At 42.7% G+C, this 72,089-nt stretch overlaps 1 pseudogene; it reads left to right on the top strand.

Moving 5' to 3' along the window:
• Positions 1 to 38,418: 38,418 nt before the first annotated feature.
• LOC139369434 (piggyBac transposable element-derived protein 4-like) lies at positions 38,419 to 56,322 on the top strand (annotated as a pseudogene).
• The last annotated feature ends 15,767 nt before the right edge of the window (positions 56,323 to 72,089 follow it).

The raw sequence follows: 72,089 nt of genomic DNA, 5'->3' as shown, positions 1-72,089 counted from the left end.
AGCAATGATGAATGTGTATAAATTGTCTATGGTTAGTTAGTTGGTTCTCAGCCAGCCTCAGCTGGCTAGCAATCTTGCTGCCAATTTAGTGACACTAGTTAGCTGACATTATTGCAATGTCCATGTTCGGTATGCTTAGCTAGCCAGTCTAATAGAGATCAAAATAATTAGTTGGATGGTTAAATTGTGTAATATTGTAGGTGGTACAGAATCTGATTCCAACATGCACTTCCAACCCCTAGCTCTACACAAGGTGAAAAAGGTACATTTGCCAAAATATTTACAAGCTGACTGCGAAGATAGCTCAATTTACAGTAAGCATGGTATAAACATGAATTGGGTCATATTTGGATGGTTTGTGTTATGGGGTTACAAGTGGTTTGAGTAGCCTGAGGACCACAGAGCACCTTCCAGACCTTGTAATCAATTTAGTCTTCCCCTCCTCTTTTTACCTTTTTCTGGAGTCATTCCACAGTGCTCGGCTGAAAAATACCCCAAAGCGGGGGCATTTTGGGTACGAGGGAGAGGACACACTCTGCGGTTATGGAGCACACCAGGATTTTGGGACAGAAACTAGCAAGGGACAATAAAATATAGAAAATCAAGACTACAAAAGTAATGACATAACCACCTCATTCTTCTCTGCAGATTCTCAAAACACAATACAAAGGCATGTCTACAATTTTCCGCGGCAAAGATCTACTATTGACAAGAATGATCTGTCAAAGTCAATGGGCTGGGGGAGGTTTACAGACAGTCCGTTGGGATTAGGAAGGGGGTTTTGGTTGTGCAGGTTTGTGCTTAGACAGTAAATGTATTTTGTATGAGAGCGATTGAGGTGCCGTTTCTCCTCAATCTCGCATATACAACAATAATAGGGTGTAAGACCTGCCTTTCTAAGACTTTTTACACCCCCCCAGCCCATTCACTTTGTTAACTGGTCTTTCCTCTCAAAAACAGCTCTCATTGTCCCTAAACAATATGCTAGCTGGTCCCATTTGGTTGACATCTTTACCAACAAAGGCGTGTTGCCCCATGTCCCTTCCACAAAAATGCTAACACCACAACCATGTCTTTCCAGCAGACATGCAGTACCAGCAAATCTTCTGCAAGAGGACCAAACAGTTGGTGGTTAAGAAGCTCTACACCACTTCCGGCAGAGTTTTTATCCAGCTGGCCTTTCACCGCAGAAAGGTTGCAAGTTCAAATCCCTGAGCTGACAAGGTACAAATCTGTCGTTCTGCCCCTGAACAAGGCAGTTAACCCACTGTTCCTAGGCCGTCATTGAAAATAAGAATTTCTTCTTAACTGACTTGCCTTGTTAAATAAAGGTACAAATTGTTTTTAATTTAAATAAGCACAAAGTCTCAGCTTCCCCAGCCCACCATTGCCAGTGTACCAAGGCTGGATAAAGGACTATGGCTGCGTTTACACTGACAGACTAGTTCTGATATTTGTTTCATTAATTGGTCTTTTGACCAATCAGATCAGTTCTGAAAATTGTCTGACGCAATTAATACCAATTAGTGGAACAAATATATAATAATTGGGCTGCCTGTGTAAACGCAGTCAGTGTGTCTCAGCATAAGACCATGTCGAACAGGGGTCTCCAACCCTATTCCTGGAGAGCTTTCCTCCTGTAGGTTTTCGCTCCAACGCGTATCAACCAGCTAATAATTAGAATCAGGATTGCCCTGAAAAACTACAGGATGGTAGCTCTAATGGAACAGGTTTGGAGAGCCGTCATGTAAGAAACACCACAAAATATCAATCTTTGAAATGTGTCTACCCTTATGGATTCACAGAATATAATTATATAAACTGTACATGGCTTTGTAGCGTCAAACAGATGCTAGACATTCAGATATCCAAAGAACGTTTGTTTATTTGTCAAAATGTATAATACAGGAGTGTACACCACTGTCACATTCGTTGAATGGAGGAGACCAAGGCGCAGCGTGATATGAATACATGTTCCTTTAATGACGACGAAGAAACACAAACAAACTACAAAAACGAGTGTGAAGCTAAATTTTAAAAAAAAGTCTAATTTTCTCTCCTCAGACAAGCCGGCAATAGGTAGATGTTCGCCAAATACAAAAGAGACGGCAACACATCCACCTTTCGGACCCGGACCTTGCCCATAAAAGACAAAGATCTAGCCCTCCACATCACTAGCTTTCTCCGTACCACTGCGATACCCATGTTCCAGTTCAGCGTCGCTGAGCTGGAGGTCTCAAAATGGACCCCGAGAATCCTCAGGGCCCCCTCACAGAGAGATAACCCCCCGGGCACATCCGTCCTTCCGCGCCATCTTCCAAAAAACTTAACGGAAGACTTTGCATGGTTCAGAACCGCTCCCGACGCTCGGGTGAAATCCCCAATGATGGCAAGGGACCTTGTCAAGCACGAGTCCTTGCACAGCTGCAAGGAAGTGTCATCGGCGTACTGCGTCATCTTAACACGCAGCTCACCACTTCCAGGGATCAACAAGCCTTCCACCCCTGTGTCTGCCCTAATGGCAGCCCCCAGAGGCTCCATGTACAGAACGAAGAGGAGAGCCGAGAGTGGGCACCCCTGCCTGACCCCAGACGAGAGGTCAAAAACGTCACCCAAGTGACTATTTACAGTGCCTTGCGAAAGTATTCGGCCCCCTTGAACTTTGCGACCTTTTGCCACATTTCAGGCTTCAAACATAAAGATATAAAACTGTATTTTTGTGAAGAATCAACAACATGTGGGACACAATCATGAAGTGGAACGACATTTATTGGATATTTCAAACTTTTTTAACAAAAATTGGGCGTGCAAAATTATTCAGCCCCTTTACTTTCAGTGCAGCAAACTCTCTCCAGAAGTTCAGTGAGGATCTCTGAATGATCCAATGTTGACCTAAATGACTAATGATGATAAATACAATCCACCTGTGTGTAATCAAGTCTCCGTATAAATGCACCTGCACGGTGATAGTCTCAGAGGTCCGTTAAAAGCGCAGAGAGCATCATGAAGAACAAGGAACACACCAGGCAGGTCCGAGATACTGTTGTGTAGAAGTTTAAAGCCGGAATTGGATACAAAAAGATTTCCAAAGCTTTAAACATCCCAAGGAGCACTGTGCAAGCAATAATATTGAAATGGAAGGAGTATCAGACCACTGCAAATCTACCAAGACCTGGCGTCCCTCTAAACTTTCAGCTCATACAAGGAGAAGACTGATCAGAGATGCAGCCAAGAGACCCATGATCACTCTGGATGAACTGCAGAGATCTACAGCTGAGGTGGGAGACTCTATCCATAGGACAACAATCAGTCGCATGTTGCACAAATCTGGCCTTTATGGAAGAGTGGCAAGAAGAAAGCCATTTCTTAAAGATAGAAAGTGTAAAAAGTGTTGTTTAATGTTTGCCACAAGCCACCTGGGAGACATGTGGAAGAAGGTGCTCTGGTCAGATGAAACCAAAATGGAACTTTTTGGCAACAATGCAAGACGTTATGTTTGGCGTAAAAGCAACACAGCTCATCACCCTGAACACACCATCCCCACTGTCAAACATGGTGGTGGCAGCATCATGGTTTGGGCCTGCTTTTCTTCAGCAGGGACAGGGAAGATGGTTAAAATTGATGGGAAGATGGATGGAGCCAAATACAGGACCATTCTGGAAGAAAACCTGATGGAGTCTGCAAAAGACCTGAGACTGGGACGGAGATTTGTCTTCTAACAAGACAATGATCCAAAACTTAAAGCAAAATCTACAATGGAATGGTTCAAAAATAAACATATCCAGGTGTTAGAATGGCCAAGTCAAAGTCCAGACCTGAATCCAATCGAGAATCTGTGGAAAGAACTGAAAACTGCTGTTCACAAATGCTCTCCATCCAACCTCACTGAGCTCGAGCTGTTTTGCAAGGAGGAATGGGAAAAAATGTCAGTCTCTCGATGTGCAAAACTGATAGAGACATACCCCAAGCGACTTACAGCTGTAATCGCAGCAAAAGGTGGCGCTACAAAGTATTAAATTAAGGGGACTGAATAATTTTGCACGCCCAATTTTTCTGTTTTTTATTTGTTAAAAAAGTTTGAAATATCCAATAAATGTCGTTCCACTTCATGATTGTGTCCCACTTGTTGTTGATTCTTCACCAAAAAAGACAGTTTTATATCTTTATGTTTGAAGCCTGAAATGTGGCAAAAGGTCGCAAAGTTCAAGGGGGCCGAATACTTTCGCAAGGCACTGTACACTAACTCGGCACCCCGCTCCGACATATAATGTACGGATCCATCCTATGAACTTCTCCCCGAATGCTAATCTACCTAACACTCTGAATAAAGGCAGACCTCTATCTTCAACCCAAGCGATGGAGTCCCTGATTAACTGTAGGTTCCATCTAATAGAGCGGCCCTCTACCCCGCACGTCTGATCCTCATGGACGACGTAGGGAAGGGCTGTACGCAACCGGTCTGCTAAAACCTTTGCAAGTAGCTTGGAATCTACGCACAGCATGGTCAACGGCCGCCAGTTGCCAAGGTCTGTTGCTTCCCCCTTCTTATACAGAAGTGACAGCACACCAAAAGCCATTGATCCCCCCGGGACCCCCGTCTCAAAGATGGCCTTCAAGACTTTGAGGACCACTGGTCCAAGTATACCCCAAAACTTGAGATAAAACTCAGCCGGCAGCCCATCCTTCCCAGGCACCTTCCCTTTTCCCATCCTCCTAAGAGCGCTCTCAACCTCTTCTAGTGAGATCTGGGCCTGGGTCACTTCTCTAATGTCCTCCGGCAACCGCCTGGACAAGTGTTCTAAAAACACATTTCCCTGCTCTACATCTATTTCCCTTTCCTTAAATAAACCTTGGAAATGGTCAGTTGTCACCCTGACCATTTCCTCTGGTTTTCTAACTATACCACCATTTTCTTCCCTGTCTGGCCCTAACCGACTTAAAGAACATAGCGGAAGAAGTCTCATTGTGTTCTAGAAAGCCACTATGTGCACGCTCCAGGAAAGCTTGAGCCTTCCGCTCCTGCAGCTCCCTGAGCTGCGCCTTTAGGGTTGCGGATCTCTCCCAGTCAAACAACCCGTCGAGGTTGCCTGCCTCGTACTCGAGTTCGATTAACCTTTGGATATGATCCACCTCCCTCCTTTCCTCCCTTTTTTTCCTCTTGCAATACCCTATTATAAAAGGCCTAATCCTCACTTTAACCAATTCCCACCACTCTAACACCCCCTCGCACATGGACCGGAGGCCTTCAAGCCTCCAAAAGAAACCAAAAAAAGCGTCAATGAAAGTCTGCTCCTCCAGCACATCCCGATCTAACTTCCAGTACCCCCTACCGAAGAGACAGACTGGCGACCCCACCTGCAGGAGCAGCCCGTCGTGATCTGAAAAGAAAACAGGCAACAGCTGCCCAGACAACTTCCCAAAAGACCTGGATACAAAAATATAGTCGAGCCTCCGCGCAAGCCTCCGCGTAGTTGCGCCATGTAGGACCGGCCATTTTCGGAATTGTGTGCAGGCCACCATCAACCAGACCATGGCAAGCCATTAGGCCGGTAATGGCGCCTGAACTGCTATCCCCCCCTACTCCTAAATCTATATTAAAATCCCCCCCTATCACTAATTTCCTATTTGTGACGCATAGGGGCGCCAGACAGTCCACTATCTCCCTCCTGTCTGCCGCCACCTGTGGCCCATACACCACCACTAATCTAAATTTACAATCCCTTATCGTGACATCCACCCCCATAACCCTCCCCTGCATCACCACAAAAGAACCCTCCACTTTTACCTTCCTGTGCCCACACAAAATCCCTACCCCCGATGAGTGCACCCCCCCAAAAAATAGGGGAGGCTGAGTCCCCAAACAAAAAACTCCTCACATCCTCCTCTACCCAGTCCTGGGCCTTGTTAGGTGGGTCCCCACCCAACAGGAGTTGAGGGCCTGGGGAAACCAGCAGCAACCCAGAGGTTTCTCCCACCCCCATCGCTCTCTTGGCCATCCCCTCCCTCTCACTGTCGGCCAATCGCACCCTCCTCTTCACTCTCTTCACCACCCCTCCCTCGCTTTCTTCTCTCTCATGCTCCTCCACTCGCTTGCCTTCTTCCGCCGCTTTTCCCTCCTCTCTTCCCGGTTCTCCTATTCCCGTGCCTTCCGTTTCCTTCTCTCTTCCATCGGCCGCTTCTTGCTCCTCCTCCTTCCTTGCAGCCTTACTCTGGTCATGAGGCGTCCTTCCTTCCCCTCCTCTTCTTCCCCCATCCCCCACTCCTGCTCCCCCCCCAGCCGCAGATGCGTATGACCTCTGACGAGCCAGGCACCCCCGCCACAGGTGTGCTGACGAGCCACACCCGTGGCACGCCTTAAGCTCATCACAATCCTTCGCCTCGTGCTTCCCAGATCCACAAAATCTGCACTTTCTTGTGCTGCACGAGGCAAGGATGTGGCCGTAGGCCATACAGCATCTGCAAAATGGGGGCTGACGTGCATAAAACAACGTCTCTCTGTCAGCCCCCAGGGAGAACATAGCAGGAGGATGGAGGTAGCCACCATGTCCCTTTGGGTCCTCCCTGAGGAGGGCCTGGAAGCCTCTCCTCCCATTCCAAAACCCAAGGGAGTCTTTGAGGTGCCTTGCTGAGGAGATGTTACCTCCTCGTCCTTAACGTATGGGTTGTAAATGTTGACAGTTACAACCCTAAAGTTGTTCCTCGCCAGGCTTGTTATTTCATAGTGGCACATCGGCCTCTCACCTCCCACTGCTCTTGCCCTTCTCAGGATATCATCGTGTTTCTCCTCTGTATGTAGTGCCACGTGGTATGCTCCCTCCAACGAGTTGCCTTGGATGCAAAATACGTCCTTCACCGTCAGCTTTAGAATCCCCATCAAGATTGTCCTTCCAAAAGTTTCCCGTCCTAAAGGCTCCAACTCCTTTTCCTTCCAAACAAACCGAATCGTGTTGGCCAGCCCAATCCCAGGGACCGACCGTGTTGGTGGATTTTGCACCATCTCCGCAAGGAGAATGGCGCACCCGGCTCACGTTCTCTTCGAAAACAAGGAAAAAATAAAATCCAAAGTGACCGAGAAACTGAAGCTAAATATAGTGCTGACACAGGCAACTAGACATAGACAATCACCCACGAAATACCCAAAGAAGATGGCTGCCTAAATATGGTTCCCAATCAGAGACAACGATAAACAGCTGCCTCTAATTGAGAACCGATCTAGGCAACCATAGACATACATAAACATGCTCAAAGGTAAACAACCCCATAAACATACAAAACCCCTAGACAGTACAAAAACACATACATCACATACATCACCCATGTCACACCCTGACCTAACCAAAATAATAAAGAAAACAAAAGAATACTAAGTTCAGGGCGTGACAACACTATTTAATAGTGTGGTTAACTCAAACCAACTGGGTATTCAACTACAATGTTACATGGTAAAAGTAACATGGATAAATAATTGTATGAACAAGTTAGCAGGCTCCAGGCATGGAAAGGTGACTGAGAATATGGTTGAATACAAACAGTCCAGTTATGCACTCCGTAAGGCAATCAAACAGGTAAAACGTCAGTACAGAGACAAAAGTGGAGATGTAATTCAACAGCTCAGACAGGAGATGTGGCAGGAACGCCAGACAATCATGATTTACTAAGTGAATTCCAGCCATGTCGAGGACACCAACATCTTGCTTCCGGACAGGCTTTGAGCATAAAACAGTGTCACAGGCATGGTCACTCCCGAGTGTTTGCTCTCCTTAGCTGACATGAGTAAGACATTTAAGCGTGTTAACCCTCGCAAGGCTGCCTTCCCAGACGGCCTCTTCCTCTCCAGGAAGAGGATTGGACAGCGTTGCCCTAGACCCACTGTAATTTGAATACCACCCAAATAGATCCACAGATGATGCATTTGCAATTGCAGTGCACACTGCCCTATCCCATCTGGACAAGAGGAATACTTCCTGATGTGCCGTCCAAGTGGTGGTAGGCAACAACACCTCCACTATGCTGATCCTTAAAACCCTTTCATGTGTGAGTTCAGTCGCCCCAGTGTGAAATTTTTTATGCCCGTGATGTTAGAACGTTCTCTCCATTCCAGAATGTGATTGTTACGCAACAGTACATTTAATCCACGCTGCCCTCAAACCAAAGCACGCAGCCTGTTTTTATTTATAGGCTGTCTGAATTGACAGTTCCCAATTGTTGGTGCAGTTCAAGTCTGCAGACATTTGCTCATCTCCCATCCTTCACACACGTGTTCACATTTCCACATTTCTGTTGCCTGCATCGCAGTCAGTTGTTTTCATTACCAGTATTAACATTGGAGATGTGTGCATTTCTATCAAAGTAAGTGCCTTATTACCTTACAATGGTTTCTGCATGTTGTGTTATGTCGTTTCTACTGTAGCATAATATTTACGTGTATATTCCTTATAACCGCGGACACGCGAGGTAACGTTACTCATTTCATAACCTTTATGGTGTTATACTCAATGCTTAGGTAGCTAACTACATTATTCTATTAGCTATGGAAAACAATGCTAATTGCATCAGAGGAGTATTAGCATGTGTTGTATTTTGAAGCTACCCTGGCCTTATGACTCCCAAGTGGCGACGCTGTAAGGCATAGCGTCTCAGTGACATAGCGTCACTACAGACACCCGTGTTCAAATCCAGACTGCATTTCTTTCAAAGTAAGTGCCTTATTACGTTATAATAATTTCTGTATGTCGTGTTATACCGTTTCTACTGTAGCTCACTGTGTGTATGCAGCATAATACATTTGTGTATATTCCTTATAACCGTGGACACGCGAGGTAACGTTACTAATTTCATAACCTTTATGGTGGTATATTCAATCGTGCTTATGTAGCCAATTACATTATTCTATTAACTTGGTAAAACAATGCTAATTGCATCAGAGAAGTATTGGCTTATTGTATTTTGAAGCTACCCTGGATTTTTTATTTTATACAGTATATTCTTATACCACTTGGTCGTTTTCTGAGTGCATTCCACAAAGCTGTTTATCATGTCCGCCTTATCCACTGCCCCCATTTTGAGGTTATAGTCAAGCACGCAGTCTGGTTTGATTTTTCACTCTCCCGTCGTGTAGTCCATCTTCCCTGTGGCCGACATGGTTGCTGTATAGACAGTGGAGAGGACATGGATGTCTCGTTTGTCATGCCACTTTATTGCCAGCTGTTGACATTTCTTATTTTGTATAACGGGTCATTTAGGATGGCAGTAGCATTGTTGATGAAATGCTGTCTTGGGAAAAGATGGTGCAAACATAGGATCTGTGCTCAAGTATTCTCTTGGGGATAGTAAAGAAGAACTCCCTATGAGAAGGATTGTCACCAAGGTATACATTTCACTAATTGTGGTTGTCCCCCCCACTCCTGGCTCTCTCTTCTCCTGTAGCTCAAGGCAGAGTGATTGTTCTCTGCTATGTCTCCCACCAGCTCCTCTGTCAGAAAGAACTTGAAGCACTCTGCCTCAGATGGAAATGGCAAGGGGGGATGCACTCCAGACTGGGACTCATCAAAGCAAACAGCAGGGCCAGGAGGGGTGAAATGGCTGGCAGCCTTCCAGCTACCACAGAACTCCTGTACTTCATCCATTGTCAGTCTGTCTCCATCACCACCAGCATCTTCAAAGGGACCTGGTACTTCGTCAGTGGACAAGGGGTCCTCGGATTCAGGGTTCTCAATGGCTGGGGGGCAGCTCCTCACTGCCAGAATCTGATTCCTGACTTTCAGACTCAATGTCAGAATTTTCTGCATTTGTGAGTTGTCTCCTTTTGAAAGACATTGTTAATGCTACAGCTTAGCTCACTAGCTACATACATAAACAACAACACTGAATGGCTCAGAGTGGGCGTGAGAGGTTATGTGATTAACTGCCTGCATGTGCCATTTGTATCAATAAATCACTATCAGACAGCAAATAGAATTCAGCGGGGGCGCTAGAGAGCGTGCTATGGAGTAGACGTGCTTTGCTAGAGCTCCGCTCTATTTTGAAACAAATTAGTATTCATCTTAACCTCTCACAACCTATAACTTCAAACAAATATGACAAAGTGAAAAGGCTCCAAAAAAGGGGGCGCTAAACAAGATAATTTGAATGAGATAGACAACAAACCAATTTCAACTTTGCCGACCCGCGAGGAGTTAGCTGAAGAGATTAGCTTCCAAGAGTTCCCCACAGATCCTACTCAAAGTGACATACTGGCTGCCATAAACTCACTAAGCAAGAAGGTGGACACAAGGTTGGCTGATATCTCAAAGAGTATTGTGACTTGGGCCGAAACTGTGAAGGCAACTAAGGGAAGTGTGCATGAGGTTGAGCAGATGACAGTCTATCACGAGGCCAGACTACAGGACACAGAGACACAGTGCGCAACGTTCAAAAATTACAACAAAACCCTGAAAGCCTGTCTGGAAATGCTCGAGTCGCATTCAAGACGCCAGAACATCAGAATATGTGGGATCCAGGAGGACACTGAGAAAGGGAAACCCACTGAATTTGTCTCGGATCTGATCATGGCATTGCTTGGGAGTGAACACTTCATAACGGCCATCCTGATCGACTGCGCACACAGATCTCAGGCAACGAAGCCGGCCAAGGGCGGGCCACCAAGGCCATTCATTGTACGGCTGCACTATCCCCAGACCAGGGATCTCATCCTCAAGCTGGCTAGTCAAAAGTTACCCCTTAACTACAATGGAGCCAGGGTGTCTTTCTACCCATATCTTACCTTGGAGGTGAGGAACCAACAGAAAGAGTATGATGAGGTACGCAACAAATGCAGGGTGGCCAACATCCGATATGGATTCCTCTTCCCAGCCCGGTTTAAGGTGACAGTCGAGGGATCAACACGTACGTTTGACAACCCAAAAGAGGCCGATCTGTTCTTGACAAGCAAGCTCCCTGGCTGAGGACACAGAACGGCTGTGTCAGCCGGCTAAATGGCCAAATACAGGCCAGGAATGTGTTTGAATTTCCGTCTTTTCGATCAGAAGATCAGAAATTGGGACTTATATGATAGGTGAGATGTTGTGGCTAATATAGCATTGTTTAGCATATCATGTATTAGCGCCACTCACCCCCTAATGTGAGAGTTAAATGTTATTTAATATTAGTTTATATGCGGAGTATCTATAGACGACGAGTTAGTTCAAGCTGTATGTCTAAGCACCCTAAGGTTTGTGTGTTAGCCAAGGAGTGCTTCGTTTGGGGAAGTCACTCAGTAAAGGGACGGGAGGAGGGGCGATGGGGTCTGTGTTTTATGTTCACGTTTATTAATACGGGTGGCATGACAAGCTCCCGCACGGCGGGACGTTTTTCTTCTGGGTTTTGTATGACAGTGACAGAGCACAGAGTAGACCAGGTGGAATAAAGATAGTCAGCTGGAACTGTAATGGCTTAGGGCATATCGTGAAACAAGCTAAGGTTTTTTCTCATCTTAAATCAGTGGGTGCCGACATAGCACTTCTTCAAGAAACTCATATTAAACGCTCCGCTCAGGCCAAGCTACATGTTGGCTGGATCGGTCAGATATACCAGTCTAACTTTGATGCAAAAGCGAGAGGGGTAGCAATCCTGATAAGGAAAAACATTCCTTTTCGATTTCAGATCCTAATGGTCGGTATATTATTGTGGCTGGTACACTGAATTCGAAACCAATAACCTTGGTCAATTTATATGGACCCAACTTCGATGATCCATTATTTTTTCAAAGGGTATTTAAGGCCATACCAAATATCTCGGATACAAGTGTCATTGTGGGAGGTGACTTTAACTGTACGTTAGATCCTCTTTTAGATAAACAGCTATCAAGGTCACTTCAACAATCAAATGCCAGTGTCTGTCTAAATACACTGATGACAAACCTTAACATTGTCGATATTTGGAGACTGACGCACCCAACAGACAGGGATTATTCATTCTTTTCATCAGTTCATAAATCATATTCCATAATTTTTTTTGTTGGACTCCAAACTAATTTCAGCAGCTGAGTCGGTTACCTATCACCCTATTCTAATTGCGGACCACTCTCCTCTGTCCATGGTGCTGAAACTCGACAATATGTCGACAGGTCGGCGACCGTGGCGCTTAGACGCATACCTGTTGAAAGATGAGGCTTTTTGTCAGTATTTGAAGGAGCAGATTGCCTTTTTCCTCTGAACTAACGACACGGGGGATGTTGACGACTCCATCCTTTGGGAATCTCTAAAGGCTGTGATTAGAGGTTACATTATTTCTTATACATCAGAGAGGAAGAAACGTGCCAATACTAGGCTGAGAGAAATTGAAAGAGAGTTAGGGGAACAGGAGAAAGTTTTTAGGACAAATTCCTCATATACAGTCCTTGAGAAGATCACAAAGTTAAAATATGAATACAATACCATCCTTTCGAAACGGGTGGGCTCTTTACTTGCTAGAACGCAACAAAGTTATTTTGAACTGGGTGACAAACCACAAATTATTAGCAAGACAGCTAAAGCATGTACAGGCATCTAGAGCTATTCAGAAAATAAAAGACAAGAAGGGTAAAATAGTAACAGATCTGCAGGATATTAATAAATGCTTTGCACAGTTTTACTCAGAGCTATATCAATCAAAATGCGATGCTACTGATCCACAAACTATGGAACGCTTTCTCGCTGAATGTGAACTTCCTAAACTAGACAGGGGGGCAGCTTCTGCACTTGATGCAGGGATAACTTTGGAGGAAATTAACACAGCGATAGTACAATGTCCAAACAGCAAGGCCCCTGGGCCCGATGGATATGTAATAGAATTCTATAAGAAGTACTGCGCCAGTCTATCTCCACTTATGTTGTGAATGTTTAAACAATCCAAAGACAATGCCAAACTCCCGCAAACACTGTATGAGGCTACAATAGCACTGATCTTGAAAAAAGATAGAGATTCCATGGAGATGTCATCTTATCGCCCCGTACCGTTACTCCCCATAGAAAACAAGGTGTTGACAAAGATATTGGCAAACCGATTGAAAAAATATATTTTCGACATCATACACCCTGACCAAACAGGTTTTATCCCGGGCCGACATATATACTACAATTTGAGACGCGTTTTCAACGTAATGTATCATGATCATAAGGTTGAGGCAGTGGTAATAGCTCTTCATGCAGAGAAGGCGTTTGATCAGATTGAGTGGAAGTATATGATATCGATTCTGGAGCATTTCGGGTTTGGAAAGGAATTTATTAATTGGATAAGAATTATTTATGCACACCCAATGGCGTCCGTGGTACCCAATCAGGAAATGTCGCAGCCGTTCCGCCTGTTCATGGGGTGCCGACAGGGGTGCCCTATTTCGCCTGCTCACTTCGCTATAGCCATGGAACCCCTTGCTACTCGCATTCGGGCATGTGTCGATATAGCTTCTGTTAAAATAAAATACACACAGCACAACATTTTCCTATATGCAGATGATGTTCTTTTGTTTTTGTCCAAGCCTAAAACTTCTATTACACCCTTACTTAACTTGATAAACACATTCGGCTCCTTCTCTGGCTACAAGATAAACAGGCAAAAAAATGAGTTGATGCCAATATCACGGCCTGTGGATATGCAATTTCTGCAATCTACCCCGTTTAGAACAGTGAGGGACAAGTTCACAAGCCTCTGCATTGTCGTGACAAGAGACCTTGATCAGCTATTGAAAGTGAATTAGGACATGAAAATCAGCTTAAACAAAATATAGATTTTTGGAAAACTCTGCCTATGTCCTTGGTTGGTCGTATAAACGCTATTAAAATGGTTGTCCTACCCAGGTTTCTTTACCTCTTCAAATGTCTACCCAATGTCATACCACAAAGCTATTTTAAGAAACTGGATTCAATAGTAACTACATTTTTATGTGATAACAAGGCAGCCAGAATTTCAAAGAAGCATTTATGCAAGTATAAGATAGAGGGGGGCTTTGGCCTTCCTCACTTCAAACTGTATTATTGGGCTGCTAATCTGAACATTGTGTCTTTCTGGAGGGAAGGTTTACCTGCGATGAGACAGAAGGATATGGCTTTTGATTGATCAGGCCTCCTGTCAACGTTCCTCACTCCCTGCACTTGTTAATAGCCCATCATATGTGAAAAAAGACACTTATGACTCTAATCCAGTCATTTGTCATACGCTTAGGATCTGGAAACAGATTAGGTATTTTCTTAACATACCCACTGTTTACATAGACAGCCCAATTTGCCTGAATCATGCTTTTCACCCTGCATTGGATGATGTGGTGTTTTCACAGTAGAGGGAGAAGGGGCTCACAACAATTGGTAATCTATATAAGGGTTCACTCAGTTAGCTTCATTTCAACAATTACAGGGAAAGTTCAACATGCCAACAACGCTTTTTGTCAGATACCTCCAAATCAGGAATTTCTTAAGGACACATATCCCACAGTATGGCATGAAGCCAAATAGTCCTACATTAGATAGCTTGATCCTTGCCAAACCCCATTCAAAAGGGTCGGTCTCTAGACTGTATGATGTGCTACAGGCCCACATAGATGTATCCACAGACACCATTAAAAGGGCTTGGGAACAAGAACTTGGTTCAGAAATCTCAGATGAGGACTGGGTAGAAGCTCTCAGGAATATAAATCACAGTTCAGTGAATGCCAGACACAACCTTGTACAGTTTAAGGTGATACACAGGTTACATTACTCAAAAGTAAAACTGCATAAAATATTAAAAACATAAAAAATATAAAACATAAAACATAAAAAATATAACACCCCACCACTGTGTGAGAGGTGCAAAGCAGGATGAGGGGATGTTGACCCACTTATTCTGGACATGCCCTAAGTTACATGCTTACTGGGCTCTCATTTTTGATTACTTATCTAAAGCCTTTGATAGAGTTCTAGTCCCAGACCCATTGATCGCTCTGTTTGGTACAGTTGATGGGAATAACCAGGAAGGGAAAGCTGTCTCTCTTTGTACTCTCTTAGCCAAAAGGCTCATATTGCAATTTTGGAAATTGGAGACTGTACCTACCTTTGAATTGTGGTTACGGGATTTATGGAATGAAATACATATAGAAAAGATTCGATACAATACCTCCAATAGAAGTCCAGTGTTTTACAAAATATGGCAGCCGATACTGGATAAATGGTCTAGTCCCGCTTCATAACTGGGTTGAAGATCTGCTGCTACTCTGTGCTGTTCTCCACTCAATATTTATTTTTGGCTTAACTACACTGCTTGTAATGACTATATGCTGTCTTGTCATACATGTACCACCGAATAGGATTTTGTTTTATTTTGTGTATGTGTGAGTTAAGTTTAGTTTTGTCCTCTAAATTGGCCATCCCATTCAACAGTACAATGAATATCATTGTTTGTATTTCTGTATTTAAAAAAAAATAAAATATTGGAAAATAATAAACATATTATAAAAAAAATATATAAAAAATGTTTTGTGTGGTAATTATTGACATATTTACTGTATTATTCTCATGTTTTTCAATTACCGATGATAAATCATGCATTCCGATTCTTGCACAGATTGTAATGGGCACATAGTGTGTGCAAAATACTTTTTTGAAGGTTGTACTTATTATGATGAGCTAAGCTAATTCCAGCTGTGTGTGGAGCTATGTTTGTTGACATACAATGCATTCTGGGTTTCACGTAATCGTCTGTTGGACCAAAGATGCTATAACAAAATGAGGTGAGTAAGGGTTCACTCATTTTTTGAGAAATTCACCAAGTGAATGGTGGGATGTGAATGATGGTAGACGACACACCCCTTCAACATGCATACTATAAACAGACCAAACTCATCTTGTCTTCTCTATTACCTTTGGTTTCTGTGAGGAAAAAAGCATGGCTGCGCACTGAAACTAATCATCCTCGGATTACTTTCGATTTCTAGAAAGTGTTTTACTCAATTATTTTGATCAACAGTGAGCTCACCCGTGAGGTGATTTATTACACATAGTAATTGCTATTAGCTAAGTCATATTGCAGTTTGTCAGCCGAGAGTTAAAAAATATGACCTCTTGTGTTGTCAATCTTTCCTCAGTTAGCGCTAGGACAAATGTAGGCTACATTTCTCCGGTTAGGATGATGGTGTTATGCTATAGATACTTCCACATAGCTAGCTAAGTTAGCAAACAGAACAATTATTTGATTTCTTATATTTTTACTCATACAGTGCCTTGCGAAAGTATTCGGCCCCCTTGAACTTTGCGACCTTTTGCCACATTTCAGGCTTCAAACATAAAGATATAAAACTGTATTTTTTTGTGAAGAATCAACAACAAGTGGGACACAATCATGAAGTGGAACGACATTTATTGGATATTTCAAACTTTTTTAACAAATCAAAAACTGAAAAATTGGGCGTGCAAAATTATTCAGCCCCTTTACTTTCAGTGCAGCAAACTCTCTCCAGAAGTTCAGTGAGGATCTCTGAATGATCCAATGTTGACCTAAATGACTAATGATGATAAATACAATCCACCTGTGTGTAATCAAGTCTCAGTATAAATGCACCTGCACTGTGATAGTCTCAGAGGTCTGTTAAAAGCGCAGTGACCATCATGAAGAACAAGGAACACACCAGGCAGGTCCGAGATACTGTTGTGAAGAAGTTTAAAGCCGGATTTGGATACAAAAAGATTTCCCAAGCTTTTAACATCCCAAGGAGCACTGTGCAAGCGATAATATTGAAATGGAAGGAGTATCAGACCACTGCAAATCTACCAAGACCTGGCCGTCCCTCTAAACTTTCAGCTCATACAAGGAGAAGACTGATCAGAGATGCAGCCAAGAGGCCCATGATCACTCTGGATGAACTGCAGAGATCTACAGCTGAGGTGGGAGACTCTGTCCATAGGACAACAATCAGTCGTATATTGCACAAATCTGGCCTTTATGGAAGAGTGGCAAGAAGAAAGCCATTTCTTAAAGATATCCATAAAAAGTGTCGTTTAAAGTTTGCCACAAGCCACCTGGGAGACACACCAAACATGTGGAAGAAGGTGCTCTGGTCAGATGAAACCAAAATTGAACTTTTTGGCAACAATGCAAAACGTTATGTTTGGCGTAAAAGCAACACAGCTCATCACCCTGAACACACCATCCCCACTGTCAAACATGGTGGTGGCAGCATCATGGTTTGGGCCTGCTTTTCTTCAGCAGGGACAGGGAAGATGGTTAAAATTGATGGGAAGATGGATGGAGCCAAATACAGGACCATTCTGGAAGAACCTGATGGAGTCTGCAAAAGACCTGAGACTGGGACGGAGATTTGTCTTCCAACAAGACAATGATCCAAAACATAAAGCAAAATCTACAATGGAATGGTTAAAAAATAAACATATCCAGGTGTTAGAATGGCCAAGTCAAAGTCCAGACCTGAATACAATCGAGAATCTGTGGAAAGAACTGAAAACTGCTGTTCACAAATGCTCTCCATTCAACCTCACTGAGCTCGAGCTGTTTTGCAAGGAGGAATGGGAAAAAATGTCAGTCTCTCGATGTGCAAAACTGATAGAGACATACCCCAAGCGACTTACAGCTGTAATCGCAGCAAAAGGTGGCGCTACAAAGTATTAACTTAAGGGGGCTGAATCATTTTGCACGCCCAATTTTTCAGTTTTTGATTTGTTAAAAAAGTTTGAAATATCCAATAAATGTCGTTCCACTTCATGATTGTGTCTCACAAAAAAAGACAGTTTTATATCTTTATGTTTGAAGCCTGAAATGTGGCAAAAGGTTGCAAAGTTCAAGGGTTCAAGGGGGCCGAATACTTTCGCAAGGCACTGTATATATGGCAACAGGGTGTTGTTTAGCTAGCTAACTTATCTGGTTAGATAGCTACCTAGATAAGTTAGAAAACAATTTTTGTAGTAGTATGTTAGTCAGCAATACACAATATGGGTTTCAGTTGATAAAGTTATCTAGCTAGTTAGGTAGCTTGCAGGTAAAATAACTTGCTTAGGCACTGTTTTTGTTATCTGCCCTCTTGGTGCTGGCATCGGCTGTAGCTGAGCTTCTAACGTTAGCTAAATCCAACTCTTCGTTCTGAATCCTCTTCGTTATATTCTGGTTGAAACATATATGGTTGAATGTCACCTTTTATATATCTAATTGATGCTCCATCGTCAAATTCATGTTAATGAGGGGAATCACTTAAAGTCATTGCGTCTGGTCAGTTCTTTCCTTTTTGCCCAAATGATTGTTGTTATTTTCTGTCTCCTTTTCAGACAAACCCACCTTGGGGGAGAGATGGGGGCCAGAGCAAACACAAGTTGTAGTCTTTCAGAGTCTGAAAACAAATGTGTCTGCTTGTATATTTAGCAATGAATCCGTCGATAGGAACATTGCTGAAAGATGTCCAATGTCTCTATTGAACAAGGACAACCATATCTACACCCACAAAAAGGTATAGTGTGATCAGTATAATATAAAACCTTTGAAATGCCACAAAGCAGGACTACATATTATTTTTAGACCACACATTGGTGGTGGATGAGGTTTGATTTTCCCCCTACTATGTAAAGTGCTTTGAGTACCTATGTAGAAAAGCGCTATATAAAACCAAACAATTATATTCACACAGAGGGGCAACAAATCAGGGCAGAGAGGAGGGAAAAACAGGCTTGTTTCCGCAGTGGATCACAATTTCTCTCTTTAACTGCAGTCCAATTCATGGGTCTACCCTCTGCCCCTCTTTCCTCTGGACCTCACTCCCTCTCTTCCTCCCTCTATCCCACCCTCTCCTTCTTTCTCTTTTTGTTCCTCCATCTCATCTTCCTTCATCACTCTCTATCTCTCCGTCTCTTAATTTCTCTCTCTTCCCTCCCTTCCTCCCTCTCTTTGACTTACTGAATGTGCGTGTGTGTCGAGTCCGGATACAGAATGCAAAATAATGTCAAGGGTCTGGGTCAGATCTAATATGATTGTCACGGGTCTCGGGTATGTGTAATTTTAACTGACTTGTCCAGAAGGGCCCGTACAGATCCAAATGCTACTGCTGTAGTAGAGAGAGAGAGACATTTTATTATTTATGATGCTACACTTGCTTTTCACGAGAGTTGAGGGTGGCACGTGTAGTTTGTTGTTGTTCTTGACCAATCATAAGTCATCAAAGCGGCAATAGGCTACAGTCACAGAGCCTCGGTGTGTGGCAAAAGTTAGGAGATATCTAATCAATGGAAGATGGAATTAAAATGACGGAATTACAAGTTAAAGGAGAGGGGTAGGCTACAACAACCAAGATCAAAAAAGATATTCTGAATAAAATTGTTGTTATTTGTAACTGTATGAGGAGAAAGTGTATACACTGGTTTGATGCAGTCAAGCAGTAGTGTAAAGTACTCAAGTAAAAATATTGTAAAGTACTACTTAACTTGTTTTTTGGGATATCTGTACTTTACTATTTACAGTGCCTTGCGAAAGTATTCGGCCCCCTTGAACTTTGCAACCTTTTGCCACATTTCAGGCTTCAAACATAAATATATAAAACTGTATTTTTTTGTGAAGAATCAACAACAAGTGGGACACGATCATGAAGTGGAACAGCATTTATTGGATATTTCAAACTTTTTTAACAAATCAAAAAACTGAAGGTGCTATGGTCAGATGAAACCAAAATTGAACTTTTTGGCAACAATGCAAAACGTTATGTTTGGCGTAAAAGCAACACAGCTGAACACACCATCCCCACTGTCAAACATGGTGGTGGCAGCATCATGGTTTGGGCCTGCTTTTCTTCAGCAGGGACAGGGAAGATGGTTAAAATTGATGGGAAGATGGATGGAGCCAAATACAGGACCATTCTGGAAGAAAACCTGATGGAGTCTGCAAAAGTTTGAAATATCCAATAAATGTCGTTCCACTTCATGATTGTGTCCCACTTGTTGTTGATTCTTCACAAAAAACTACAGTTTTATATCTTTATGTTTGAAGCCTGAAATGTGGCAAAAGGTTGCAAAGTTCAAGGGGGCCGAATACTTTCGCAAGGCACTGTACTTTTTCCACCACTGCAGGCAAGACAGGTACTACGTAATCATATTTGATAATAAATGCCCTAGCTATGGCAGCTATTAGTCTACTATAGCGCAAGTCGGCTTGGTTGGATGCTGTCTCTCATCTCTCCTTCCCTTCTCCCTGCTCCCTGTGTCACTCGGTCACAGTATGGCCCGTCCCCCGTGTGCTAGAGCAGTGCCTCTCTCTCCCCCATCTCACGCTTTTTAATTAAGCTCTGGTTAATAAAGTAGCTTAAAATATGACTTTTCTGCTGCTTTCCTCACTTGGATCATATCAGACCGGATCTGGATCCAACCAGGTTTATACGGAATGGGTCTAGTTGTCCTCGGGTTCGTTCGGAATGGGTGTTCATTTTTTATATTATTATATAAATAAAAATGTACTTTTTACTCCTTTTTAGTGATATCCAATTGGTAGTTACAGTCTTGTCCCATCACTACAACTCCCGTACTGACTTGGTAGAGGCAGAGGTCGAGAGCCATGCGTCGTCCGAAACACGACCCTGCCAAACCGCACTGCGCATTGACACACTGCTCGCTTAACCTGGAAACCAGCCAAACCAATGTGTTGGAGGAAACACCATCCAACTGGCAACCGTGTCAGCGTGCATGCGCCCTTCCTGCCACAGGAGTCGCTAGAGCACGATGGGACAAGGACAACCCGGCCAGCAAACCCTTCCCTAACCCAGCCGACGCTGGGCCAATTGTGCACCGCCTGATGGGTCTCCCGGTCACAGCAGGCTGCAACGCAGCCCGGGATCAAACCCGGATCTTTAGTGACGCCTCTAGCACTGTGATGCAGTGCCTTAGACCTCTATGCCACGCGGGAGGCCCGGGTATCCATATATATATATATATATATATATATATATATATATATGTTTATGCATATAGGGGAGTGCCCACGGAGGTCCTTGCACTACAAACTCATCTTATTGGGGGGCAGGTAGCCTGGTGGCTAAAGCTTTGGGCCAGTAACTGAAAGTTCGCTGGTTTGAATACCCGAGTCGACAAGGTTGAAAAATGTATCTATGTGGCCCTTGAGCAAGGCACTTAACTCAAATTTGCTCCAGGGGCGACGTAGTACTAGGCAGACCCTGTAAAACAACACATTTCACTACACCTTTCCGGTTACTCAAACCCTACCCCACACACCCCTCACACAAATATACAGTACCTCTGTCGCCTCTCCCTCTATACCCTCTCTTACACTACCCAACAACCTTACACAACCTCTGTTCCTCACCCAACCCCTGTCACCATTAAAAGCCTTGCAATTTAACCTCCTTCCATATCCCCCCTCTCCACAAACACACACACACACAAACGAATTTACCCTACCTTTTTCCACCCCCCACCCCTCCCTTTCTCAAACGCACACCTGCCTCCAGATATAAATAGGAACCTGATACTTATTTTGGGCTCAGATGGCATAGCGAGAGAGAGTGTGTGTGTGTGTTTTAGTGTATGAATGCCACATGTGTGTCCATGGACGGCTACCATGTAGATATTTCATTACTGGCCATAAAAACAGAACGGGCTGATAGCAGCGACACATCCACTCAACCCACAACCTGTTGGATCGGGAAGGGGAAGGGAGGGCTGGTGGATGAGGGAGGGATGGTGGGTGGATGGATGGATGGGTGGGGGGCAAAAGAAAAGACACAGATCCATATGATCTACAGTATGGTGGGGTGTGCTACAGGAGATGAGGAAAGGTTGGTGATATAGGGATGGGGGCACATTGCTTATGTGTACAGTATGAATGTGCATTATAGTATGCAGGTACAGTGTAATACATGAGGGGGAGAAGGGGAGGATCATTTGTACTGCTTGGTCAGTTTTACGTGATACAGAAACGCAGTTGACAAATTGTCCTTTTCACCATGAATGAGTGGCGTCTGAACGCTGTTTGAATGATTCATGGACACACACACAGAGGACAAACATTAAAGCACAAACATATCACGCGGATATAAAATGGTGCATAGCAGTGATTGGATAGGTATGATTGAATTACTGTGTGCTCATGTGGTTTGTGTGTGTGTGTGGGGGGGGGGGGGGGGGCTTTAAAGTAAAGGCTACATTTATTTGAGTGATTAGATGCCGCAATGGCCACATACAGAATTTGTATGGCATTGCAACAATTTCTCTCTCTCACTCACACCCTATTATGACAAAGTGAAAACAGGTATTTAGAAATGTTGGTAAAAAAAGATTGCTTATTTACACAAGTATTTAAACCCTTTGCTATGAGACTCGAAATTGAGCTCAGGTACATCCTGTTTCCATTGATCATCCTTGATGTTTCTACAACTTGACTGGGGTCCACCTGGGGTAAATTCAATTGATTGGAAATGATTTGGAAAGTCACACATCTGTCAATATAAGGTCCCACAGCTGACAGTGAAAGTCAGAGCAAAAACCAAGCCATGAGGTCGAATCAATTGTCCGTTTCGCTCCAAGTCGGGAATGTGTCAGGGCACAGATCTGGGGAAGGGTACCAGAAAATGTCTGCAGCATTGAAGGTCCAAAACAACACAGTGGCTTCCATCGTTCTTAAATGGAAGTAGTTTGGAACCACAAAGACTCTTCCTAGAGCTGGCTGCCTGGCCAAACTGAGCAATCGGGGAGAAGGGCCTTGGTCAGGGAAGTGACCAAGAACCCAATGGTCACTCTGACAGAGCTCTAGAGTTCCTCTATGGAGATGGGCGAACCTTCCAGAAGGACAACCATCTCTGCAGTACTCCACCAATCAGGGCTTTATGCTAGGGATGATGAGGCTATCAATGAGAGCACTGGGAATGGGCTTTTGATCATCTACACACAGGCACACTCATGCACACACACATACTCTGCGCTTTGACTAGTCTCTGCACTCTTCACGTGATCAGATAGCAAATGTACAAAGCCTAACAGACACCAGTGGCATATGCAGGAGGGATCAGACCTTGAGAAGGTTGCAGTGTTTTCCTGGAGACTCTCAGTAAACAGAGCAGGTGCGTCTCCATCTCACTGCTCTCTTCATCACACAGACAGAAGATATTAGCAGCTCCATCCAGGACCGAATGGGAGAAAGAAGCTTTGCAGCAGTTATGTCTGCTTTACTGCCCTCCTGGGTGTGTGATGGTCCCTCATATCACCATGGGCACCTCATCATCCCAAAGCCTGCAATTTGGCTGCTTAGATCCATCTCCTCTATACTAAAATACTTTGTCTGATGAGTTATCCTGAATTTAATTCAGCTCCTTTATCATTCTCTCCCTACCTATCATTCTAGAAGTTGTTTGTGTTGATGTCAAAATGATGTGATTCATGGTTCTTGTAGGCCAGCTCTGGTCCAACCCATTGGTTTCTGGGACCAATCAGAGGGGTTTGAATGTTTTCGCATTTGAGACATCGTCGGGATGGTTTGTGTGTGTCGTAGTTTGTGTGTGCGTGTGTGTTTGTGGAGAGGGGGGATATGGAAGGAGGTTAAATTGCAAGGCTTTTAGTGGTGACAGGGGTTGGGTGAGGAACAGAGGTTATGTAAGGTTGTTGGGTAGTGTAAGAGAGGGTACAGAGGGAGCGGCGATATGAGAACCTTCCAGAAGGACAACCATCTCTGCAGTACTCCACCAATCAGTCCTTTATGCTAGAGTGGCCAGATGGAAGCCACTCCTCAGTAAAAGGTACATGACAGTCCGCTTGGACTCTGCCAAAATGCACATAAAGGACTCTGACCATGAGAAACAAGATTCTCTGGTCTGATGAAACCAAGGTTGAACTATTTGGCCTGAATGCCAAGCGTCACGTCTGGAGGAAACCTGGCACCATCCCTATGGTGAAACGTGGTGGGAGCATCATGCTGTGGGGATGTTTTTCAGCAGCAGGGACTGGGAGACTAATCAGGATCAAGGGAAAGATGAACGGAGCAAAGTTCAGAGAGAAAATGTGCTCCAGAGGGCTCAGGACCTCAGACTGGGGTGACGGTAAACCTTCCAACAGGACAATGACCCTAAGCACCCAGCCAAGACAATGCAGGAGTGGCTTGAGGACAAGTCTCTGAATGTCCTTGAGTGGCGCAGCCAGAGCCCGGACTTGAACATCTCTGGAGAGACCTGAAAATAACCGTGCAGCGACGCTCCACAGCCAAACTGGCAGAGCTTGAGAGGATCTGCAGAGAAAAATGGGAGAAACTCCCCAAATGCAGGTGTTCCAAGCTTGTAGCATCATACCCAAGAAGACTTGAGGCTGTATTGCTGCCAAAGGTGCTTCAGTTTTTTTATTGTAATAAATTTGATAAAAAATCTAAGAACCTGTTTTTGCTTTGTCATTATGGGGTATTGTGTGAAGATTGAGGGGGGGGGGCGATTTAATGAATTTTAGAATAAGGCTGTAACGTTATAAAATGGGGAAAAAGTCAAGGGGTCTGAATAGTTTCCAAATTAACTGTATATTTTTCCCAGGTAACAGTTGAGTAGGTGTTTGAGTGATCTGGACATCAGATGTAGGGTGTCAGAAACGTGTGTGTGTCTGTGTGTGCGTATTTGTGTGTGTGGTTTTGACTTTTCAGTCAAGTGAAGGTAAATGAACAAGAAAGGAGTGAGTAAGAAGCACGAGAGACAGTAACTGAAAAGCATTGCCATCAGCTTTGGGATCGAGAACAGGAAGATTCGTTACCCCAGTTTTGGGGTTATAGAAATAATCTTGTTTTAGGCCTAAATGTTGTATCTGTCTGGTAAGATCTGTGTAACCACTACTTAAGTCACCCCATGCCCTACATGAAAGAATTCTCTTTTAAATGAATCAGTCAAATTAACAGCACTCTGGCCATACTGTGTGTTCATGTCTGTGTGTGTGTGTGAGTGCACGCGTGTGTGCGTGCATGTGCTTTCTGTACGTCATGGCTGAGCAACCCCAATCCATATTAATGAATTCTGTTGTGATAGAACAGCACCCAGTAGAGTGATTCAACCACGGCTCCGTCAACCAGCTGAGAAAATACCCATTCAGCATATTTATGAAGGAGTATGTGTGTGTCTGTATATCTTTCAGTGTGCGTGTGCATGCCTTTTGTGTGTGTTTGGTGGGATGGTAACCTCATCCTGTGTCTGTCTGTTGCTGTCTAGCTAACCCAGGGTAAACAGAGAGAGGGGATCAGGAAAATACTCCTCTCCAATGGCCTACGACTTTAATAGTAAGAGTACACTCAGCAGCTTTCTACTAGGGACATGTTTACTATTGGAATTAACGCTTTCCCACGCGAGTGTGTGTGTGTGTGTGTGGAGGGGGGGTTACCATTTTAAGCTAGGATGAAGGAGGGAGGAGGTGGAGAGATGGAAAGGTGAAGGTAAAGGAGAGGTGGAGAGGGTCAGCACTTCACCCTAGCTTGCTATCAATGAGAGCAATGGGAATGGGCTTTTGATCATCTACACACACATACTCGGCACTTTGACTAGACTCTGCACTCTTCACGTGATCAGATAGCAAAAGTACAAAGCCTAACAGACACCAGTGACATATGCAGGATCAGACCTTGAGAAGGTTGCAGTGTTTTCCTGGAGACTCTCAGTAAACAGAGCAGGTGTGTCTCCATCTCACTGCTCTCTTCATCACACAGACAGAAGATATTAGCAGCTCCATCCAGGACCGAAGGGGAGAAAGAAGCTTTGCAGCAGTTATGTCTGCTTTACTGCCCTCCTGGGTGTGTGATAGTCCCTCATATCACCATGTGGCATCATCCCCAGGCCTGCAATTTGGTTGCTTAGATCCATCTCCTCTATACTAAAATACTTTGCCTGATGAGTCATCCTGAATTTAATTCAGCTCATTTATCATTCTCTCCCTACCTACCATTCTAGAAGTTGTTTGTGTTGACATCAAAATTATGTGATTCATGGTTCGTGTAGACCAGCTCTGGTCCAACCCATTGGTTTCTGGAACCAATCAGAGTGGTTTGAATGTTTTTGCATTCGAGATGTCGTCGGGGAGGAAGCAAATCAAGACACATCATGGAGAAGAAACGTTCGTGGGTGTGGCGTTTGGCCAGAGCGATGTGGATGGGTAACAAGGCAATAAAAAACGTCCCTTTTTGGTTGTAAATGAGGATGTGTTCTCATCCATTTACCTTAGAAAATAAATGTAAGTAGTTGGGGGCTTGCTGTTTGGGATGCAAACAGGAACCACATCTGAGAAACAACATTCATAAGATATATTAATGCGGTATAAAGACAACCTGGAACGCAACCTGTATCTCTCTACAGATAATAACATTAAAGTACCAGTACAGTCAAAAATGTGGTTTCCTGTGTTTTATATATATCTCCACACTATGAGGTTGGAAAAATACTGTCAAGCTGTGAAAATGATGATAATGCCGTTTTAGTGTAAGAGCTGTTTGAAAAACACGCCTGAAATTTCAGCCTGTTTTGGTGGGATGTAGTTTTGGCCTGCCTGGCGACATCACCAGGCAGTAAATCACTTAATAGACCAATAAGAGAGTGTTTCAAACCTCTGCCAATAACAGCTAGTTCTCAGGGTACAGATCCCTCCCATTAGGCTCGTCCAATTAGGCCCCTCACTCAGACCACTCCCAGAGTGTTATAGCAAAATTCTTGCTTTTAAAAAAACAACTGGAAGGTACTCAATTGTTTCCCAGAAATCATTTGATATTGAGATAAAAATGGCTGCATTGGGCAATCTGGGATTGGTACATCCATTTTGTGACATTTTAAATGAAGCAATTGTACACGAGAGGGCTTGTGATAACGTTTTGGGGGAAATGTTGCCGATGGTAGGGGGTGGGGGAGTGCTGAGAAGTGGTTTTATCCAATCTGCCGATAACTAATTTTCTCTGCACATACAGGAGTAAAAAAGGCCTAGTTCAATAATTCTGTGAGAGGAGCCTGCAAAGGATGCCATTTACTGTTATTTATTTTTTATCATGGGTCGCTACATTACCCTCAGCACCCCTACTTCTCGCAGCTATGCATATGATACCATTTCATCCCTCCACAAGAATATATTTCCGACACAAATTTAGGGTTGCCACCAGCCAAGCCGACTGGTTGTTCATTCGATTGGCATCATTGCCATCCAAGACGACTGGTTGTTTCCATTGAGGTTCGTCCTACTGTCACGTTACTATGCCAAACAAAGATGGTTGCTTTGCAGGCTCTTCTCCCTTGCTAGCTAGCCAACTACACAACTACTGTAACACAGTCACTTCAAACTGAAGCTGGAAAGGCAGCAAATCAGCTGCATTTTGTTTTGTTTTTCTATTGACATGTGTCTGTACAGTAACAGACACAGAAAGTATTCATACCCCTTGACTTATTCCACATTTTGTTGTGTAACAGCAGGGCTTTTCAACTATGTTCCTATGTGGTGCAGATGTTAAAAAGGTTAATTGCAGGGGAGCCGGAAATGTTCCACATTTTAAAATCATAAAATAACTAAGCCTCTCAATAAATAACACAAAGATGTGTCAAATCAGGTAATGTCAAATTCCACTCTGAAGGAAGTATGCTTTGAATTCATTTCCCTCAGTCATTAGGTGAGTTTTAGAGAGGGAAACAGAAGGCACATACGTGTTCCTTAGAGTCATAGCTTTCAGAAATGGGGTTATAATATATTTTTAGCTTGAACCGTTCAAACACTACAGCCAAATTTATATGATGGAAGAAATTATCAACATGCCATAAAGGCTCTAGAAAACCCACTAGAAACCACACAATAGACAACCACCATAATACTTGTCATATTTCCACTGAACATTGGCTCTTTTATTCATATTCAGATTGTATCAAAGGGCCAGTATACATTCAGAAACCATCCAGATCTGGCCCACGGGTCGCCAGTTTTGTTTAGGTAGCCTAGTGGTTAGAGCGTTGAGCCACTATTCCTAGGCCGTCATTGTAAATAAGAATTTGTTCTTAACTGACTTGCGTAGTTAAATAAAAAATAAAAAAGTTCTTACCCATCTACACACAATACACTACAATGACAAAGTGAAAACAAAGTGAAAACTTGTTTTTTTCTGGGTAAGTCTCTAAGATTTTTGCACACCTGGATGGTGCAATATGTGTACATTGTTATCTAAAACATTCTTCAAGTTTTTCACTAGACAGCCATTTTCAAGTCTTGTGATAGATCTTCAAGACAATTTAAGTCAAAACTGTAACTAGGCCACTCAGGAACATTCACTGTCGTGTTGGTAAGCAAGTCCTGTGTATATTTGGCATTTGGTGTTTTAAGTTATTGTCCTGCTGAAAGGTGAATTTTTCTACCAGTGTCTGTTGTAAAGCAGACTGAAACAGGTTTTCTTCTAGGATTTTGCCTGTGCTTAGCTCTATTCCATTTTTTTTAAACTCCCTAGTCCTTGCCGATGACAAACATACTGTACCCATAACATGATGCAGCCACCATGCTTGAGAATATGAAGAGTGGTATTCAGTGATGTGTTGTATTGGATTTACCTGAAACAAAATGCTTTGTAATCAGGACATGTTTTGGAATATTTTATTCTGTACAGACTTTGTTCTTTTCACTTTCATGTAAGTTAGTATTGTGAAGTATCTACAATATTGTTGATCCATCCTAAGTTTTCTCCTATCATAGCCATTAAACTCTGGTGAAATCCCTGAGTGGTTTCCTTCCTCTCAGGCAACTGAGTTAGGAAGGATTACCGTATCTTTGTAGTGACTGGGTGTATTAATACACCATCCAAAGTGTAATTAATAACATCACCATGCTTAAAGGGATATTCAATGTCAGCTTTTTTATTTTTACACATCTACCAATAGGTGCCCTTTTTTTGTGAAGCATTGGAAAACCTCCCTAGTCTTTGTGCTTGAATCTGTGTTTGAAGGGCACTGCTCGACTGAGGGATCTTATAGATAATTGTATGTGTGGGGTACAGAGATGAGGTAGTCATTCAAAAATCATGTTAACCTGTCTGGCACCAGTGAGATGGTTGCGTCCCACCTCGACAACAGCAAAAGAAATTGCAGGGCGCCAAATTCAAAACAACAGAAATCCCATAATTAGAAATTCCTCAAACATAAAAGTATTATACACCATTTTAAAGACAAACTTCTTGTAAATCCAAACACAGTGTCCGATTTCAAAAAGGCTTTTACGACAAAAGCACACCATGTGATTATGTTAGGTCAGCACCTAGCCACAGAAAACCATACAGCCATTTTCCAGCCAAGGAGAGGGCTCACAAAAGTCAGAAATAGCGTTAAAATGAATCACTTATCTTTGATGATCTTCATCTGGTGGCACTCCCAGGTATCCATGTTAGACCCATAAATGTTTGTTTTGTTCAATAATGTCCCTCTTTGTGTCCAAAAAGCTCCGTTTTATTTGTGCGTTTAGATCAGTAATCCAAAAGAACAATGAGCGCTCACAACATCCAGACGAAAAGTTTTTTTTAAATACAATAAAAGTTCATAGAAACATGTCAAACGATGTTTAAAATCAATCCTCAGGTTGTTTTTGTCATAAATAATACATAATATTTAAACAGGACAAAAGCTTCGTCAATAGAAAAGGAGAAACAAGAAAGGCTCGATCCCGATCACACGCTTGGCTCATGTCTGGAAATTTCCACTGTCCACTCATTGAAAGTGCTGTATCTCCCTCATTTTTCAGAGTAAAAACATGAAACAATGGCTAAATACTGGCCACATGTAGAGGAAGCCATAGAGATCATGAACTGGGTCCTAAGTCTTTGTATGGTGGATAGGCTTTCAATGGAAAAACAGCCTTTCAAAATAATCGTACTTCCTGGTTGGATTTTCCTCTGGTTTTCGCCTGCCATATCAGTTCTGTTATACTCACAGACATTATTTTAACAGTTTTGGAAACTTTAGAGTGTATTCAATCCAGATATACTAATTATATGCATATCCTAGCTCCTGGGCTAGTAGCAGGCAGTTTAATTTGGGCACGCTTTTCATTAGAAGTTGAACATTCTGCCACCTATCCAAGAGAGGTTAAACACGATTACTGCTGAGCCTCCTGTGTGGCGCAGTGGTCCAGGCTCTGTCGCAGCCGGCCACGACCGGGAGATGCATGGGCCAGTGCACAATTTGTTAAGTGAGGGTTTGGCCGGCAGGAATGTTTTTGTCCCATCGCACACGAGCGACTCCTGTGATGGGCCGAGCTCAATGCACGCTGACACGGTCGCCAGGTGTACAGTGTTTCCTCTGACACATTGGTGTGGCTGGCTTCCGGGTAAAGCGAGCATTGTGTGAAGAAGCAGTGCGGCTTGACTGGGTTGTGTTTCAGAGGACACACGACTCTTGACCTTCGCCTCTCCCGAGTCTTTATGGGAGTTGCAACGATGGGACAGGACTGTAACTACCAATTGGATACCACAAAAATTGGGGAGAAAAAAGAGTAACAAAATACATACATATAAAATCAGCAAATAAAGAAATGTCCTGTCACTGTCAACTCCATTTATTTACAGCAAACTTAACACGTGTGAATATTTGTATGAACATAACAAGATTCAACAACTGAGACATAAACTGAACAGGTTCCACAGACATATGACTAACACAAATTGAATAATGTGTTCCTCAACAAAGGGGGGGTCCAAATCAAAAGTAACAGTCAGTATCTGGTGTGGCCACCAGCTGCATTGAGTACTGCAGTGCATCTGCTCCTCATGGACTGCACCATATTTGCCAATTATTGCTGTGAGATGTTACCCCACTCTTTCACCAAGGCACCTGCACGTTCCCAGACATTTCTTGGGGGAATGGCCCTAGCCACTCATGGCTGTGGTGACTATTTCCTGTGTCGAATGACCCCCCTTCACATTAGAGTCATCAGACAAAGTTCTATTGACTGCTGACATCTAGTGGAAGGCGTAGGAAGTGAAAACTCATCCATATCTCGCTGTAATTTCAACGAGACCTTGGTTGAAAATCTGGACCTTGGTTGAACAGAATCTGAAAAAACAGGAAGTGGAACTTCTCAGGTTATTTCCTGCTATATGAGTTCTGTAATACTCACCGACATAATTCAAACAGTTTTATAAACTTCAGAGTGTTTTCTATCCAATACTAATAATAATATGCAAATATTAGCAACTATGACTGAGGTGCAGGCCATTTGATATGGGCACCTTTCATCCAAGCTACTCAATACTGCCCCTGCAGCCATAAAAAGTTAACGACCGTTCCACAGGTGCATGTTCATTAATTGTTTATGGTTCATTGAACATAGCATGGGAAACAGTGTTTAACCCCTTTACAATGAAGATCTGTGAAGTTATTTGGATTTTTACGGATTATCTTGAAAAAAGGACGTTTAATTTTTTGCTGAGTTCATATACACTGCTCAAAAGAATAAAGGGAACACTAAAATAACACATCCTAGATCTGAATGAATGAAATATTCTTATTAAATAATTTTTTCTTTACATAGTTGAATGTGCTGACAACAAAACCACACAAAAATGATCAATGGAAATCAAATTTATCAACCAATGGAGGTCTGGATTTGGACTCAAAATTAAAGTGGAAAACCACACTACAGGCTGATCCAACTTTGATGGAATGTCCTTAAAACAAGTCAAAATGAGGATCAGTAGTGTGTGTGGCCTCCACGTGCCTGTATGACCTCCCTACAACGCCTGGGCATGCTCCTGATGAGGTGGCGGATGGTCTCCTGAAGGATCTCCTCCCAGACCTGGACTAAAGCATCCGCCAACTCCTGGACAGTCTGTGGTGCAACGTGGCGTAGGTGGATGGAGCGAGACATGATGTCCCAGATGTGCTCAATTGGATTCAGGTCTGGGGAACGGGCGGACCAGTCCATAGCATCAATGCCTTCCTCTTGCAGGAACTGCTGACACACTCCAGTCACATGAGGTCTAGCATTGTCTTGCATTAGGAGGAACCTAGGGCCAACCACACCAGCATATGGTCTCACAAGGGGTCTGAGGATCTAATCTCAGTACCTAATGGCAGTCAGGCTACCTCTGGCGAGCACAAAGAAATGCCACCCCACACCATGACTGACCCACCGCCAAACCGATCATGCTGGAGGATGTTGCAGGCAGCAGAACGTTCTCCACGGCGTCTCCAGACTCTGTCACGTCTGTCACATGTGCTCAGTGTGAACCTGCTTTCATCTGTGAAGAGCACAGGGCGCCAGTGGTGAATTTGCCAATCTTGGTGTTCTCTGGCAAATGCCAAACGTCCTGCACGGTGTTGGGCTGTAAGCACAACCCCACCTGTGGACGTCGGGTCCTCATACCCCCCTCATGGAGTCTGTCTCTGACCGTTTGAGCAGACACATGCACATTTGTGGCCTGCTGGAGGTCATTTTGCAGGGCTCTCGCTCTGCTCCTCCTGCTCCTCCTTGCACAAAGGCGGAGGTAGCGGTCTTGCTGCTGGGTTGCTGCCCTCCTACGGCCTCCTCCATGTCTCCTGATGTACTGGCCTGTCTCCTGGTAGCGCCTCCATGCTCTGGACACTACGCAGACAGACACAGCAAACCTTGTTGCCACAGCTCGCATTGATGAGCCATCCTGGATGAACTGCATTACCTGAGCCACCTGTGTGGGTTGTAGACTCCGTCTCATGCTACCACTAGAGTGAAAGCACCGCCAGCATTCAAAAGTGACCAAAACATCAGCCAGGAAGCATAGGAACTGAGAAGTGGTCTGTGGTCACCACCTGCAGAACCACTCCTTTATTTGGGGTGTCTTGCTAATTGCCTATAATTTCCACCTGTTGTCTATTCCATTTGCACAACAGCATGTGAAATTTATTGTCAATCAGTGTTGCTTCCTAAGTGGACAGTTTGATTTCACAGAAGTGTGATTGACTTGGAGTTACATTGTGTTGTTTAAGTGTTCCCTTTATTTTTTGAGCAGTGTATATATATTAAACAACAACAAAAATAATGATTATTGCACACCTAGTGAGTCCATGCAACTTATTATATGACTTGTTAAGCACTATTTTTACTCCTGAACTTTTGTAGGCTTGCCACAACAAATGGGCTTTTTATTAATTTGTAAACGTTTTTAAAAACACAATTCCACTTAAGGGGTATTGTGTGTAGGCCAGTGACACAAAATCTCAATTGAATCCCTTTTGCCTGACTCAGAAAAGCTGTCTCGTCCTGACATATTGATGTATATATGGGCCGGCAAAGGTCAGAGAGGCCAACAGCAAAGTTTGTTCAAATCCCCACTGCTGTAAAACAAGTGCCAGGCTGGAATCAAGAGGAAATAGTGTCTAGATACTTTTTAAAGTTCATTAATTGCCTGGCTGGGCTGCTGGGAAAGCTGATCTAAGCATTTCTCAGACAGAACAGTAAATAGTAGTTTATTTTTGTGCCATAGACCTAGCTGTTATCAACAGCTTTTTTAGCAATCCTTGTTTTGACCAACCCGTTGTAGAATTAATCATATACAGCCATAGAATGTCTAAAGAATATTGCTAATAAATGCCCAATAAAGTTGAGTTCGACTGTCTTACTCCATCAGAACCCAAAATATAAGCTAGTTGTAATTAATTGTTTCTAAACAATTGAATCGTAAACAAGCACTGTATTGCTTCAAAACATGGTTAAAACTATCATTTTAATATTTCTCCAGACCCATCTTGGAAAAACATGGAAAAACATACAAGACGAACTGGCACAGGGAGACAGGAAACAGGGATTAGTACACTGGGTAATGGTTCACATTATCATACATAATCCTTACCCACATAGTTCATTTGTGTGTGTGTGCGTGTGTGTGTGCGCGCGCGTGTGTGTGTGTGTGTGTGTGTGTGTGTGTGTGTGTGTGTGTGCGTGTGCGTGCGTGCCTGTGGTGCCTGCCTGTATGTGTGTGTGTGTCTGTGAGAATGTGTGTGTTTATATGTGTAACATTGAATATGATAGCAGGTACTGTAACTGAGGTGGTCATTTCAGGATACACTCATTACCAATGCTAGATGGTCAGACACTTTGTAATGACATGCAAGGCAACATTAAAGAGAGGACACGACCACACCAGAATGCAATCAGTCCAACCAGACTCAATCTGTGGAGATACAATCTCCCTAATCCCCAGGCAATGCCTTGAAATCAGACATATCAGTGGAATGTATTTAAATGAAACTAAATGTGACTACTGATTTCAGTTTTAGTGAATAATATGAAGACCTGAGAGCTGTAAGGGTATTGATAAGAACCCTCCTGTAGATTGAGTCTAGCCCCATAGTAAGTCAGTCTGGCCAGTAGAGAGAGAGAGATAAGCCGCAATACAGTTGGGATTTATATTCAAGACCAGCCAAAACACACAAGGTAGAAAAGCTATATTGCAGCATGCTCCGTTTATGATGCATACATTTACAACATGCCAAGTCATTGCTTTTATCAGTTGGGGTTTGGGTTAGGGCAAAGGTTAGGGTTAGTAAGGGTTAGTTGACTGTATTAGCTAATGATGGCCCAGCTCATTACTTCTTAATGTACCACATTAATGGTGAATGCTGTCTTCTCTGGATCATCTCTCTCCCAACATCTCTCTCCCAACAGCTCACGTCACCACAAACAACTCACAACCACTTGACCTACGCTCTCGAAACTTGCCCAGTGAAACACACACACAACAGCAAAAAGGTAAAATGTCACAATAGCTGATGTTTTTGTGTGACAGGGTTGACATTTATGTCAGTACATTACACCCCTCTGAGAAAATCTGTACTAATCCTTTCAAGCAAGTTAGGGGGGAAAAAATAGGCCATGTGTGAGATGTTCATATCTTCCCTGTAGACCTACAATAAAATGCCATCAAAATATAAACAGTACAGTTCTAAAAGCTTATACTACGTCTCAGTGTGAATCATTTCTCATATTTACCCCCTTTCAGGGGTATAACATTACAATTGTAAAACTAATAGGCTATGTGTCTGTAGATCAACTGAGGTGAATGAACCTACAGCAGCCAAGGTGAAAATGGCTGGGGACATTTTTTGCTTATTTTGCTCTTCTCCAAATAGAAACTAGCAGTTTGACTAACTGAAACCTCTTTCTCTCCCTCCGTCCACTCTTTCTACTTCAACCTTTCAATTTCCTCTGTTCCCTTTCTCTCCCATTCTTCTCGATCGTTTTGTCAGGCTGGTTCTGATAGCTTTGTCTGGAGCCGCTCCACCGCTATGTAGCTGTGAAACATTAATGCCTGCTAATGTATTATTAACACATAGCCAGTTAATTATAGATGGTCGTATCCCGGGCAGAGGCTAATGCAAACCTACTTACTGGAGAGCACTATTGCTTTTGACTGCTTGGCTTCACCTGTCAATTGCACAGGACAACCACAAGCCCCCCCCCCCCCCCCCCCCCGCCCCCCACACACACACACACAGTTAGTGGTGTGATGACATCTATCTATCTGACAAACTGGCATTGCATTTCATAGCCCAGATAAACATTACCAGGTATTTTCTCTTTTCTTTATTTCTCTCTCTCTCTCTCTGTACCCCTTTTCTATCTCCCACTCTCTCTGACACTCTTTCTGCACCTCTCACTCTCGTTTCCCTCTACCTTTCGCTTTGTCATTATCCCCTCCATCTCCCTTTATCCATCTATCTATCCCTTCATCTCTAGGAACATTTCTTTACATCTGTACCGTCCCACATTCTTCATTCACTCCTCTCTCATTGCTCTGCTTGAGTAATCGCTCTCCTTCCACCAAACTGTTTCTCTCTTCCTCTGCACCCCCCCTCCTCCCATTCCTCTTTCTCTACTCCTGTATGAAAGAGTCTACATGAGACAGCTCTTTAATTGACTCCCTAGTCAGTCAGCCCATTTCCACAGGTTGATACACCGCTAACTTCTGCTGCAGGTGCACACACGAACACATACACACAATCTTTCTCTCTACAACGTGCTGTACACACCACTACAGAGCCTCCCCAACCTGGTTTCCCCTTCTGCCCACCTAGCGGGAGAGAGAGGAGAGAAAGGAACACACACACTTTAGTAATTTAGCAGACGGCCTTATCCAGAGCGACTTATAAAAGCAAATAGGGTGAAGTGCTTGCTCAAGGGCACTTTGGAAGATTTTCTCCCCTAGTCTGCTCTAGGATTTGAACCAGCAACCTTTCAGTTACTGGCCTAACACTCTTAAACACTAGGCTACATTCCGCCGCACCCACGCACACACACACACACACACACACCAAATTCTATTGATCTCGTAGACATGTTTAGCAGATGTTACTGAGGGTGGAGGGAAATGCCTGTGTTCATTGCTCCAGCAGTGCAGTAATATCTAACAATACAGAACAATACACACAAATCTAACAGAAAATAATGGAATTAAGAAGTATACAAATATTAGGACGAGCAATGTCTTTGTCCAGATAAATACAGTGCATTCAGAAAGTTTTCAGATCACTTTTTGCCTTATTGTAAAATCAATAAGAAATAAAAAATAATCTCATCAATCTACACTATATGTCATAATGACAAAGCAAAAATGGGTGTTTAGAGATGTTTGCAAAGTTATTCAAATTAAAAAACGTATATCACATTTAGATCATTCAGACCCTTTACTCAGTGCTTTGTTGAAGCACCTTTGGCAGCGATTACAGCCTCGAGTCTTCTTGGGTATGACGCTACAGGCTTGGCACACTTGTATCTCCCATTCTTCTCTGCAGATTGTCTCAAGCTCTGTCCGGTTCGATGTGGAGCATCGCTACACAGCTATTTTCAAGTCTCTCCAGAGATGTTGGATCGGGTTCAAGACCGGGCTCTGGCTGGGCCAGTCAAGGACATTCAGAGACTTGTCCTGAAGCCACTCAAGTGTTGTCTTGCCTCCTGCGAGTGCTTATGGTCGTTTTCCTGTTGGAAAGTGAACCTTTAACCCAATCTGAGGTCCTGAGTACTCTGGAGCAGGTTATCATCAAGGATCTCCCTTTACTTTGCTTCGTTCATCTTTCCCTCGATTCTGACTAGTCTCCCAGTTCCTGCTCCCCCCGGCATGATGCTGCCACCACCATGCTTCACCATAGGGATGGTGCCAGGTTTCCTCCAGATATGATGCTTGGCATTCAGGCCAAAGAGTTCAATCTTGGTTTCATCAGATCAGAGCATCTTGTTTCAAATGGTTTCGGCAATCTCCAAGTGGACTGTCATGTGCCTTTTACTGAGGAGTAGCTTCCGTCTGGCCACTCTACCATAAAGGCCTGATTGGTGGAGTGCTGCAGAGATGGTTGTCCTTCTGGAAGGTTCTCTCGTCTCCACAGAGGAGCTCTGTCAGAGTGACCATTGGGTTCTTAAGTGACCTGACCAAGCCCCTTCTCCCCCTGAGCTCAGTTTGGCCAGGCGGCCAGCTCTTGGAAGAGTCTTTGTGGTTCCAAAATTCTTCCAATAACAGTTTTTGACGATTGCTTACACACTCTAAGTGAATGCTTAGACAAAAGCATCAAAAACTTTTGTAACCATGCCTTAAACAAAGGCACCACAAGTACAAACACATTTTCTGTGTGCAACACTGCACACTGTTTCTTACATTAGACACTTCGTTCAAGAATGAAATCTCTTGGAATCATTGGGAAAACACTTCTATTCAAAATGCAAAACATACCTGAAATTGGCAAAACCCACACACACACACACATGAAAACACTCATACAGTAATTGAACACCAACTATTCTGAGCCTTAGCACTACAAATAGACCTCAGGTCAGCTCAACTCTTTTGTGAGAACTTTGCAAACATGGAGGCAGTGAGAGCGAGAGGAAGAGGAAGAGAGAGAGGAGGACGAGGACAAGAACAAAGAAGGGGACCAGGCAATAGACGGAGACATATTTCCGACGACATTAGGCCAACTTTGATGGACCATGTCATAAATCATGGCCTGACGATGAGGGTCCAGCCCAACCTGAGTTGCTACATGGTAGCATCTATAATACGGACATTTAGACTGGAGAACGGGTATGTCTTCAACTTTCTACACTAGACTGTACCTATGTAATTGTTGTACATCATTCAGCATAACAGTACATTACAATGTAGTCCTACAATATTAGGTCTCAGTGAACAAATAAAATAGGTATAGTGCTGTAAAGCACATGTAAGACAGTTTTGATGTTACTGTGTACAGTATGACAGTACAGTATGTAAAGAAGAACCTAACATGACATCATATTCTTGCATTTTCTACAGAACTGCCAGACGGCCTCCTGAGGGTGGAAGGCAACTGTTCACCCATGAACAGGAACGGGCCATTGTCAATCTAGTGTTGGCAAACAACCCAACCGCCTACATCAAATACGAGAGCAAGTCATCTTAGGTCAAACATTCCATAATATCAACCGTGGCAGTATGTCGACACTCTGCCACATCTTGCGTCAACACCAACTTACGATGAAGCAGCTGTACAGGGTCCCATTTGAGAAGAACAGCTTTAAAGTCAAAGATCTTTGCTATGACTTTGTGCAAGTAAGTGTCACTGTACTATACTATAATACAGTAATGGCAGTACATTGTGTCCTATTGGTACTGCATAGATACATTCAGACAAAGCAGGTGCCCCATTCTGGGGGTGGGGGGTGGGGGGGGGGGGGGTTGTCTACGGGGGCGTTGCCTGTAGCTTGTAGTTTTGACTGAATGTGTCTGACCCAACCCTCCCTCCACCCCCACCCCATCCCTGTGTGAAAATGTAGACATTGTAGTCCTGTGTTTTGAGTTACACCATATTCTTCTTCTGTAATCGATGGAAGTGGCATGCGGCGACATTGAGGTGGGTCAGTCCAGGGTTGGATACGGCGATATTTCCCCATTGCCTAGCCAGGGATGACATTGAGGTGGGTCAGTCCAGGGTTGGATACGAGGCAATATTTCCTCATTGCCTAGCCAGGGATGACATTGCTTGTGATGTGGATGAGGTGATGTGGCCAGACCCTAACAGAAGGCAGGATCCGTAAACCATCCACCCCATCCGTTACAATCCCTTACAGTACTATTTTTTGTTTACCATTGCACAGTAATTTTACTGTAATGATTTTTGTTTACAGTAACATATTGTATTTATTACTGTACTGTAATTCAACTTTCCTTTGTGTTTTTTGTTGTAAAAACTTGCAATGTCAAGTACATCAGTGTGTGTTGCTGCTTTGAAAGAGTAATTCAAATGGTGCATGTGTGTATCATTTTGTTGCAAACCTGCCATTTTGAAAAGGATTGTTAGGTTTGGATTGCAGAGTTTCATATTGACATAAAAGTGAGAAGTTTATCTCCAAGTGTTGTGTCTTATTCGGCTTGTGTGTAGAGTTTTGACACAATGAGTCAAATTCTGCAACAAGTGTGTAAGCAATCACAAAAAACTGTTAGAATGATGGAGGCCACTGTGTTCTTGGGAACCTTCAATGATGCAGAAATGTTTTGGTACCCTTCCGCAGAGCTGTGCCTCGGCACATTCCTGTCTCGGAGCTCTACGGACAATTCCTTTGACCTCATGGCTTGTATTCTCTGACATGCACAGAAAAATATCAAGGATGATCAATGGAGACAGGATGCACCTGTCAATGTTCTAGGTGAATGGAATAAGGCGGAGTCAGGCGCAGGACACAGGTATGAGTAAAGCCACAATATTTACTCAAATTCAACAATAATCCAACAAGGATAACTTGTTATGGCTGCACTCCCGGTAACGGGATAATTGTCATCAACAACCGCTGAATTGCATAGCGCCACATTCAAACAATATTACTTAAAATATTTATATTCATGAAATCACAAGTGCAATATAGGAAAACACAGCTTAGCCTTTTGTTAATCCATCTGTCTTGTCAGATTTTGAAAATATGCTTTACAGCGAAAGCAATCCAAGTGTTTGTGTAAGTTTATCGATCGCTCGACAAAGCATTATGTACACTTAGCATCAAGTAGCTTGGTCACGAAAATCAGAAAAGCAATCAAATTAATAGTTTACCTTTGATGATCTTCGGATGTTGTCACTCATGAGACTCCCAGTTACACAATAAATGTTCCTTTTGTTCCATAAAGATGATTTTTATATCCAAAATACCTCTGTTTGTTTGACGTGTTATGTTCAGAAATCCACAGGAAAGAGCGGTCACGACAGCGCAGACAAATTCCAAATAGTATCCGTAATGTCCACAGAAACATGTCAAACGTTTTTTATAATCAATCCTCAGGTTGTTTTTAAAATATATAATCGTTAATATATCAATCACAACTGTATTTTTCAGTAGGAGAGGGAAAGGCAATGGCTGCCCAAACTCTGTTGCGCGAGCAAAACTCATGCGAACACCTGACGCGGTTATCTTTCTGGCTCATTTTTCAAAATAAAAGCCTGAAACTATGTCCGAAGACTGTTGACACCTTGAGGAAGCAATAGGAAAATGAATCTGGTTGATATCCCTTTAAATGGAGCAAAGGCAGGCTATGGAACATGAGGTTTTCAAAATAGAAGCCACTTCCTGGTTTGATTTTCCTCAGGGTTTCGCCTGCAATATCAGTTCTGTTATACACACAGACAATATTTTGACAGTTTTGGAAACTTTAGAGTGTTTTCTATCCAATACTAATAATAATAATAATTAGCAACTGAGACTGAGGAGCTGGCCGTTTACTCTGGGCACCTTTTCATCCAAGCTACTCAATACTGCCCCTGCAGCCATAAGAAGATAAACATAAACAATCCAGATCACGTACACGGAACCACTTGACAAAAAACAATCACGCACAAAACAACAGGGGAAGCCAGAGGGTTAAATAAGGAACACTGATTATGGAATGGAAACCAGGTGAGTATAATGAAGACAAAACAAAACAAAAATGAAACATGGATCGGTGGTGACTAGAAAGCCGGTAACGTCGACCGCCGAACGCCGCCCGAACAAGGAGAGGGACCAACTTCGGCGGAAGTCGTGACATCATCTGATCTCTATTTTGAGTCTCATAGCAAAGGGTCTGAATACTTATGTAAATAAGTCCATTTAAATCTGTTTTTATTTTTTATACATTTGCTAACATTTCTAAAAACCTGTTTTGACATTGTCATTATGGGTATTGTGTGTAGATTGATGAGGAACATTTTTTCCAAAGTAATGATGGACTGTCGTTTCTCTTTGCTTATTTGAGCTGTTCTTGCCACGATATGCCACCCCTACCTTTTCACAACAACTGATTGGCTCAGTCCCCTCCTTTACTCCCTGTTAACTCATGACTGCACGGCCAGGCACGACTCCATCATTAAATATGCAGCTGACAGTGGTAGGTCTGATCACCAACAACGACGAGACGGCCTATAGGGAGGAGGTCAGAGACCTGGCCATGTGGTGCCAGGATACAACCTCTCTCTCAACGTGGTCAAGACAAAGGAGATGATTGTGGACTACATGTCACATCTGCTCCCACTCTCGCCCTGCATCACGCACTCCCATCATCTATTACGCACATCTGCCTTCCCTCGTCACGCGCATCAGCGATATTGGACTCATCTGGACTCACTCATCACCTGTTATTACCTCCCCTATATTTGTCAGTTCCACTGCTCTGTTCCCCACTTCTTCATTGATTGTTTTTTGTCTGTATTATTAGTTTGCTGATGCTGTTCCTGTCTCGTTCCATGTCCGTTCTTTATTAAATGTTTTACTCTCTCCAGCGTCAACTCATGTGACACTACAGGAAAAAGAGGACCGAGGACACCCCCATTCTCATTGACGGGGCTGCAGTGGAGCAGGTTTAGAGCTTTAAGTTCCTTGGTGTCCACTTCACCAACAAACTAACATGGTTCAAGCACACCAAGACAGTCATGAAGAGGGCACAACAAAACCTATTCCCCCTCAGGAGACTGAAAAGATTTGGCATGGGTCCTCAGATCCTCAAAAGGTTCTACAGCTGCACCAACGAGAGCATCACTGCCTGGCAATGCAACTGCTCGGCCCCCGACGCAAGGCACTACAGAGGGTAGTGCGAACGCCTCAGTACATCACTGGGGCCAAGCTTCCTGCCATCTATGACCTCTATACCAGGCGGTGTCAGAGGAAGGCCCTAAATATTGTCAAAGACTCCAGCCACCCAAATCATAGACTGTTCTCTCTGCTTCCACATGGCAAGCCGTACCGGAGCACCAAGTCTAGGTCCAAGAGGCTTCTAAACAGCTTCTGGGTGGAGGCTGGCTGGTGATGGCTATTTAACAGTCTGATGGCCTTGAGATAAAAGCTGTTTTTCAGTCTCTCTGTCCCAGCTTTGATGCATCTGTACTTACCTCGCCTTCTGGATGATAGCGGGGTGAACAAGCCAGTGCTCGGGTGGCTGAGATCCTTGATGATCTTCCTTGATGTCCTGAAAGGCAGGCAGTGTGCTCCCAGTGATACGTTGGCGTTGGGCTAACCACACGACCCTCTGGAGAGCCCTGCGGTTGCGGACGGTGCAAATGCCGTACCAGGCAGTGATACAGCCCAACAGGATGCTCTCAATGGTGGATATGTAAACGTTTGTAAGGGTCTTAGGAGCCAAGCCACATTTTCTTCAGCCTCCTGAGGTTGAAGAGGCACTGTTACGCCTTCTTCACCACACTGTCTGTGTGGGTGGACTGTTTCAGATTGTCAGTGATGTGTACACTGAGGACCTTGAAGCTTTTCATCTTTTCCACTGCGGCCCTTCAATGTGGATTGGGGAGTTATCCCTCTGCTGTCTCCTGAAGTCCACAATCAGCTCCTTTGTTTTGTTGACTTTAGGGAGATGTTATTTTCCTGGAACCGCCCCGCCAGGGCCCTCACCTCCTCCCTGTAGGCTGTCTCATCATTGTTTGTATCCAGGCCTACCACTGCTGTGTCGTCCGCAAACTTGGTGATTGTTTTGGTGGCGTGCAAGGCCACGCAGTGATGGATTAACAGGGATTACAGGAGGGGGCTGAGATGCACCCTTATGGGACCCCTGTGTTGCGGATCTGCGTAGTGGTGGTGTTGTTGCCTACCTTCCTCGGGGCGGGATGCTCTGAGGACACCGCTAGGGATTCCATCTAGGCCACTAGCTTTGCATCGGCCACAGAGAACAAGAGTTCACAGTCCACACACACACACACAAACACACACACACCTAGGGGTAGCTGTAATGAACCTCCCTACCCCCCTACGTCTGGCACTATAGACTGTAATGTCTGTTATGAAGTGGGACAGAAATGGTGTCCTTACCTGGTAAATGATAGTTGTAATGATAAATGCATTTACAATGATGATTACAGTACATAGGAGAGATGCGACTGAGAGAGACATTTGTTTGGCTCTGCATGGTGTGTGTGTGTGTTTGTCTGAGCATGTCTGTGTGTGACTGGATGAATGTACAGTATGTCTAAGTGTGTGTATGCCTGCATAACTGTGTGGGTGTGTGGGATATTTTGTCCTCCAGCGTGCCTCGGAGTGTGTTCTCTCCCAGACTTCCTCTAAGTTATCCCCCTCACCTTTCCTCGCTCTCTCCCTTTTCCATGCATCTCTCGTTCCTCTTCACAACATCCCCTCTATCTTGCTTCCCCCCTCTCTCTGCCAATCTCTCCATTTCTCATCACCCTCTATTTCTCCCTCACTCATCACTCCTCTCTCCACCCTCCACTGGGTCCTTTCCTTCTCCTTAATGTGCCCCCCATCTTTCTTCCTCTCTTCTTGCCCCCTATCCTCACTAATCTCTCCCTCCCCACCCTCTTCCTCACCCTAATCCCCCCGTCCATCTCATTCTGCTTTCCTCCATGCATCTCTCTCCAGCCAGCCCTATCTCTGCTCTTCCCCTGGCAGATAATCAATGCACTATGGTGCCAGGGAGAGGCCCAGCATGTATTTCCAATGGGCTTGCTGTCAGCTGTGTGTGTGTGTGTGTGTGTGTGTGTGTGTGTGTGTGTGTGTGTGTGTGTGTGTGTGTGTGTGTGTGTGTGTGTGTGTGTGTGTGTTTAAAGTAGTACTTGTGCACAGAGTTGTATGGTTTGTATAACTTAGTATTGTTTTTTGTTTGACATACATTTTAAAGTAAAAAATATCGAGAAATGTATTTTTTTCCCTTCCTCCTACACACATCCCGACATTCACTCTGTTTTACCACAACAATGATTAGATCAAGTCGGAATTCCATATTCTTCATCCACAACTATAATCTCATTCAATAGGAACCCCTTTCAAAAAAATTCTCAAGAGTATTGTTTTAAAGATATATACAGAACCAAATGTGAAGGAAATTAGTAGTTTCGTACCATGAAATCACCATACATACAGTGCATTCAGAAAAATATTGTGACTCTTGACTTTTCAACATTTTGTTACATTACAGCTTCATTTTAAAATTCATTAAATTATTTTTTTCCCGCTCATCAATCAACACACAATACCTCATAATGACGAAGCAAAAAACACAATTTTCAAAATTTTTACTGAGGAGTGGCTTCCGCCTGGCCACTCTACCATAAAAGCCTGATTGGTGGATTGCTGCAGAGAAGGTTGTCCTTCTGGAAGGTTCTCCCTTCTCCACAGAGGAACTCTAGAGCTCTATTAGAGTGACCATCGGGTTCTTGGTCACCTCCCTAACCAAGCCCATTCTCCCCTGATTCTTCAGTTTGGCCACTGTGTTTTGAAGGACCTTCAATGCTGCAGAAATGTTTTGGTAACCTTCCCCAGATCTGTGCCTCGACACAATCATGTCTATGAACAATACAGACAATTCCTTCGACCTCATGTCTTGGTTTTTGCTCTGACATGCACTGTCAACTGTGGGACCTTAAATAGACGTGTGTGAGACTTTCTAAATCATGTCCAATCAATATAATTTACCACAGGTGGACTCTAATCAAGTTTTGGAAACATCTCAAGGATGATCAATAGAAACAGGATGCACTTGAGCTCAATTTCTAATCTATTAACAAAGGGTCTGAATACTTATGTAAATAAGCTATTATTGTTTTTATTTTTCATAAATTTGCAAACATTTAAACATATTTTTTTTTATCTTTGTCATTATGGGGTATTGTGTGTAGATTACTGAGGATTTTTAAAATTATTATCCAGAATAAGGCTGTAACGTTACAAAATGTGAAAAAATACTTTCCGAAGGCACTGTATATTTGGAAAAAACTTGCATGTTCTAATATTTCTATAATTCTTAATTCCATTATTTTACTTTTAGATTTATGCATATTGTTGTGAATTGTTAGATACTACTGCACTATTGGAGCTAGGAACACAAGCATTTCACAACACCCCCAATAACATCTGCTAAATTTGTGTATGTGCCCAATAAAATGTGATTTGATTAAAAAAACGTCAATAATTGATTATCTTTTGGTGTATTGATCCAACTCCGGTCATTTATGCATGGGTCTTAACCAGGCCCATATTTCACTTAACAACATACAGTATGTACATTATTGATCTTCTCCTTCCTGTCCTGTGCGGAACTCTCTGGCTGCTGTGGATAACGTGCGTGCAATGCTTTACCCCATAACCCCCCCCTTTATTGAGCTGTGGATTGTATCTGGGGGTCAAAGTCGAAACACGAACACTACAGCACACTCACTCTCACACACAAACACACACACACACACAATGTACGTATAGTATTCATTCCTCTACACACTATGATAATTATTGTATCTAAATCAAACTGAGGACACATTTTTAAAAACACACACACATGCATGCATGCACGCACATACCCACACACACACTCACTCACCCTCACTCACTCACCCTGGACCAGCAGCAGTCAATTAGTACTCTGAACGCAGGGCCGGAGAGGAGAGGGGCAGTCAGATCTATAATGTACTGATCCAAGCTCCAAGGTATTTAACCCTGGAAATACAGGAATGACTAGCTTCTACTCCCACTGCTTGCATACAGCCATCCCCCCTGATAAAAATGACTATTCCCCAACGTACTAGCTAAATTCATATTCCCAATGCACACACTGTATACTGGTAAAACTACATTCCCCACTAAGAGCCATGTACCCCAGTAAAACAATTATCACAACCCTCTTTTCTGATCAGCCTCTGTGCTCCCTGATTACAAACCCACCAGCCATGTACCCCAGTAAAACAATTATCACAACCCTCTATTCTGATCAGCCTCTGTGCTCCCTGATTACAAACCCACCAGCCATGTACCCCAGTAAAAGGCTGTGTGCTACTGAATGGTGAGTTGTTCTGTAATTTGTTTACTGTAAGTGACAGGGGACTGAACAAAAATATTACCAAGAGAGAAGTATTCCTCCTCTACATAGCACCATTTTTAGTTCTGGTATACAGTGGGGTCCAAAAGTATTGTTACCGTTGATAAAGATAAGCAAAAATCACTGTATAAAATAAATAATTCAAATACTGAGCTATATTGTATGGTCCAATTTTTTTTTTAAGTATGTGTCAAACTTATTGACAGGCCTTTTTTCAGTAAATGTCAATACCTCACGTTGCAAGGATAACAGCACTGAGGCTTTTTCCAAAATGTTGTATGAGTTGGAGAACACATTGGGAGGGATCTTAGACCATTCCTCCATACAGAATCCAGATCCTTGATGTCCTCTGTTTGTGCTTATGGACTGCCTTCTTTGATTCAAACCACATGTTTTCAGTGGGTTTCAAGTCTGGAGACAGAGATTTCCTATTGCTAAATGTTTATTTTGTGGCCAATTAACCATTCCTTTGTAGATTTTGATGTGTACTTGAGGTTATTATCTTGCTGGAAGATTCTTGGCTAAAATGTCCTGGTACTGGGTAAAATTCATGATGTCGTTGACCTTAAAACCTCTTGAGACTAGGGGGCAGTATTTTGATGTTTGGATGAAATACGTGCCCAAATGAAACTGCCTATTTCTCAGGCCCAGAAGCTAGAATATGTATATAATTGGCAGATGAGGATTGAAAACACTCTAAAGTTTCCAAAACTGTCAAAATATTGTCTGTGAGTATAACATAACTGATATTGCTGGCAAAAACCTGAGGAAAATCCATTCAGGAAGTGCTGTTTTTCTGAAACCTCTCTCTTCCTCTCACTTCCTCCATTTAAAGGGATATCAACCAGATTCCTTTCCACATGGCTTCCCGCAAGGTGTGAACAGTCTTTAGACATAGTTTCAGGCTTTTATTCTGAAAAATGAGCGAGAATGATCACATCGCATCAGTGGATAGACAATGTCCTTAGATTTGTTCATGCGCGCGGCACCTTTTCTTTCTCTCTTGTATTGAAAAGGCTACCGTCCGGTTGAAATATTAGTGATTATTTATTGTAAAAACAAACAGAGGATTGATTATAAAAAAACATTTTACATGTTTTTTTACAGGTTTCTACGAACTTTATGGATAGTATTTGGAATTTCCGTCTGCCCGTTGTGACTTGCACAAGCCTGTGGATTACTAAACAAAACGCGCCAACCAAATGGAGGTTTTTGGATATAAAGAGAATCTTTATGGAACAAAACAAACATTTATTGTGTAACTGGGAGTCTCATGAGTGCAAACATACGAAGATCATCAAAGGTAAGCAATTAATTTAATTGCTTTTCTGACTTTTGTGACCAATCTACTTTGCTGCTAGCTGTTTGTAATGTTTTGTCTGCTGAGAGCTGTCCTCACATAATCGCATGGTTTGCTTTCACCGTAAAGCTTTTTTGAAATCTGACATGACAGGTGGATTAACAACAAGCTAAACTGTGTTTTGGTATATTGCACTAGTGATTTCATGAAAATTAAATATTTTTAGTAATTTAATTTGAATTTGGCGCTCTGCAATTCACCGGATGTTGACGAAAATGATCCAGCTAAAGGGATCGGTGCGGCAAGAAGTTAATATCTCTACCTACATGTACATACTACCTCAACTAACCGGTGCCCCTGCACATTGACTCTGTATCGGTACCCCCTGTATATAGTCTCACTATTGTTATTTTACTGCTGCTCTTTAATTACTTGTTACTTTTATCTCTTATTCTTATCCATATTTTTTTGAAACTGCGTTGTTGGTTAGGGGTTCGTAAGTAAGCATTTCACTGTAAGGTCTCCACCTGTTGTATTCGACGCATGTGACTAATACAATTTGTTTTGATTTGATTTGAGCAGGTGGGCCTGGGCAGGGGTGATGTTGTGGATATTTGTGTGCGTCTGTATCTGTTGTTGTTTGTATGTGCATGTATATATTTTTTGTATTGTCAAAAAATTATAATACAGTTGTAAAAAAAAAAAAGGTATCACATTGGGAGGGATTTCAGACCATTCCTCTAGAGCCTTGATATCCTTCCACTGCGTTTATGGACTGCATGCATCAATTCAAACCACCGGTTTTCAATGGGTTTCATGTTCGGAGACTGAGATGGCCATTACAGAATGTAGATTTTGTGACCAATTAACCGTTTCTTTGTGGATTTTGATGTTTGCTTGGGGTTATTGTCTTGTTGGATGATCGATCCACTCCGGCCAAGTTTCAACCTCCTGGCAGAGACAACCTTCTTACTTTGACACCAAACCCACCACTGGTTTGTGTGGCCAAAGAGCTCTATTTTCCAGTTCCAATCCAAGTGCCAATGCTGTTTGGCAAACTCCGGGCATTTACAGTTGTTGGATGACATGATAATAGAACTCTTTGGCCACAAAACCAGTGGTGGATTTGCCGTCGAAATGAGAATGCATAAGCAGAAAAGAACCCCATACCACCTGTAAAATACGGTGGTTGGACCGTTGTTTCTATTTATGAACTTTTATTTAATCAGGGGATCCCAATTGAGACTGGAGTCTCATTTTCAGTGGTGCCCCGAGGACATAAAATAAAATATAAATCAAGCAAGGCCTGGCAGTCATGAGTGAACAGGGAGTACAGGAGGGGACTAAGCATGCACCCCTGATGGACCCCCGTGTTGAGGATCAGCGTGGCAGATGTGTTGTTACCTACTCTTACCACCTGGGGCGGTCTGTCAGGAAGTCCAGGATCCAGTTGCAGAGGGAGGTGTTTAGTCCCAGGGTCCTTAGCTTATTGGTGAGCTTTGAGTGCACCATGGTGTTGAACGCTGAGCAGGTAGTCAATGAATAGCATTCTCACATACAGTGCCTTGCGAAAGTATTCGGCCCCCTTGAACTTTGCGACCCTTTGCCACATTTCAGGCTTCAAACATAAAGATATAAAACTGTATTTTTTTTGTGAAGAATCAACAACAAGTGGGACACAATCATGAAGTGGAACGACATTTATTGGATATTTCAAACTTTTTTAACAAATCAAAAACTGAAAAATTGGGCGTGAAAATGTTTTGAAAATCTGAGATGACAGTGTTGTTTACAAAAGGCTAAGCTTGAGAGATGGCATATTTATTTCATTTCATTTGTGATTTTCATGAATAGTTAACGTTGCGTTATGGTAATGAGCTTAGGTCTGTAAATAGAATCCCGGATCCGGGTTTGGTCGACGCAACAGGTTAACTTCTTGACGCTACCCATCCCTTTAGCGGGATAATTGTCATCAACAACCGCTGAATTGCAGAGCGCCACCTTGAAATAATATTAATACAAATATTTATATTCATGAAATCACAAGTGCAATATAGCAAAACACAGTTTAGCATTTTGTTAATCCACCTGTCGATTTTGAAAATATGCTTTACAGCGAAAGCAATCCAAGCGTTTGTGTAAGTTTATCGATCACTAGACAAAACATTATGAACACCTAGCATCAAAGTAGCTTGGTCACGAAAATCAGAAAAGCAATCAAATTAATCGCTTACCTTTGATGATCTTCGGATGTTTTCACTCACGAGACTCCTAGTTACACAATAAATGTTCCTTTTGTTCCATAAAGATGATTTTTATATCCAAAATACTTCAGTTTGTTTGGCGCGTTATGTTCAGAAATCCACAGGCTCGAGCGGTCACGACAACGCAGACGAAAATTCCAAATAGTATCCGTAATGTCCACAGAAGCATGTCAAATGTTTTTTATAATCAATCCTCAGGTTGTTTTTAAAATATATAATCAATAATATATCAACCAGCACTGTCTTTTTCAGTAGGAGAGGGAGAGACGATGGCTGCCCAAGCAATGTTGCGCAAGCAAAACTCATGCGAACACCTGACGCGATGTTATCTTTCTCGCTCATTTTTCAAAATAAAAGCCTGGAACTATGTCCGAAGAATGTTGACACCTTGAGGAAGCCATAGGAAAAGGAATCTGGTTGATATCTCTTTAAATGGAGCGAAGGCAGGCTATGGAACATGGAGCTTTCAAAATAGAAGCCACTTCCTGGTTTGATTTTCCTCAGGTTTTCGCATGCAATATCAGTTCTGTTGTACTCACACACAAAATGTTGACAGTTTTGGAAACTTTAGAGTGTTTTCTATCCTAATCTGTCAATTGTATACATATTCTAGCATCTGTGCCTGAGAAATAGGCCGTTTACTTTGGAAACGTTATTTTTCCAAACATTAAAATACTGCCCCCTAGCTGAAAGAGGTTAAAGGTCTTACTCACATCATGCTCTCATGCAAGTTTCAGTGTTACTTGCCTTGAAGCGAGCATGGAATTAATTAAGCTCGTCTGGTAGGCTTGAGTCACTGGGCATCTCTCGGCTGTGCTTCCCTTTGTAGTCTGTAATAGTTTGCAAGCCCTGCCATATTCGACGAGTGTCAGAGCCGGTGTAGTACAATTCAATCTCAGTCCTGTATTGACGCTTTGCCTGTTTGATGGTTCGTTGGAGGGCATAGCGGGATTTCTTATAAGCTTCGCGGTTAGAGTCCCTCTCCTTGAAAGTGGCAGCTCTACCGTTTAGCTCAGATATTGATATCAGGCTATATCAGATATCAGATATGCCTGTAATCCATGGCTTCTGGTTGGGGTATGTACGTACAGTCACTGTGGGGATGACATCATTTATGCACTTATTAATGAAGCCAGTGACTGATGTGGTGCACTCCTCAATGCCATCGGTAGAATCCTGGAACATATTCCAGTCTGTGCTAGCAAAACAGTCCTGCAGTTTAGGAAAAACATAGTCACGAAAAACAGAGATCTTCCAAAAATAAAATGATGTGCTATATTTTTGCTTTAATACATTTCATGTTTGTATTACATTTATTATTTCAGATGGAAAGTTGAAAGCTTCCAAAGTTTTGAATAGAAAAGACCATTCAAAATGGTCAATTTTGTCATCAACCGCCATCATTGATGAATCTTGTTTTTTTGCGTATTGTATTAAACTGAAACATGTTCTTGTATTTGTTTGTATGTGTCTTTTTTGAATTAACCCTGTTTGATTGTTAGGTATGAAGTCGGTTAATAAGACTTTTGCCATTCTATTACTTATGAGCTTTGTTATTATTTTATTGTCACAGATTATTAAATGTATGGGTCTGTAATCAGCAGGGGACTCTCCAGATTTTCCTGGTTTTAATATAACTGACATAACAGTTTGATACATAGAACTAGGAAGCACTGCATTGAGTGACATTTGTGTAAACAGAGGCGCTACGTTGTCCTATAATGTCAAATAGAACTCTATGGGACAGCGGTCCATTCCTTGTGCTTTTCCACACACAAATGTTATAATAGTGTTTAATATTTATTTTGGGGTGATCTCTGTATTTCGTGATTATTTTTCGTCTGCTTATAATTGCTTCAGGGTTGTTGATTCTATGAAGGCTGTAGGATCAGTCCAACTGTTGTATAATTCGGATGTATGACACACTGGAAAGGTGAATACAGGTTAAAGCTATGATTCCTTATTGATGTCACCTGTTAAATCCACTTCAATCAGTGTAAATGAAGACAGATTAAAGAAGGTTAAATCAGGATTTTTAAGCCATGAGACAATTGAGACATGTGTACCATTCAGAGGGTGAATGGGCAAGACAAAAGATTGAAGTGCCTTTGAATGGGGTAAGGTATTAGATGCCAAGCACACCGGCTTGACGGCAAAGGGGGTGCAACTCAATATTAAGGTGTTCCTAATGTTTGGTACACTCAGTGTAGATTTTCAAATAATCTTTTTTGAATTGTAAATAATTGTGTTGCTTCTAATTAACACATTTATATCTTCATCTTTTAAAATTATTACTGGTTTGGCATGCATTCATTTTGTGAGGGCTGCGAGATGTTAACCTGTCCTCTGTCTACATTTATAAGGGTGTCATGACTGTCCTGATCAGGTCAGGTTACAGGAGACCACAACCATACAGATTATCTCTCAACCCCAACATAGGAGGAGAGATCTAGGGGTCTGAAGATGTGGGGTTTTTATGACCTCTCACGCCCCTGGTAAATCTCAGGCCACAGACAAATTCCTTTGTTCTGTTATTATGGAGAACCAGCCTCAGAACATTAAACATGAAATAAAGGGACTTTGAAACAATGGTTTCCGTCTATCATGATGATAGATGGAATCTGAAAATGTATGTCATTTTTGTTTTGTTATTAAATGTTAATAGATGATGTTATTACGAAAACATTGTAACGTGAAGAGTTTTCCTAGTATATGTTTGATGTTTATACATTATACGTTGTGTGGAAAATGTCCAAATCAAAAGGAATGTTTTGGTAAAGATGAAATGTTAAGTTAGTTGTCTAAAATTGGATTTGAGAAAATCCTAGACCTTGCTCTTAACTTGGTACGCCCAGAGAATTGCCCTAAAGGCGGTTACCCCCACTCTGACACGAGGGTATAAAACCTGTGAGTAAATAATTTACAGATAAGACTACGTGACCCAAGCTGCAGCCAAGGTCTAACAAGTCAACAAACCCAGTACGCAACACAAGTTTGAAGACAAATAAATATTTTCTACCCAAGCTACGGATGCGTAGCTGTGTCTAAGCCGAATTGAATTCAAGCCGGACCCCCTAGCATCCAATCCCAGCGAATCGTAGTATCTAAATGGTTTCATTCCTATGCCGAGCTACAGAGCTGTCTGTCCTCAGAAGACCCCTTCCAGAGCAAGGGTGAGGGAACAGACTCCTAAGCCAAAAGGACACTGACATCGTGAGGACGACCAGAAAGGTGCACCAGAGAAGTGCACCAGAGAAGTGCGTCATCGAGCAGCCTGAACGGTCCTCTGAACGGTCCACGCAGAGAATCCTCTGAGATCTTCCCCATGTAATTACATCATTATATTCTGACCCATAAGAGCGGCACTTTGGGGCAAGGCTAAGGTTAGAATAGCATAGCTGACAAATTCACCCAAATGTATATTTCTCTCGTGTACTTTCTTTTTCCTCTCTCCCTTTGAAATCCCCATTTTGGGTAACACGCGCCATAGTGTGTTGGCCCGTTATACTAAGTTCTAATCAATAGCCTATAATGTGTTTTGTCTATGTGTATCTTTTATCATCATTTTAGCTTTTTAGTTAATAAATATTCAACTAAAATTGGTGTGGTCTGAACTCATTGGTGAGACCCGGGTCCATGCAGATTCACGGGCTATACGACGTTCAGAATGAGATTGGTAGAGTCAACTGGTTAATTAGCGGCTGTTGTAAAATCGATATTCTGATATTCTTTGAGTTAATTTGGGAAATAGAAACTCAATAAAAACTAGTTTTCCTGTGTTGCCCCAGGTTAATGAGTTAACAATTGCTTGATTCAGTTAATCACGCAATTAGAAACTTTAATCATTTGATGAGCAATAGTCGTCATATTAACTAATACAACGACAAGGGTAACGGTTTGTATTTTTTCACTTATGTACATAATACATGTTGGGTTGCGCTCTGTTCATTCTCCATATCCTGTCACTAATTGAATTTTCTCTTGCCGTAATTAAGCATGATACTGGAGGATGTCATGGATTTTTTAACCCAGTTAATTGTTGAGAGCATTTTGGGAAATAAAAATGTAGTTCAATTCTTGAATAGCTTGGCCCTGTGTTACGAGTTGTTCCCCTCTGTCTGGGCCGGGTCAGAGTGACCCTGGCTCTGTGTTACGAGTTGTTCCCCTCTGTCTGGGCCGGGTCAGAGTGACCCTTGTCCCCAAGAACTCAGTGCACGACCTCGGTGCAATCAGCCAAGCGTACCGGATGGGCCGAAGGGCCCGAAGGAGCAGACAGGGCCAACCATGCGCCTCGTCCATTCGCGTGCCTCTTCCCATTCATGTGGCCACTGTAAGCCGGCCGTAGAGAGGCTACTAATATTGTCAGGAAGAAGAAGAAGAAGAAGAAAAAGAAGAAGAAGATGAGGACGACGAGGACGACGACGAGGAGGAATACGACCCTGGCGAGCGTGAGCCCTCCGCCTACGACTGTAAGCCGGACGTAGAGAGGCTACTAATATTGTCAGGAAGAAGAAGAAGAAGGAGAAGAAGATGAGGACGATGATGAGGACGACAACGACGAGGAGGACGACGAGGAGGAATACGACCCCGCCGAGCGTGAGCCCTCCGCCTACGACGCCTCGCAGTCCTTGTTTCAGTGCGGCTCAGGTCCTGGAACAGATATCCTCCAGTGTCGACCAAGAAGACGAAGAAGACTACTGCGAATCCGAAGAGGAGGACGTTTCGGAAGATGAAGACGGTGAGGAATACAACCCCGAGCGTGATGTGGACGACGACGACGACGACGGCGACTCGGCCTCGTGGTCGTGCTCCTCTTCGGAGGAAGAGCGAGAGGGAGAGCGAGAGGGAGACCAGGCCGCTGCCCGAGAGTGAGACAGAGAGCCAGACAGAGAGCGAGAGCGAGACAGAGAGCCAGATCGAGACAGAGACAGAGAGCCAGAGCGAGACAGAGAGCCAGATCGAGACAGAGAGGACGCGGCGGCAGCCGCCCGAGCCCAAAAGGAGACGTTGCTGTCAAAAAACTGCAAAATCAAATGGTCCTCTGTGGCCTATCGCGGCCCGGACCGGCCCCACGCCATCCGCCGCCCTGGCCCCGTCGTGACGCCGGGCCCCACGGCCTACGCCGCGTCGCGAGCGCTCGACATCGCGTCCACCTTCCAGCTGTTTGTCACACCGGCGATAGAAAGGATAATTGTGGACATGACAAATCTGCAGGGGGTGAGAAAATACGGCGACGGCTGGCGAGCCATGGACTCCATCGACCTGCACGCCTATGTAGGGCTGCTGATCCTAGCCGGCGTCTACAGGTCCCGAGGCGAGGCCGTGGGACGCCGAGAGCGGCAGGACCGTGTTCCGCGCCACCATGCCGCTCAAGGTGTTTCACAAGTACTCGAGGCTGCTGCGATTCGAAGACCGCCAGTCGAGACCCGCGAGACTCGCCACCGACAGACTGGCGGCCATAAAAGAGGTATGGGACCTGTGGGAGGAGCGGCTGCCGGCCCTCTGCAACCCGGGGCCCGACGTGACGGTGGACGTACAACTGGTCCCATTCAGAGGTACCGTCTATGTATCTGTGTATGCACGTGTAGCATAGAGAGGTAGCAGTAGTAGCATGGGCAGTAGTAGCAATCGGCAGTAGTAGCAATCGGCAGAAGTAGCAATCGGCAGTAGTAGCAATCGGCAGTAGCGGCGGCGGCTGCGTGTACATAAACGCAGTGCACCCCCCATGGTGAGCCAGTAACTATGACGCTGCTAATCTCCTCTCCCCTCTCCCCACCAAAAGGACGCTGTCCTTTCTGACAGTACATTCCCAGCAAGCCGGCCAAATACGGCATCAAGTCGTGGGTGGCCTGCGACGCCAAGTCCAGCTACGCTTGGAAGATGCAAGTCTACACAGGCAAGGCGGCCGGCGGAGGCCCCGAGAAGAACCAGGGCACGCGCGTCGTCCTCGATCTGACCAAGGGACTGCCGGGCGGTCACAAAATCACATGTGACAATTTCTTCACCTCCTACGAACTCGGGCAGCGGCTCCTCGAGAGGAACCTCACCATGGTCGGCACGGTGCGAAAGAACAAGCCCGAGCTCCCTCCCGCGCTGCTCCAGTCAAAGGGCAGACAGGTCTCGTCCTCCAGGTTCGCCTTCACGCCCACCGCCACTCTAGTGTCCTACCTGGCAAAGAGAAATAAGAACATGCTACTTCTGAGCACGCTTCACGCGGAGCCCGACGTTAGCGACCGCCGCGACCGGAAGCCGGCCCTCATCCTAGACTACAACTGCAACAAGGGCGGCGTGGACAACCTAGACAAGGTGGTTGGGACCTACAGCTGCAGACGGATGACCGCCCGCTGGCCCCTGGTCATCTTCCACAACATCCTCGACGTGTCCTCCAACAACGCCTTTGTCATATGGCGAGAGATAAAGCCCGACTGGATGCCTGGGAAGCGGAACAAGAGGAGGGTTTTCCTGGAGCAGCTCGGAAAGGCACTCGTGAAGCCCTTGATCAAGACGGGACAGGGTGACCCGGGGTGACACTATGTGGTAGGCATAATAGGAGGACAACGGAGGGTTAACTGACTTGCCTAGTTAAATAAATGGTTAAACATGTCCAGAATCACACACACACAAACACGCAACACACACACATTTGGTTGGTTCCTGGGGGATGTAGTTGGGGTGTTAGGCTGGTGCTGTTGGGCTGCAGCTTTGAGCTGAGAGCTGACAGCAGAGCAGATAGAGCCAGCCTTAATCCAAAGAGGGAATGGAGCACGTCCCTACACAATTACACTGACAGGAATGGGGCCTGAGAGAGAGAGAAACACACACACACACACACACACCCTGCAGCTACACACAAGTCCAGAGCTCAGATCCATCTTTCTTGATGTCCTTCTGTTTCTAAACTATGAATCAAAAATGTTCTCCATAAGTTCAACAGAACACCCCCAGGCACAACTTACTCACTGTCAGCTCAAGTCAGGTAGGATTACCTGTATTTGTGGGAAGAAACCAATAACACATTGCTTTGAGTCCAACCTAAATCACTCACTCACCTTACCTCTTCAAAAGGTACACCAACAGGTCCAGAAAGAAGTCTTTCAAAAGAAGTCTGTGCAGAAGACTGTGCTCCTTAGATTGAATTCAATATTTGTATAATTATCCCCATGCTGTGATAATATTGCTTTTCTGGAGGGTGTTAAATCAGTAATTTACAGTCCGTCTGAGTAAAGTACAGAAGAATAGTAGTCACATAATAATCAACATCAAAGGTTGCCTTAGGGCTTGTTCATATTTCTTATAATAGCTCAGTTGGTAAAGCTGTGTGTCTCAGATGATAGCTGTGTGACCCTTGCAACACCAAGGTTGTGGATTCAATTCCCACATGAGACCAGTTGAAAATGTATCCACTCACTACTGTAAGTTGCTCTGGATAAAAGCATCTGCTCTGTGACTAAAATGTAATGTATGTCCTTGGTTCATGTTACACATGCTAAATTCTTCCACACTGCATCCCACAAAACTCAGACTGCAAGATTCACAGCCATCTCAAGATGTAGGGAAGCTTTAGCTTGATCCACTTCCACTGATCCAAAAGAGTGGTTGAGGAAAAGCATATATCTGTAAAAAAAAAAAAAAATCAGAAAAAATGAGAGGGGTAATATATGCCAAGCTCAGCTTAAAAAAACAACAACATTTCAATTGATCCCCTAAAGCTAGGCAGAATATTCTGAAACATTAAAGTTGTGTGTCAGGCATTCACCACTCGTTAAGCAGCAGTACTTTGATACATTCTCCATTGGAAGTGTGTCTTTGAACAGACCAGAGCTGTTTGAAATAATTTCCTCTGCTGGGCTGGCTGGGCAGAGGGAGAACCAGCGCCCGCATTCCTTCCACGCTCCATAGACCAACAACCACCAGGCTGCTGTTCACTGCAAGCTGCCAGGCATACAGTTCATATGCTAATTTAATGATGGAATAATCCGAGTGGAGAGGGGTTCTGGAGAAAGCGCTACATTCCCGAATCAGGCAGATGTTTAGAAATGTACAGTCCTGCTGCTGCTGGCGGGGGCTGGGGTGGTGTAGTTGTGGTGGGGGTGGGTCATGGTGATAAACAACATTTTTGGATTCCATTTTTTTTAGGTCATTCAGGTTGAAGATGTACATTGTGAGTTGCATTTGGCTTGCCTGGAGACTCAGAGTGTGGTAATTGCGTTTGGAATGCAGATGAAGCAGTGTAGGCAGCAGGCAGGGTTTATTTTCAGCATGATTTGGGGTAGTCTGATTAATCATGCTGTAATACACAATTTAATTGGTATACTGTACACAGCCTGAAAGTAATGACTGCAAAATCGTGTAAATGTTCCCTACAAGCCAGAATGTTGAATGCAATTACATTTACTGTACCGGTTGTCTGTAGTGTTGGTCCTTCAGATGGCCAACATTTTATGACAATATATCCAACTGAAAGTATTGTTTACCACACGTTTTAGAGCGGCTGTTCTGAAGTTGAAATTTCTATCACCTGGCACATGCGCAAAACCATGTAAACACCTGCTGACTTCAGTTAGTATACATGCATTGCATGCTTGTACTTTCGTCTTGCATGAAGTCAGCTGATATTTACATGGTTTTATGCATGTGCCAGGTGATAGAAATGTCAACTTCAGTACTGGCGCTCTAAAAATACTTCCCTGTGCAAATTTTGTCTCAAATTTTGAGCAGCTAAAGGACAAACTGCACAAACAACATGCATAGCGCGCACAAGACGAAAATACCAGCAAGTTCAAATGTAATTCTATTCAAGATTCTGGCTTGTGAGGAACATTTACATGATTTTGCTGTAATTAGTTTCAGGCTGTATAAACCAATTCATTGTGCATTACAGCCTGATTAATCAAGTTCAAGTTTTATTGTCACATGTACAAGTACAGTAAAATACTTAACTTGCAAGCTCTACCCAACAGTGCAGTAATCAATATCAAAATAGTATGCCTAATAAAAAATTAATGATAATAATATACACTACATTTCAAAAGTTTGGGATCACTTAGAAATGTCCTTGTTTTTGAAAGAAAAACACATTTTTTGTCCATTAAAATAACATCAAATTGATCAGAAATACAGTGTAGACATTGTTAATGTTGTAAATGACTATGGTAGTTGGAAACAGCTGATTTTTTAAATGGAATATCTACGTAGGCGTACAGAGGCCCATTATCAGCAATCATCACTCCTGTGTTTCAATGGCACGTTGTGTTAGCTAATCCACGGTTATAATTTTAAAAGGTTAATTGATTATTAGAAAACCCTTTTGCGATTATGTTAGTACAGCTGAAAACTGTTGTTCTGATTAAAGAAGCAATAAACTCAGCATTCTTTGAACTAGCTGAGTATCATGAGCATCAGCATTTGTGGGTTTGATTACAGGCTCAAAATGACCAAAAATAAAGAACTTTCTTCTGAAACTCGTCAGTCTATTTTTGTTCTGAGAAATGAAAGCTATTACATGTGAGACATTGCCAAGAAACTGAAGATCTCGTACAACGCTGTGTACTACTCCCTTCACAGAACAGCGCAAACTAGCTCTAACCAGAATAGAAAGAGTAGTGGGAGGCCCCGGTGCACAACTGAGCAAGAGGACAAGTACATTAGTGTCTAGTTTGAGAAACAGACGGCTCACAAGTCCTCAACTGGCAGCTTCATTAAATAGTACCAGCAAAACACTTATCAACAGTGATGATCAACAGCGAATAGGTGACTCCGGGATGCTGGCCTTCTAGGCAGAGTTCCTCTGTCCAGTGTCTGTGTTCTTTTGCCCATCTTAATCTTTTCTTTTTATTGGCCAGTCTGAGATATGGCTTTTTCTTTGCAACTCTGTCTAGAGGGCCATCATCCCGGAGTCGCCTCTTCACTGTTGACGTTGAGACTGGTGTTTTGTTTCATGTGACTAATAAAATTTGATTTGATTTGATTATAAAGAGATTTGACGTCATTTTATCTGTGGCCAATGACCTTGACCCTTCTTGGATGGGCAATTATAATGTGAATATATGGCAGCACCCAAGAGGGCTTGAACTTTCTAGCTCTCCTGTCCACATGAGTGACGGAACACTGAGCCAATCATGGCAACTAGAGAAGATTACCAACCCTAACGCTCTTTATTTTCCACTGGCTGCCCCTACTTTTTCGAAGTAGTCACCCTTTGCCTTGATGACTTTTTCCGGCGTTTCCTCTTGGGAAGCCCAAGGATTGTTTCAGAGGTACACAAAGAGCCCAGGGCAGATGAGTCAAAGTCGGAATTGAAGCCGGAATTGATTTTATTGTCTGCCAATCTGATATTCAAACGTTAACATGTCTAGTAGGCTTCCAGGGAGGCTGGAGGCAAGGAATTAGGTGTAGAAATTGTGATTTTACAAACAAAATAATCACTGAATTGTAGCGGTAAATAAAAATGCTAAATAGGCAAAGGGACTAACACAAATATATACAGTATATATATACAACAAGGAACTTTGACAAAGAAATCAAAGTCATAATTAACTCAATCCAAAATCAAGTTTCAAGTTTTAATGTCACATGCACATGTACAGTGAAATGCCTTTGTTGCAAGCTCTAAATCCAAAAATGCAGTAATCAATAACGATGTGATAGTAAAGATAAGGTAGAACAAAAACACATGAGAAATAAAAATAAGAAATATAAGGACCAGGTAATTAAGTTGTCATACAATATGCCAGTGGTGGTCAGAGCAGTTTATGATGAGGGAGGAATATTTTTTTTTCATGAGCATGGTGTCACACCCTGATCTGTTTCACCTGTCTTTGTGCTTGTCTCTACCTCCTCCAGGTGTCACCCATCTTCCCCATTATCCCGAGTGTATTTATACCTGTGTTCTCTGTTTGTCTGTTGCCAGTTTGTTTTGTCCGTCAAGCCTACCAGCGTTTTTCCACTTGCTCCTGTCTTTTTCTATAATTCCTGGTTTCTTGTTTTACCGGTTTAGACCATTCTGCCTGCCCTGAGCCGGAGCCTGCCTGCCGTTCTGTATCTTGTCACACCACCCCGGATTATTGACCTCTGCCTGCCCTGACCCTGAGATTGCCTGCCGTTCTGTACCTTTTGACCTTCTTCTTACCTTCTGATCTGGTTTACTGACCTCTGCCTGCCCTTGACCTGTCATTTTGCATGCCCCTGTTCTAGTAATACATGTGTGTTACTTCAACACTGTCTGCATCTGGGTCTTCCGTAAAATGTGATAGTACAAACTGGCCATGACTGACCCAGCAGACTTGGACCAGCTCTGCAACGCCATTTCTTCCCAAGGAGCCACCATCGGAAGGCACGTGGAGTTGCTTCATGGTCTTATGGAAGGGTTCCAGACCTTGGCCGAACGCAATGGCTGAGCGTTGAACACATTGCTGGAGCAATTCCGCTTTTTGCCTGTCAGGCAGCCTACCACGACGGTAACCTCTCAGCCCCTCAGTAACCCGGCTGTTAGTAGCGCTGCCTCCACGGCCACCGTGGTTTCCCGTGAACCCCGCTTACCTCGCCCGGAAGGGCGTTTCTCGCTCAGTGTTCCCTCATCATTGAGCTGCAGCCCTCCTCCTTCCCCTCGGACCGCTCTAAGATAGCATACCTCATCACGCTGATGTCCAGGAGGGCTCTCGCCTGGGCTACGGCAGTATTGGAACAGCAGTCGGCAGTATGCTTCAGCCTGGAGGAGTTTGTGGCGGAGGTAAAGAAAGTGTCCAATGCTCCATTGTCTGGGAGAGAGGCTGCCGGAAGTTACTCGAGGCATCACGGAAGTCCCAGATGGTGCCGTTGCCGAGAGAACCCGAGGCTACCCAAATTTCCTCGAGAGTCTCCAAAGGCTGCTGATTCACCGCTTCCCGAGCCAATGCAACTAGGCAGAGCTAGGGTGTCTCCAGCTGAATTGCTATACAGGATTCACACTAAGAGTTGCCTGTATTACGAGACTACTGTTTATTTCATATCCACCTGTCCACTAAAAGACCAGGCTCACCGGTAGGTGCAAGTACTCCGGTGGGCCACACAGAGAACTTTTCCTCTCCCCTTAATCGCACCCCTTTTCATGCTGTTTTGCTGTGGGGAAACCAGTTTAAATTTCTATTGGTACCCATCGACACTGGGGCCGATCAGAGCTTTATGGACGCTATGCTGTTGTCCGAGCTAGGCATCCCCACTCAGCCCCTTTCCATTCCCATGGATGTTAGAGCACTGGACGGGTGCGCCATAGGCTGGGTCACCTACAATACCACCCCCATCAACATACGGGTGTCAGGGTACCAGAGCGAGACGATCCAATTCCTGCTCATTAGGTCTCCTCAGGTTCCTGTGGGACTGGGAATTTCTTGGCACCAGCCACACAATCCCCTTATTGACTGGTCTGCTGGTGCCATCATGGGTTGGAGCCCGTTCTGCCATGCTCAGTGCCTGACATCAGCGCAGCCTGCCCCATTACATCTTTCTGGTGGCTCGGAAGTTGCCCCGGACCTCTCCGCCATTCCCGCGGAGTACCAGAACCTCCGAGAGGTGTTCAGTAAGATGACAGACAGTGACACATGGACAGACAGTGACACATTCAATACCGTCTTGCACACTCTTGCCTGCATCTAGCTTATCTAGGGTGTAATCATTACTCCAACAGTTGCAAACAAGAGTTTCTATTGGACAAATTCAGTTATTTTTATCCCCGTTTCGTTTGCTTCTGTTTAAAAACGTTTTTCAACAGAATCGGTGGAATTAATACTCCCCTGATCATAGCAGCCACGTTGTATTCATTCTAGCCTCTATGCACTCTCCTTCTCTCATCTTTTCCCTTCGTTTGTGGCCTTCAATGTACCACACATCAGCTGTATGTGACCAGGCAAAACAAACTTTCCAAGCCAAACCATGTCATAACCGCTACACACAGCCTACATCATTGTCCCCATATTGGCTAAAGTAATGTACTAGTCAACATAGCTAATAGAACTAATGTGTAAACCCGTTACAGTCATGGAGTAACATTACAGTGTATAGTCAGTAAGCAGTTACACCGGTGGGCCCCAGTGGCAATAACTTGTGTTGGATAGTCATAGCCAGCTAGCTAACATAGCATCCCTCTGTTTCAGCTGGGTGTTTGAGTAACTGAACTAGCCAGGGGTATTTGAAAGCTAAGTAAGTGAAACTGAAAGTGAAAAAATGTTTACGAAATCTCTTTTTGTCTTGCCTCTCCATTTTTGAATACATTTATTTTTTGAAAACGGTTGTCTTTCTCTCTCTTTGAGTCAACTACTCACCACATTTTATGCACTGCAGTGCTAGCTAGCTGTAGCGTATGCTTTCAGTACTAGAGTAATTCTCTTATCTTTTAATTGGGTGGACAACATGTCAGTTCATGCTGCAAGATCTCTGATAGGTTGGAGGACGTCCTCTGGAAGCTAGCTGTCCTCCAGTTACACGATGGTGATACCCTACAGAGTTCAGTTGAGGAAAAACAGTGTGTTTTAATCAATTATTTGATTACGTGAATATAGTTATTACAATTTCATCTAAAAAGGATAACTTTTTTTAACATTTCACTATTTACAAAAATAATATCTAATTATCTGAAGAGCATAGTCCTCCCCTAACTCCTCTGAGGAGCCTCCACTGATTAAAACCATGAAAATCTGGACAGTCCCCTGCTGATTATGGACCCATAAGTTCAATAAATTGTGACAATAAAATTGTCATAAATGTCAAAATATGAAATGAATGTGGAAAAAAACGAAATAATGGCAATAGGCAAAAGAATAACTCACGACAGCAATCCTTTAAGTGTACTAACAGCAATCCTTTAAGTGAACCACAAAAAAATATTAAATACTTTGGATGCTTAATAAGTGACAACAAACAACAAATATATAAAGATAACTTTATTCCATTACTCAACCATATGAAAGCAGATCTAATTGAATGGAATAATCTTCCAATACATCTTATAGGTAGAATAAAACTCTCTAGAATGGCATGGCAGCCAAAGTTTTTGTATTTTTTCCGGTAATACTAATTACCCCACCGAAGACACAGCTTTTACTTGCGACATATAGTTAAATGCACTAAAGAGGAACAATGGGTATATACTAAAGATGTGCAATCTCATCCCCAGAATCTTTGTACGTGTCTATTTTCAAAGGATATAGCTACGAACATTAACTACTTCATAGTTAAAAACACTATAACAAGAACACTGTAATATATATTTATTTCTGCTTGTGATAATTTGGTTGGGCCAACTTTTCTCAGTCTTGAGAATTGTTGGGTTGGAAGTGGTTAGTGAATCAAGCCTAAGAACCAGCTGGTTGAGGGGACACTTATCTATGGTCACTTTTTGGCATTTGAGGGCTTTGTAATTGTACTAGTAGGTGGGAGTCACTTGTGTTTAAATGATTACAGAATTTGGTGGCTCTTTTTGGATATCAATCAGAAGAGGGAATTGGCCTAATTCTGCTCTGCATGCATTGTTTTGAGTTTTTCTTTGTACTCTGAGGATGCTCTTATAGAATTCTGCATGCAGGATTTCTATTGGGTGTTTGTTCCATTTGTCAAATTCTTGTTTTGAAAGTGGACCTCACACTTTTTTCCCATATAGTACAATTAGTACTATTATTGATTAAAATATTTTTTAATCAACATTTTCTATCTTTCTCTCTGTCTTTCTCTCTCTGAGCTATTGATCGGGTTTATGTAATGGCAGTGCATAATGTTATTGCCATGGTTTCTATATCTGTGTGTCAACATTGTGCTTTGTAACCTACCACTGTGCTTACGGTGGTATGGGGACATTTTAACTGAATGCCTTGCATCTCTCACACACACACACACACACACGCACACACATTCCATTGCAGAGATCCACATATAGACAAACACTCTGCCCCCCCATGCACACACACTCTCCCAAGCATGTGCACATTTTCCTGTACATATACTTACATTCCCCTCTGTACTGTTTGTGCCCACACACACAGACACATACACACACTCCCCCACACACACTCATTACCGGGAGCGGTTGAGCATGGCAGCATGATTGAAGTGCTGGTGTCATGCAGAGAGGGAAGAAAGGGCCTGTAAACACAGGATTATATGTTTCTGGCCTGTTATTGGTTTGCTGTTGCCGCATGCTAAATGACCACGCTTTCAACTAGACTGGTCCATAGGACTCGCTGTGTGTGAGTGTGTGTGTGTCTGTTTGTGTGCATACGTGCGTGCGTGAGATGGGGAGACAGAGAGAAAGAGAGGGAGAAAGCGAGTGAGACACCAGGTCCTTTGTATTCAGCATACATCATAATTCAGCTATTTTAAAAATCAATATTCAATTTTTGTCCAGAGAGTAGCTGACAGTGATCATGGCCCTATGGCCACCTTGTGTGTGTGTGTCTGTTAGGGATGGTCACAGTTATTTGAATATTCTAATATCCGAACGGACGTCAGTATTCGGTTACTTGTGTGAATTTTCATGCATTTAAAAAAAAATGATAGGCCCAATCAAAATTAAATTAAAATATCCATGTAACATTGTTAATTACAATGATATACCATGACATTTCAAATTGTTAATTTAATAAAAACAAACTTTTGAATGTAGTTTTTATGACATGCGTAGCCTTCAAACATGTGGCTTGTTTTTGTCGGCCAATTAAAGGGGCACTACAATCAAAGATTGTAATGGCCCACCGAATATAACTAGTGTCCACTTTACAGTGAAATGCTTGCTTACGACCCTTTCCAAAAGATGCATAGTTAAAAGAATTGTCATGAAAAATTCAATAGAACTATCAAAAGAAGAATAAAATAAAATATATTTGTTATATTAAAGCTTTAATCTTAAAATCTTTGTAATAAATCCTCTTTAATCTACACACATTAGCACATAATGACAAAGTGACAACAGATTTTTAGACATTTCTGCCACATTTGTTTATGTATTACAAATAAAAACCTGAAAAACCTGATTTACATAAGTATTCAGACACTTTGCTATGAGACTCGAAATTGATCTCAGGTGCATTCTGTTTCAATTGAGCAACCTTGAGATGTTTCTACAACTTGATTGGAGTCCAGCTGTGGTAAATTCAATGATTTGGAAAGGCACACAGCTGTCTATATAAAGTACCACAGTTAACAATGAATGTCATAGCAAGAACCAAGCCCTGAGGTCGAAGGAATTGTCCGTAGAGATCCGAGACAGGATTGTGTCGAGGCAACAGATCTGGGGAAGGGTGCCCAGAAATGTCTGCAGCATTGAAATTCCCCAAGAACACAGTGGCCTCTATAATCCTTAAATGGAAGAAGTTGGGAACCACCAAGACACTACCTATAGCTGGCTGTCTGGCCAAACTGAGCAATCGGGGGAGAAGGGCCTTGGTCAGGGAGGTGACTAAAAACCCAATGGTCACTCTGACCGATCTCCAGAGTCCCTGTTTAGAGATGGGAGAACCTTCCAGAAAGAGAACCATTTATGCAGCACTCCACCAATCAGGCCTTTATGGTAGAGTGTCCAGACAGAAGCCACTCCTTATAAAGTTATAAAGTCTAGTGTTTTGATAAAATGTTTGATAAAGGAGGTAAACAGGTATGCCCTGGGTTACTATTGTTAGGTGTTATTCCCTGTGTGTTCTGTGTTTGTGAATGTGATATCAGAGTTGTGTGAGTGTGGAAATAAGTGTTCATCTGAAGTTAATAAGATGTATAGAAATGTGTATATTAAGCTGATTTAAATTTTGATAATAAGTTTCGATATGTAGCGTTATCTTGGGGTTCCGTCCATCACTGCCCATTATATAATATAAAGGGGTGGTATTGAGTGTGGGATGTTATTTTAGATAAGTAGCGGCAAGTCTATAATTAATGGAAGTCTAGAGAACCGCTGAGGATACGTGTGGAGCATTATTCCCATGACCGGCCGGGCAGTGTCCGGGAAACTATTGTTTTTGGGTTCCGATGGAGAGTCATTGAAAACGCAAATGGATTGGTTGATGTGAGTACCTAGGATTTCTAACATTATGCATGGCTTCTGTGAAGAAATTAAAATAATTTGAAATTGTATGTGTGCATAATCTATTACTAGAGATTTGATCAAGTAATGATGGGAATGAATAATTCTATGCAACTTAAACAAGCCATACGTAGACGTGTGGGTCATTTGTTAGAGGTAAGGTTAAAGCATGATATGACTGTCTACAGGATCTGCGAGATAGCCTCAGAAAAAGATTGGCATATGTGACTCATCACCTGGATTCATTCTTATGTTGCAAAATGTGATTATTATTATTATTTTTTACATTGGATAAATGTACACTGCATTTGAGGAACAATGGGAAAGTAATTCTGCTTTGAAAGTTGATCAACTTGTAAACTCATATTGGAGAAAATCACCTTTTAAATGTTTTGGTATCTAGTGAAGAGCTCTTCTTTGTCTACACCCATTCAGCATCGTGCACACCCTTTTAAGCTTTAGCCCCACCTGTCTCGTTTCGCTCTTGGAGCACACGCGCCGCTCCGATGATTTGTTTACCTCTGGATAACATGAAAACAGCCTAACCAGCTCTGCTGGCAACAATTTCATGGCACTTTTTTGCAGATGTTTACTGACACTGGCCATATTCAATGGGTGTTGTACACACGTCACGTAACGTTAGCTAACGAGCCAGCCAGCTAACGTTAGCTAGTTAAACAACAATAAAAAAGTGCCAACAATGCCTAACATTAGGCTCTAACTAGAAAAGCAAACAGCTCTGGGAAACTATTAATAACCTCCGCTAGGCAGCCAGCCAGCTAACGTTAACTAGCTAGCTAACAGTACACTTTAGCTTAAGTCATATAGCTAGCTAGCTAGATTAACAATGAACCTAGCTAGGTAAACAACACTCTAACCATGGCAGGTAGCCTAGTGGCTAGAGCTTTGGACTAGTGACCGAAAAGTTGCAAGATCGAATCCATGGGCTGACAAGATAAAAATCCGTTGTTCTGCCCCTGAACAAGGCAGCTAACCCACTGTTCCTAGGCCATCATTGAAAATAAGAATTTGTTCTTAACTGACTTGCCTAGTAAAATAATGGTAAAAAAATCAAATAAAAGATCACATATATCACGTAACATTATCTAACAAGCCAGCCAGCTAACGTTAGCTAGTTAAACAACAATGAACAACGTGCCAACAAATCCACAGTGCTGGGCGCTAACCAACCAGGTCCAATGTTAGCTAGCTAACATTAGGCTCTAACTAGAAAAGCAAACAGCTCTGGGAAACAAATAATACTGTCAGCTAGGGAGCCAGCCAGCTAGCTAGCTAACAGTACACTTTAGCTTGAAATTAAACATTTTTTTGTCAAAATTCTAAACATGTAAAATCTGAAAATGTAGCAATCTAACGCTAGACTGTCTTACCTGTATACATCATCATGCATGATGGATGCGTCTCCCTGTCAGGAATGCCATACCACAGTTGCCCTTAGTTTGAAGATGTAATCCGGAGACCACTTATTTCAAAACTTGATCCTCCAGAAAGCAACACTTATGCAGCTCCACTACACAATACATTTATAAAAAATTTGCTTTCGACAGGATTACCAACACAGACTGACGAGCTCAAATAGACAGAAGCCTTCAAAACGGTAGACCAATCTGATCTCCTCTCTTGGCATGTCCAGCCCACAGATTATCTCAGCCAATCATGGCTAATGGGAAGGTTGCTGGCTTTTTCTGTGGCTTAACCAACAAGGCTCATTATTTAACAATTGTATTCGTATTTACAGATGGAATACAAGTTTGTTATTAAGGCACTTGAAAGTTCACATGTTTGAGAAGGCATTTCTGATAAAAAAATATTTTTTTTTACATTCAAACGGCTCTCCTGTGATGTCATGACTTGTGACATATGCCTAGTTTCCTGAATCCGGTCACATATATTCAAATCGTTGAGAGAGGTGCAGAAATAACCATCATATACGTGGTGAAATATAGCAAAGCCATAGAGGCTCTAAAAGAAGCGCATGAGCATTTGGCTCAAATATGGTAAAAAAAACTAATCATGGCCAATATTCAGCAGCATTTCCCTGCTGACAGGACAATTCCAATCTAATAGAGAATTCATGGATGCAATTGTGACTTGCCACAATGACATTAATTAAAGAAGAGTCAAAAGCTCAATACACCAGCATATCGATGTTAGCGTTCTATCAGCGTAATCGCACTAACCATATTACTTGTGAAGTAATTTGGGTATGTAGTATGCTTATTTGTCTTAAGATACAAATTCTTTGTTTTAACTAATTATGACGAATGTTATGAAAATGTTGAGCAATGTTATAAAGTAAAGACATTTCAAATAAAGTTGTTGGCTAACAGATTTGTTGGTTACACTATCCTTATGAACCGCATAGCATATCATTTCTTCTAACTAGTATAGTAACTTTTCACATTATTCTTAGCTTAGATAAATGGTATAATCGTTGTGCGTTCTGAATGACCTTGTTAAATGGGGTGCTTGGTAAATTCGCTATGGCTATTTGTTCTGATTTCAGAGCATTCTTGTCTGAGTGTACCAGAGCACAGAATAACTGATGAATTTACCAACGGTCAACGCCCATTGAATATGGCTGGTGTCAGTAAACGTTCAAGAAAATAACGTAATTCAATTATTGCCAGCAGCACAGTTAGTCACGAATGCTTTGAATAACATGAAAAAAGCCTAACCAGCTCTGTTAGGGTGAGTAGAATGGTCAGTGTGAAGATGTGTTTTCTTGTTTGTGTCTGGAAGTAACGTTAGCTAGCAAGGTAGCCAACTTTAGCCAGTTAGCTTGGGTGCTTGACTGCCTATGTGAGAATCAAGGACAGTGGATATTAGGTAACATATTAACATTGACAGTATATATGGGCGAGAGCACGAATTATGTTTACAAATAGTCAAACTTTATATCACACCGCATTTAAACAATCTGAAAATAGTTATGAGGGTTATGGGTTGATACAATATGTAGTAAATTTGATATTTGCATAAAAAAGACAAAGAAACTCATATGACAAACATAACCATATTAGTAAACTATTTGGTAGAGCAGGGTCACAGGACATCATATGGGAAAATACAACCAGCAAAACAAGAGATAACATAGTAATTAAAGTGGCCTCCCTGTGAACAAAAGTTATGTTTGTTTTGACTATTAAAAAATATATAAAAATGTTGACCTGGTAATTGTGTCGTTATTATGTGCCAGATGTTAAGACTGCAAACCATTATAATTGGGTTAATTGCAGGTTTTCCTTGTCATTTCATTGGCATTGGGTCTATGTTACTGACTGAATCCTGCAATGTTTTCTTAGGTAGATATAGCAGCCAGTGTTTGTTTTAATATGTAAACTGAACCTTTTAACAGCTTGCTTAGTTCGAATTGAAAGGCTAATTCATTCAACATTAATAGCAATTTTGAGGTAATACATTTTGTGTGGCCTAAATGGTCTGCAGGAATAACCTACTGAGAATGGAGTCGTATTTGAATCCCTGAATCATGAACTGAATACAAGCTTGTCAACAATTTCAAGTGTTTGTTTTATTACCTGTAGCCTAATCAGAAAAGACAGTTACCTAAATTGAAATAATTATAATAATAGCGGATAGGCAATTACGATAGAGCTGTGACCATGATCATGATACAACTAGGTTACAACATCAATGGATAGAAGTTGTGGGTAGTAAGAGGCTAGTATTGTGCCCACCAAAATGTGTTTCTTCCTTAAGAATTGGCTGATGTATTTTATACATTTGTCGCATTACTGATTGATCTTAAAATAATAGATGTGTAATAAGTGTGAAGAAGATGTTGGTATTAAAAATAGAGTATTGTTAGGGTAGACTACAATGAAAACATTGCCTTCTATTATTAAGGAGAGAATAATCATGTTTGGTTCCCTTTATTTTCATAAACCTTACGATGGGTGACAGTGACGAAAACATTGATAACGAGGGTTGATGTAAACTTAATGAGTGTTGACAGTATGTGAATGGTAATATGTTACTAGTGGAGGGGTTTGGATAGCACTCTAATGATGCGATATTTTAGTAATTAGAAGAAGTTGGGGTTTCAAAACAAGGTTTAGTGATTGAGCCTTGAGATTGTAAAATAGATTGGCTGTGGTTGAAGCAGGAAGTGGGCCATTTGAAGCAGAGGCATGATACATGTTATTTGACAGTTTCTGATTATTGTTGCTTGGTTCTGTAGTTTACGTAACACCAGTTAATTGGAGCAGGAAGGTAATGTAATTTAAAATGATAATCTGTTTCCATTATGTGAACAGTGTCAATTGTTTAAAGTGAATGTTTTAGTATTGAATATTGAGCTGATTGGATATTGAGCTGACGGGGCAACATTTTTGTGTCTTAGATTTGTTCCAATAGGTTTTATATTTTCACTGAATTGATGCAACAGGTTACACTGATACGATACCCGGAAAGGCACTCAGGGATTGTTTACTTTAGAAGGTGTCTATTCCACTTAGTGGAACACTGTATTATCTGATGTGTCTGAGTAGGATTCTTTCTTCCAGCACTGATGGTAGTCCACTAGTATGTCTGTTAAGGTAGCTCCTACATTTTTTTTTTACCATACATTATGAATATTTGTTAGCGTTTTAATACCAGGTCTGATTTATTGTGAGTGGTCTATTTTCATTTGGTTTTATTGGGTTTTTCATCTTAAACGGGCACACACATGGAATTTTCTGAAGTTTTATTTTCTTAGTTTAATTGAACAATAAATGCACTGAAAAAAACTTACTGTAACCCTTGGATACAAAATGTATGACATGTTTCACTGTTTCAAAATAATTTGTCTAAAAGAGAAAGAAACACTTATTTGAAGGGTTTGAATGACCCTATATCCTGACTTTCTAGTGTGGTTTGATCACCCTCACTGGAAAGCTGAGAGACATTGGATGATGATTTAAAGGTCATTTGTAATACTGATAATTAGTGAGACGTTTATAATTAATGGTTGTATGTGTGAATCGGACCATGAGAAGGATAGTCTCTAGTCTATTCTTACTATGAAGTTATGGGGGAAAAATATTTATGGGTAGTGATTTTAATTAGAGTTTATCATTTTAAATTGTTTTGTTTAGTTTAGCCAGCAGTCTTGTTGTTTTTACACATTAATCACTACTTGAGTCATGTGTCAAAATGGGGGAATTACCAGTCCTCTGAGATTTTTGGATTGAAGTTTACACACCTTGAGTGATATGTTGGAATGTATTGAATG

This window comes from Oncorhynchus clarkii, chromosome 17 (assembly GCF_045791955.1).
Source record: "Oncorhynchus clarkii lewisi isolate Uvic-CL-2024 chromosome 17, UVic_Ocla_1.0, whole genome shotgun sequence".
In the NCBI taxonomy this organism is placed as follows: Eukaryota; Metazoa; Chordata; class Actinopteri; order Salmoniformes; family Salmonidae; genus Oncorhynchus; species Oncorhynchus clarkii.
The sequence above is the reverse complement of the archived record's forward strand: the minus strand, read 5'-3'. Positions and strand labels throughout refer to the sequence as shown.